Below are 72,089 nucleotides of genomic sequence, written 5' to 3' on the forward strand. Positions count from 1 at the left end.
CAGAGGTTTGAATGATTATGTTACTAAGTATATATATTTATATTTATTCTACTAAATTGAAACTAGACTAATTCCTGGACAAAAGCTTACTGAATGTCTGTCATGTGTCAGGAGATATTGCAATGAGTAAAGCAGAGAAGAGGGCTGCCTTCAGGAGGTTTTTGGTCTACTGTTCAGAGGAATTAAACTATTGATATACATTAATTTCCAGGAAATAAATGACCTATTTTTAAACTTTCACTGAAATTAGTGGGAAGATAGACAAATAATGTGTCGATTACAAAATGATGTAAGGATTGGGATTATGGTAAGTACTAGATCCTATATGAGCACACGAGAAAAATTCCGACAGAATAAGATGGTACAAGAACCATGAAAATGTTCTGAGAAGAGGCAAATATTGAATTGCTCTTTGCAATATAAGAAATACTTGTTAAAAAGTAGAGGGAGGAGAATGGTAGGAGTGGCATTTGTAAAGGGAGATAAACAAAACTGTCAACAACATCAACCTGAACATTGGATTTTAGAATGCATTTTCATATGGTAATCCTTAGGGTCAAATGCAATTTAAATCAGAACCCTAATCTCTTGTTAGGTCTCTGTGGCTGGGTGATAGGGCAGCCCTGAACAAAAATAATTTTAGTCCATACAGTAGAATAAATATCTGAGGTATTTACGAAGAAGAATAGAAAATAATGTGCGTGTGTTGCTGTGGGGAGGTTGTGATTATCTTAAACACCATCTTGCCCTCCTGCTGGTTTATAGTCTTAATAAGCTACCTCATTGCCGACAGATGCTAACAGAGGGTAATTCAAATTTCAGAGCAAATAGTGAAGACATTGTTTATAGAAAGTACAGTTGTAATTGTACTTAACTTACTTTTAGAATAGCTTTCAGACTGCTATATTGAACATCATTTTTCATATATAGGTTTGTTCTTATTGCAGGAAAACATTAATAAACAATCAAATTATTTGCAAACTTAGGCCACCATACAGTTTTAGTTAATCTGTAGGGGGCATAGGATTTGCCAAGAGTAGATATTGATGTCACTAACGTGTTCAAGTTTTCTCCACTATGCAATTTGAGACATCCTTAAAAAATGAATCTATGCATTTGCGGTTAACCAGGTTAATTCCTTGGTTTAATTACTGTGAGTGAAAAACTGATAAAATAGCATATGTCTTGAAGGATATTTGTGAAAATGTCCTCCAAATTCTATTTTCAGAACGGCTAAAATATTGATGAAGGCAAGTAAGCCCCAATGAGGGAGTTTTAAATTATAAATTCATATGTTAGGAGACATTGGACAATATTTAAGAAGGCCACCAATTTTTCAAAAGAGGCATATTTGAAGGGTGAGCTCTAAATCCAGGTATTCTCCTTTTTTACCTAATTGCAATTTCAAGCTAAAAGTGATTGGATCATCTCCAATTTACATATGTAGATTGATCTATCTATCATCTATCTATCATCTATCTATCTGTCTATCTATCTATGTATCATCTGTCATGGTTAGAAAGGCCATAAGCCAATGGGAATGCAGCCAACACAAACGATTTGTAGCTGTGGTGGGCTGTAGAAAACTGTTGCTCTCATATTTGGAAGGGCTCTTTTGTACAGTGCACTGTGCTTCTGGAGGGCTTTCCTGCCCCTTGGCAGCCTGAGTCTGGGGCTTACTTTCATTAGATGGGCAGTATATAGTCTCTTGTATGGGGCTCACACTGCTGTTGGCTGTCTGAGGCTTAGATACGAGGTTTAATAACAGGGCTGGGTGACCTGACCCTAGTATTTTTGTTCCCAATGTCTCAAGCAGTTTTTGCATGGGTTATGTTTACTAACTCCAAGTTTATTTTGCCCAGATATTTTCCCTCTTAATCTTTTCAATCCATCTGTGTTTTATGAACAATTACATCCATGAGTGGTTTCAGTTTGTTTCTCCTTAAATTTGTCAAAATGTGGTTTTGCTGACTGAGCAGTGTTTGATGTCAGAGAATGCCCTTGAGACCCTTGGTAATCATAATTCACGTTGTGACGAGGGTAAAACAGGTCACCAAGAAAGTGTCTTTTGAGTTTGCCCTGATTTCAGTCAAGTTGCCGTGCTGCTTTGCACAGAGCACTTTTCAGTTCAACAGCCAGGCTGGGCCCCGTCACACATTTTAGCTGGACTCCTGTGTTTCACATCTGTTCACCCCACTGAAGTCCTTCCAGCCGTTATGGCACTGGGTGGCAGCACAACCCAGCAGGACATGCCTTTGGGGGCTTATCCACGTGGAGCCTTTGGGAAGGGATGTTGGTTACCAGAGAGTAAAGGCTTTTACTGCCTATCCTGGGAAGAGAGACCTAATTAATTTTCACCTGAATTAGTTACACAGATATTCTTATTGTAGTCTGCTATAATTAGAGAACTGTCTCTTGACTTGGAAAAGAAAGGAGGGCATAGCTGATCTTTTAGATTTGAACCACATTCTTTGAAACTAGAAGTCTGACATTGCTCACAATGAAGTCAGTCTTGGTATATTGTCAGACCAATAAATTGACCTACTGGATCAAAACACACCATTTCCATTTTATGAAATGGATGACTGTTGACATCATCTGGAAACATTTTATAAACATTCAGTCAACTTTTATCAAGGGCTTACTGAGAAATTTTAAGTGGAAAGAACACTTGAAATAATCTCATCTCCATTTTGCATTTGTGTGTGAGCTAGTTCAGGTAGAATGGTGCTAGATAGACTCCATAATACTCAATGGTTTTCTACTTCTAATGTTATGGAGTCAGGTCACTACTCCTGAAATTGTACCTGAGATAATAGGATAAAAGCCCTCGACATTACTATTGTTCAAATCCCTTGGTTAATATGTGAGAAAGTGAGAGCAGAGAGGTCCAGGTGTTTATCAAGACACAGTCTGTAGTACAGTTAGGCATATTACCAGATCTCTTGGTTACTGGTTCTGGGTTCCTTCCATTGCAGACATTGATGTTAATGTCTGTGTCACACTCTACACACACACACACACACATAAACATACATTACAAATCTCTTTGGAAGGAAGAAGAAAGAGAGAAACTTGCTAAATCCTAGAATCATCAGTGTGTCTCTTTGAAGGTCATAAAAGCCATTCTTCCCCTGCCCCCAACACTAGCTGCCCTCCCTTGCCCCCACAAGGTCATTCTACAAGGTCATTTCTACATAAAATTTATGTAGATAAAACTGATGGTCAGTCTTAGAAATGATTATATTGACTGCACTGGAGTAAAATAGCAGAATTCCTCAGTTGCAGTTTTGTTTTCCATCTTGATGAGTGAGAGCATCTCTCTACAAGAAGACAGGGTGCATCTTGATGTGCTCTTCACTTTGTGAAAGAGCATTCTGACTGGTATGCAGAAACTGAATAATGGGTAAATGAAAATGAAGACACCAAGACCAAATTGAAGACCACCACAGCAGTTTCAAGGGTCCAGAACCAGCCAGTTCTGATCTGTAATCAGCTTGAGTTAGCAGGTGTCTCCAGTCTGAGCTCTTTTCAGACAAAGAGATAATCTATGAAATGTGTTTGGGCTGTTGGAATTCACCCGTGGAAGAAGCTGTGATTAAGCCATGATTCGGCTTTGAGGCATGAGTAGTATTCCATTGTATGTTTACATATATGTATATACATATGTATATAGCACATCTTCTTTATCCATTCATGTGTTGATGGACACTTAGATTGCTTCCATATCTTGGCAATTATAAATAATTGTAAATAATGCTGCTATGAACATCGGGGTGCATGTATCTTTTTGAATTAGTGTTTTCATTTATTTCACATACATACCCAGGAGTGGAATTGCTGGATCATATGGTAGTTCTATTTTTAGTTTTTAAAAAAATCTCCATACTCTTTTCCACAGTGGCTTCACCAATTTAGATTCCCACCAACAGTGTACGCTTCACCAATTTAGATTCCCACCAACAGTGTACAAGTGTTCTTTTTTCTTGTCAGCATTTGTTATTTGTGTTCTTGTTGATGGTAGCCATTCTGATAAGCGTGAGGTGATATCTCACTGTGGTTTTAATTTACATTTCTCTGATGATTAACAACGTGGAGCATCTTTTCATGTGCCTGTTGGCCATCTGCATGTCCTCTTTGGAAAAATGTCTATTCAGGTCTTCTGCCCATTTTCTAATTGGGTTGTTCATTATTTTGATATTAAGTATCCATCAACAGATGAATGGAGAAGGAAGAGGTGATACACACACACACACACACACACACACACACACACACACACACACACACACTGGAATATTGGCCATAAAAAAGAATGAAATTTTGCCATTTGCAACAACATGAATGGACTTGGAGGGCATTATGCTAAGTGACATAAGTCAGACAGAGAAAGACAAGTGCTGTATAATATCACTTATATGTGGAATCTAAAAAGTGAAACTAGTGAATATAACAAAAAAGAAACAGACTCACAGATATAAAGAACAAACTAGTTTTCCCACTAGTTTGAGGGAACATGGGGACAACATAGGGGTAAGGGGGTTAAGAGGTACAGACTACTACATATAAAATGAGCTACAAGTATATTTTGTACAACACAGGGAATATAGCCAATATTTTATAGTATCTATAAGTGGAATATAATCTTTAAAAATTGTGAATCACTATGTTGTACACCTGTAATTATATAATATTGTACCTCAACGATACTTCAATACAAAAAAGTAGTTCCAGAATTGCTAACCACTCTTCCGTGAGAAACAAATTTACCCACTAGAGTAAAGATCTTATGTATTTTTGTTTGTCTTTGTCTTTTGTGTGTGTGTGGGGGGGGTGTCTTTTTGCCTTTTTATGTCTTTCTTTTTGATCGTATCCAGTCAGATAGATCCTTTTAAAAATGATACCCCCCCCATTCACACCCTATTCCCATCTTCTTAACCCTCTTTTACTTTGCTCTATTAGCAGTTACCACATTCAGATACACTATACAAATTTTGTGTATTTATTAAAAAGTGTCCATCTCCCTTACCAGGATGGAAGCTGCATAAGAATGCAGAACCTTGTAGGTTTTATTCACTGTTGTGGCCCAGCACCTATCAGAGTTCTTGGCACACAGAGCTATCAACACATGAAGTGAAGTGAGGATCAGTAACTGACCCTGGAGATCCATATGAATTCAGATGTCTGTTTCATATAAGTGGGCCCCAAAGAGGATCTCTGTACTTCTGTAATCTCGACAAGTGACCAGAATTTGTCTGTTTCCCATGTTTTCAGCACATCAGCTTCTTCAGACGAGCATCAGCCACTCCATGGAAGCCTTAGAGAAATCTGCTGACGTCCCTAGCATTGGAATCACCTTACACATTAGCTCAGTCTGGGCTGCACATTGGAACATGATGCCCGGGATCTGCTTCCATGGATACCGATCAGATTGGGCTGATATGGTGTCTAAACATTGAGATTTGAAAAATGTTTGGTAAAATACACATAACATAAAACTTACTGCTTTAATCCTTTTAAAGTGGACAGTTCAGTGGCATGAAATACATTCACATTACTGTGCAACATCTACACCAGCCATCCCCAGAACTTTTCCATCTTGAAAAACTGAAATTCAGTACTATTAAACAACTCATTCCCCTCTTCTCCAGCACCTGGCAATCACCATTCTATTTTCTGTCTCTATGACTTTGAGTACTCTAGCCAGGTACCTCATATAAGTAGAATCATACATATGTGTCCTTTTGTGCCTGGCTTATTTCGCTCGGTGTAATGTCTTCAAGGTTCATCCATGTTGTAGCATGTGTCAGAATTTCCTTCCTTTTCAAAGCTGAATAATATTCCATTGTGTGTATATACCATAGTTTGTTTTTCCATTTATCTGTCAATGGACATTTGAGTTGTTTCTACCTTTTGGTTATTGTAATACTGCTGTGAACATGAGTGTACAAATACCTAGTAGATTCCCTGCTTTCAATTATGTTGGGTAAATATTCAGAAGTGTCAGAAGTGAGACGGCCTAAACATTGGGATTGTTAAGTGACTTTCCAGACAGTTTGGATGTACAGCCAAGGTTGTAAACCCATGTGCTTTATCACATTACTAAGAGGAGAGGCTGGCTGGTATTCCAGTGGTCAAAGCACTCCATTCATAATTGTTGAATGGATGAGTTCAAAATGAAGAGTTTTTGAATGTCACTCAAAAAATTCATGCTTCTGGAAAAAATAGAGTTGCAGTTAAAGCTGAAGCTATTTATTATTTTATTTTATTTTATTTTCTTTTATTTTATTTTATTTTTTGGCTGCGCAGCATACAGGATCTTAGTTCCCTGCCCAGTGATCGAACCTGTGTCCCCTGCAGTGGAAGCGTGGAGTCTTAACCACTGGACTGCCAGGGAAGTCCCCAAAGCTGAAGGTATTTTGACAATGGGTTTCTGGAAGTAGATATAATATCAGTGTGCTACTTGCAGCCCTAAAAGCAAAGTTTCCTTCCAGCTTTGTCTTTATCCTTTCCTTCCAGCTTTGTCTTTATCCTTTCCTTCCAGCTTTGTCTTTATCCTTTCCTTCCAGCTTTGTCTTTATCCTTTCCTTCCAGCTTTGTCTTTATCCTTTCCTTCCAGCTTTGTCTTTATCCTTTCCTTCCAGCTTTGTCTTTATCCTTTCCTTCCAGCTTTGTCTTTATCCTTTCCTTCCAGCTTTGTCTTTATCCTTTCCTTCCAGCTTTGTCTTTATCCTTTCCTTCCAGCTTTGTCTTTATCCTTTCCTTCCAGCTTTGTCTTTATCCTTTCCTTCCAGCTTTGTCTTTATCCTTTCCTTCCAGCTTTACCTTCCATCACAAAGCCTAAGTCAGTTTGCTGCCAATTTAGTCAACATCATACTTTGATGGGGGTGAGAAAAGGGAAAATGCTAGTTGAAACATATGACTCTAATTCATTCAGATAATTTTCTAAAAATGCTTAATGTAAATCTATCACAGTTTGGTGTTTTAAGAAGGAAGAGATATGGGAACATATGTATATGTATAACTGATTCACTTTGTTGTAAAGCAGAAACTAACACACCATTGTAAAGCAATTATACTCCAATAAAGATGTTTAAAAAAAATCCTATGAACTAGGCATGATACCACCCCCCGCAAAAAAAAGAGAGTGCTTGGCAGAAGTCTGAAAGCACGGCTTGCCCTGAGGTCAGAGGGCATGCTTTTAACCCCCAGAGGCACCTGCCCAGCTGTTCACACCCTGTCACTGTCTTGCCTCTCCGCAGGGCCCCAGAGGGGAAGCTAGCAGCTTCCAGGAAGCAGGCCTCCCTCCCAGAATCTCAGGCCAGAGCCTTCTAGGTCTTAGTAAAGAGACTTGGGAAATTGCACCATGGGCCAGCAGAGGGTGAGCTGGGAACACGCTTGCTGCCCTGCTGCTCTGAGCTCTTCTGCTCAGAAACCCAATGAGAGAGCAGAGGAGCATCTGAACTGAAAAGAGGAGAGACGGTGGAGAGGTACAGCTCTGGGCAGGGGGTCCGCACTGGATGTCTGTCTGCACAATGAAGGGGGCATACCAAATGGTAAATCTATGTGGCTCCTGCTCCCTCGGGGGTCAAGGTCATTGTTCAGTGGAGTGACTGCCATTGTGCTGCGCCAGCTGGGCCTGTGTCCCCGCATGTGCATTTCCCCACAGCAGCCCAGCTGCACAGGGTGGGCGAGCTTGACCCCTGCAGCCAGGGATCAGGTCACTATATTTGCTTTCTCTTCAAATACTAGGACAGGGGCAGCTCTGGCTGGGAACTCCCCTCCTGCCACTTACATGTATACATGCCTCTGTCTCTCTCTGTCTCTCTATCTCTGTCTCTCTCTGTATACACACACACACTACTCACTACCTCTTGATGCTCTCTGAGTTTTTGGCTCCTTCTCTAATTACCTGCACGTCAAGAAGAGCCAGCAAGGAGGGTACTCTGCTCTCTCTTCTTTCTTCACAAGCTGCCATCAGGCCCCGATTTGTCCCTCCAGGGCCCCTGGGGTCCCACTGGCTCTTCCAGGGCTTGCTGGTTGCACGTAAACCCTGCTGGGCCAGGATTTCCCTTCCAGAGAGCAGGGTGGCCATACCACATGCTGAAGTAATGGTCTGTACCCTGTCCCTCTGCTTCATTTGTGGTGACAATTAATGTTGACATTGTGATATATAATAAAAATATTAATATATATATTTAGTACCTGTCCGCGTTTCTGGCACCTAAAACTTGTCCACGTTTAGAGCTCCTAAAACTCTTAGAATTTCCTAAGCAGTAAGAGTGATAAAGGTGTTTTTTGTTATGTTAATGAGGTGACTTCTGGAAAGCTCCTAAGGTTAACTGCTGGTTGCCAGGAGAACTAACCATGGGATTAGAGGGTGGGAATTCCCATGCCCCCCTCTAGAAAGGAGAGAGGTGCTAGAAGTTGAATCAATCACCAGTGGCCAATGATTTATCAGTCATGCATATGTAGTGAAGCCTCCATAAAAAGTCAAAAGGACAGGAGCTCTGGGGTGGTGAACACGTGGAGGTGTGGGGAGAGTGACACACCCGGAGCGGGCTTGGAAGCTCTGTGCCCTTTCCCCATGCCTAGTTCTGTGCATCTCCTCCATCTAGCTGTTCCTAAGTTATATCCTTTTATAATAAACTGATAATCTAGTAAGTAAAATGTTTGTTTGAGTTCTATGAACTGCTCTAGAAAATTAATCAGACCCAAGGAGGAGGTCATTGGAACCTCTGATCTATTGTCCCAAAGCTCAGATGACAACGTGGACTTGGTGATTGGCATGTGAAGTGTGGAGGTGGTGGGAGAGTCTTGCAGGATTGAGCCCTTCACCTGTGTGACCTGATACTATCTCCAGGTAGATAGTGTCAGAATTGAGTTGCGTGGCAACTCAATTGGGAAACCCACCAACTCCTCCTACACACGCGCGTGCGCACACACACACACGCACACACACACACCAGAATTGTGTGCAGAGCCCTTTTAGATACCCAGATGATTGACGGTGGCCACCTTGTTCTTCTGAGAGACAGATGAAGGGACAAAGGAGGAAGGAGGAAAGCGATGAATACATATTGATCAGCTTATACAATGTTTTCCAATTTTTGGTCTACAATTCTGAGTAAGAAATATATTTCACCTTGCACTTCATGATTATGATAGATACAACTGAAATAAAAGTTTCAAGAAAAAGCTTACTCTTACTATGTATGATAAAGAAAAATATAACTAAGATTAATATCAAGTATGACTGAGAAGATTTAAGTTCAAGTTCCCAATAAATCATTTAGAATCAACAACGATGCAAATCATTTAGAATCATGACTTACTGAATTGATTCTCCTTCCCTCTAATGGGTGGCAACCCACATTTCCAAATCACTGGCATAATCACGTACCAGACGCTACATGCCGGGCACGGCTCATTTAACACCCACAAAACGTATCTGAGGAAGATATTAATAGCTCCATTTTGCCAATGAAGAAACTGAAAGCTCAGTCAGCGTAAGTGACTTGGAGAAATTCTTTGCCTAATAAAAGCCCATTCTTGTTCCACTCTCTCGGGTTTGCTGGCAGGAGTGAACACCTGCCCTGCTGCGGGTGGCAGGAACTCCCTGTAGCTGGGTCTGCACGGGGTCTCTGCTGGCAGTAGTCACTCCTCCAAAGTCTGGACTCAAGAATGCTGTGCAGTCTTTTAGCAGCAACCTCTCCCTATCTAAGCTGGGAGTATCACTGATGGAAACACCACTAATCCAAGCATCTGTCAAGAGCTTCTTCAGTAGCTGCTTTGGTATTTTTTTTTTTTTTTTTTTTTTTTTTTGCTTTGCTTTTTAAAGGGCAAGGGCCACAGCACTGCAGGCTTCATCCTGTTGTTTCAAATGGAATATTCCCAAATTCAAGACTGGACAGACAATAGTCCTTCATTTCTCTGAAGAATCTGCTCTTTCCAGGGTCTGGCAGGAGCAGGCTCTGACCCCAGGCACTGCATCTTGCTCCTGGAGGAGTGTGTAAAATAAACCCACACACACAGGTGATCTTTGCCTGGGATTTCAGCTTTTTAATCAGAAACTAAGTTTAACGAGTGAAGCTAAAATTATATAAGTCCCTGCTTTCTTTTTCTATTCCTTCCCAAACTATCTGTTCAGATCCCACCTGCTGCTGTTGTTGCTGGTCCGGGGACCCCACTTTGAGAACCACAGATGTAGTTAGTGTTCCCCGCATGAAGCAGCTCCAGACTGATCTGAAGTTTAGCTGGGGCTCTTTGGGCTCCAGGGTAAGGGGGGGGGTTTGGGTAAAAAGATCACTGTGGTCAAGGTCAGCCTGCACTGAAATGCGTTTGAAGCTGCTATCTAATACCTCTTTCCTTTTCCAAAGCCTGATTCCCCCTCCCAGGAGCGGGATGCTGGTGATTGGCAGGTCCCCGGAGTACACCCCCAAACCTGCTGATGTCCATCCCATCTGTCAGAGCATATGCTCTGACACACACAGGCCTCCCACCAGGGGCTCATTATTTACAAATCACTAAGCCAGCAGCCGAAAATGTCTCCTCTTGGCCTCCGCTCTGTCTCTGCAGCCAGCGCAGGTCTGACAGGTGCCACCAGCACCCCGGAGGTCCTTCTCCTCCACCTCCAAGCCAGTACCTGTGAGTGCTCACAGAGATGTCTGCGCAGAAAGGCTCTGCTGGTCTCAGTCAACTCCTAGGAAGATTTGCACTTATACTCGTTTTTGTGGTAATTGTTCGTTACAGTGAGGACTGCACCCTGTGCAAGCTCAGTGTTCTCTTTTAGTGTCAAACGTTGAACCGAGATGTCTTCAAATCGAGCCCAGTTTGCAAGTGCCCTCTGAGTACATGTGGATATGCACGGTACCCCATTTGCACTTATACTCGTTTTTGTGGTAATTGTTCGTTACAGTGAGGACTGCACCCTGTGCAAGCTCAGTGTTCTCTTTTAGTGTCAAACGTTGAACCGAGATGTCTTCAAATCGAGCCCAGTCTGCAAGTGCCCTCTGAGTACGTGTGGATATGCACGGCACCCCCTGGGATCTGTGACCTGAGAAGCCCAGGGCTCTGCACGCTTCCTGGTCCAGAGGGCGTTTGGGAGCATGGCTGGAGAATGCTGCTGTGCACGCAGCAGCTGTGTTTGGGGCACACCGTGGCCATCTTTTCTCACCTTTGCTTTGATTGGTTTGCTGGAGTTAGGGCACATGCACACTATTATTGTTAGCACACTATTATTATTTGAAGAGGCAGGAAAAGAATTGAACAAGAGGGAAGGACACAGTTTCTTTTTCTGTTTAATATTCGAGCAAGACTGTTCTGATTTGTCTGAGAAAGAGCACGGACCATTTGTAAGCCGGCCTGTGTGACTTAGGGCCTGTACACACACACGCGCGCACACACACGCACACGCACACACGGGCAAGAGAACTCAGAGCTATTGAAAACTCCAATATCTTACTTTATACCGAACTTACTCTGAAATCTTTCAGGCTCAGTGCCTTTCTGACAATTACTTTCCTCTGCATGAGCAGAGAAAATAGACTGGGCTTTGCTCAATAGTTTTATCCTTGAAGGAGATGCAGATTCTTGCAGCGAGCGTCACCTGCTGGCTTTTCAGTTTGTCTGAATCCAGCGCTGTCCCTGAGCTTGGAGCTGTTGCAAGCCTGCCTCTGTCTGGCTCCTGATCAGGGTAGGGAAGTTGTGTGAAGGCAGTTTCTGTAGACGGGTGTCTGTCTTAAAGAGAACTCTCATGCTGACCTGAATACACAGCAGCCCCCGGGAAGGGGGGGCGGAGGGGAGGGGACAGAGGGCAAAAAGTCAGGAGCAGCCTTCCTGGGAGAACAAGCTTCTCTTCCACTAAAAACAGTATCTAGGGACTTCCCTGGTGGTCCAGTTGTTAAGACTCCACGCTTCCACTGCACGGGACACAGGTTTGATCCCTCCTTAGGGCAGTAAGATCCTGCATGTTGCACAGAGTGGCCAAATAAATAAATAAAATATCTTAAAAAAAAAAACTATATCTGGATTCTAATAAGACTTCTTCAGTGTATGTAGACGTGTCCAAACTGGAGGATCTCACCTGCAGCCTGGGGAAAAGGAAACTGGATACATACAGACTGTTAATGTGATGCAAATAATTAAGGACCAAGGTCATGTTCCCTGGGAGCAGCATGGAGTGTCTCAGAGACCTGGTGGCCCCTATTTCCTGCTTTGGCTCTGGGTCTGGCTGGGGAGTGAAGAAAGCTGCATCCCCAGGGCTGAGAAGCTGGCATCTTTCACCATGGGAGGAACACTGGCACAAGAAGGCCTGTTCCGAGGTAAAAGGGCAACGTGTGAGTACAGTGGCCCCAGCCCAGAATGTGGGTGAGTGAGCATGGTGCTTGTCTCCCAGGCACCCAAACAAACAAAGGCAGTAGGACGATGCGGAGGCCACACCAGGGCAAGTTTCTCCGTGTGTTCCCATCAGAGAGAGGTTCAGGGCTGACAACCGGTTCTGCCAGAGCTGCAATCCCAGGGTCCCAGCAGCTGCCAGCCTGCAGGATGACTGCACAGGGGCCAGCAGGGCCAGGAGCTTTCACATTTGCTCCGCATTTCACCCAGTTCTTGACACAATCGTCAGAAAGACCCAGGGCCTTTGTTTTTCTCTTTCTGACTTACTTCTCTCTGTATGACAGACTCTAGGTCCACCCACCTCACTACAAATAACTCAATATCATTTCTTTTTATGGCTGAGTAATATTCTATTGTATATATGTGCCACATCTTCTTTATCCATTCATCTGTCGATGGACACTTAGGTTGTTTCCATGTCCTGGCTACTGTAAATAGAGCTGTAATGAACATTTTGGTACATGACTCTTTTTGAATTATGGTTTTCTCAGCAGGTCTGACAGGTGCCACCAGCACCCCGGAGGTCCTTCTCCTCCACCTCCAAGCCAGTACCTGTGAGTGCTCACAGAGATGTCTGCGCAGAAAGGCTCTGCTGGTCTCAGTCAACTCCTAGGAAGATTTGCACTTATACTCGTTTTTGTGGTAATTGTTCGTTACAGTGAGGACTGCACCCTGTGCAAGCTCAGTGTTCTCTTTTAGTGTCAAACGTTGAACCGAGATGTCTTCAAATCGAGCCCAGTTTGCAAGTGCCCTCTGAGTACATGTGGATATGCACGGTACCCCCTGGGATCTGTGACCTGAGAAGCCCAGGGCTCTGCACGCTTCCTGGTCCAGAGGGCGTTTGGGAGCATGGCTGGAGAATGCTGCTGTGCACGCAGCAGCTGTGTTTGGGGCACACCGTGGCCATCTTTTCTCACCTTTGCTTTGATTGGTTTGCTGGAGTTAGGGCACATGCACACTATTATTGTTAGCACACTATTATTATTTGAAGAGGCAGGAAAAGAATTGAACAAGAGGGAAGGACACAGTTTCTTTTTCTGTTTAATATTCGAGCAAGACTGTTCTGATTTGTCTGAGAAAGAGCACGGACCATTTGTAAGCCGGCCTGTGTGACTTAGGGCCTGTACACACACGCGCGCGCGCACACACACACGCACACGCACACGCACACACGGGCAAGAGAACTCAGAGCTATTGAAAACTCCAATATCTTACTTTATACCAAACTTACTCTGAAATCTTTCAGGCTCAGTGCCTTTCTGACAATTACTTTCCTCTGCATGAGCAGAGAAAATAGACTGGGCTTTGCTCAATAGTTTTATCCTTGAAGGAGATGCAGATTCTTGCAGCGAGCGTCACCTGCTGGCTTTTCAGTTTGTCTGAATCCAGCGCTGTCCCTGAGCTTGGAGCTGTTGCAAGCCTGCCTCTGTCTGGCTCCTGATCAGGGTAGGGAAGTTGTGTGAAGGCAGTTTCTGTAGACGGGTGTCTGTCTTAAAGAGAACTCTCATGCTGACCTGAATACACAGCAGCCCCCGGGAAGGGGGGGCGGAGGGGAGGGGACAGAGGGCAAAAAGTCAGGAGCAGCCTTCCTGGGAGAACAAGCTTCTCTTCCACTAAAAACAGTATCTAGGGACTTCCCTGGTGGTCCAGTTGTTAAGACTCCACGCTTCCACTGCACGGGACACAGGTTTGATCCCTCCTTAGGGCAGTAAGATCCTGCATGTTGCACAGAGTGGCCAAATAAATAAATAAAATATCTTAAAAAAAAAAACTATATCTGGATTCTAATAAGACTTCTTCAGTGTATGTAGACGTGTCCAAACTGGAGGATCTCACCTGCAGCCTGGGGAAAAGGAAACTGGATACATACAGACTGTTAATGTGATGCAAATAATTAAGGACCAAGGTCATGTTCCCTGGGAGCAGCATGGAGTGTCTCAGAGACCTGGTGGCCCCTATTTCCTGCTTTGGCTCTGGGTCTGGCTGGGGAGTGAAGAAAGCTGCATCCCCAGGGCTGAGAAGCTGGCATCTTTCACCATGGGAGGAACACTGGCACAAGAAGGCCTGTTCCGAGGTAAAAGGGCAACGTGTGAGTACAGTGGCCCCAGCCCAGAATGTGGGTGAGTGAGCATGGTGCTTGTCTCCCAGGCACCCAAACAAACAAAGGCAGTAGGACGATGCGGAGGCCACACCAGGGCAAGTTTCTCCGTGTGTTCCCATCAGAGAGAGGTTCAGGGCTGACAACCGGTTCTGCCAGAGCTGCAATCCCAGGGTCCCAGCAGCTGCCAGCCTGCAGGATGACTGCACAGGGGCCAGCAGGGCCAGGAGCTTTCACATTTGCTCCGCATTTCACCCAGTTCTTGACACAATCGTCAGAAAGACCCAGGGCCTTTGTTTTTCTCTTTCTGACTTACTTCTCTCTGTATGACAGACTCTAGGTCCACCCACCTCACTACAAATAACTCAATATCATTTCTTTTTATGGCTGAGTAATATTCTATTGTATATATGTGCCACATCTTCTTTATCCATTCATCTGTCGATGGACACTTAGGTTGTTTCCATGTCCTGGCTACTGTAAATAGAGCTGTAATGAACATTTTGGTACATGACTCTTTTTGAATTATGGTTTTCTCAGGGTATATGCCCAGTAGTGGGATTGCTGGGTCGTATGGTAGTTCTATTTGTAGTTTTTTAAGGAACCTCCATACTGTTCTCCATAGTGGCTGTATCAATTTACATTCCCATCAACAGTGCAAGAGTGTTCCCTTTTCTCCACACCCTCTCCAGAATTTATTGTTTCTAGATTTTTTGATGATGGCCATTCTGACCGGTGTGAGATGATATCTCATTGTAGTTTTGATTTGCATTTCTCTAATGATTAATGTAAGTCAGAAGGAGAAAAACAAATACCGTATGCTAACACATATATATGGAATCTAAGGAAAAAAAAAAAGGTCATGAAGTACCTAGGGGTAAAACAGGAATAAAGACACAGACCTACTAGGGCACGGACTTGAGGACATGGGGAGGGGGAAGGGTAAGCTGGGACAAAGTGAGAGAATGACATGGACATATATACATTACCAAACGTAAAATAGATAGCTAGTGGGAAGCAGCCACATAGCACAGGGAGATCAGCTCGGTGCTTTGTGACCATCTAGAGGGGTGGGATAAGGAGGGAGGGAGACGCAAGAAGGAAGAGATATGGGAACATATGTATATGTATAACTGATTCACTTTGTTGTAAAACAGAAACTAACACACCATTGTAAAGCAATTATACTCCAATAAAATTGTTAAAAAAAAAAAAAAAAGACAGACCCAGGGCCTCTGGAGGGCAAGCCAAGCTCCTAGGGCTATTGAAGGGCCAAGAGGAGGAGAGAGGGGCACCAGCCAGGATGAGGGGCCTGGAGCTGCAGTTTTGAGATGTCTGGGCACCATCCACTTGGAAACATTGTCATTGTCATCGGATCCAGAAACTGTATTTGCTGCTTTTTTTACAAAGTCTTCCTGGACACAGTCTCACTTAATATCCTAGTGGTAAGGGAGCCAACGTGGCCCCATTTTACAGATGAGGAAACTGAAGCTCAGAGAGGCCTATAAGCAGTAGGTCAGGCCTTTTGGTGTTGGTGGGGGGGGTGCCAGACCCTCTCACTAGGGATCTGTGTGCATCCATATCCTTCCTTTATTTCCAGGCTTTTTTTGTCTGCAAACACAACACTATTTTAATCTGGAAGAATTTAATTATCCATTCCCCCTCCCATCACATTCTTATCACACGCCCCAGGCAAAGAAGATTTGGCCAGGGTTTGCCATCATCATTTGGGAAGATCAGCAGAGTCGTGATTACTACCCCATTCCCCACCCCATGCTAGCAGGGTGGGTGTGGAGGCTGAGGACAGCTGCACAAAGGGATTGGAAAGAATGGGGCACTTCCACCCACCACACCCTAGGTAGGGGGGGCTGCTGCGTGTGTGCAGTCACCTCCCTTCCCCAGTCAACAGGAATCCGTACAAATAGATTTAAAAGGCAGGACACATTGCCCCCTTGGCCAGAGTGGATGACAGGAGGCAGAGGAGCCTAGTGGAGCAAAACAGACAACGGAGGAAAGTGTCCAGTGAAAGAAGGCCATTCTAGGAGGCGCATGCCCCCAGCAGTGACCCGGTGGCAGCACTTGAGCCTACGACTGGAGTGGGGTGGGAGGCAGGGCTGAGGTCTGCAGGTGCGCCGCGGTCCCCACAGTCCTCCACCCTGGTCAACAGGTGGGTAGGACTGTCCCTGCGCTTATCCCGTCTCCCATGTAAGCAGCACAGAATGCGGTCCAACTTCCCCAAAAGAGTGTTCCTCGAAAAAGCATCTCCAGGGCAACCGGCCATCTAAAGTAGTTGTGCCTCACAAACACTCCGCCGCCCCCCCACACATATACACATCACACACTCAGACACACACCACACATACATACCTCACATATACATAAACACAGATACAGACACAAAACACACACACACACACACACACACACACACACACACACACACACACACACACACTTACTTAATAAGAAGACATTCAACTGTGAGTTTCTGCTGCCACCCAGAGGTTCAGCTGTGGAAGAAGCAGATCAAAGAAAGAAACCACCTTAAGATCTTCAAATATGATCAATCTCTACATCCAACAGCAACTGCTTATTTTTCCAAAGCAAGGGCCAGAGAGGTTCCAATTAGGGAAGAGATACGTGTGTTATTTGATAAGGAATCTGCAACCTTGATTTAGTAGAACCTACTTCGCACACTTTTGAGCTCTGAAAATCATATGCATCTGTGTGTATTTGTTTATGGGTGTGAGAATGTGCATACGTGTGCATGTGAAAGAGACCTGTGTGTTGTGTGTATGCATGTGTGTACACACATATATGTGTGTGAACGTGTGTGTGTGTGTGTCGTTCCTGAGAAGACATTCCTGTAGTAAGAATACAAGACAGAGGAGATGGCCAAAAGTCACGGAAGTTTGGGAGAAGGGTGCAGGGAGAAAAACGGACAACCTGAAGCTGTAAATTCAGGATGAGGTAGAACCCTCTGAGAGCTCATGAAATAACCTGGCTCAGCCTTCCAGATCAATAAGTTTGGAAACCCTTACCAATTCGTGTGAATAAAGCTGTCTGGGAAGCAGATTCTTTTAAATATTCTCTGGGTGATCCTATTGTCCAGCCAAGGTGGAGGACAATGGTCAGCATCAGGGGGCAGAACCTTTCTTTCTGGAAAGGGCCAGACACCTATCTTCAGCTTTGAGAGCTATGCTGTCTCTGTTGCAACAATTCAGCCCTGACTTTGTAGCCTAGAGGAAGCCACAGACAATCCATAAGAAATGACCATGATCCATATAAGTTCCAACAAAACTTTATTTAAGGACACTGAAATCTGACTTTCATGTATTTTTCATTTGTCATGAAATATTCTTTCTCTTTTAATATATTTTTCATTCATTTAAAAAATCAAAAAAATTATTCTTAGCTCACAGGCCATGCTCAAACAGGCTGCAGTGGATTTGGCCCACGGGCTGCAATTTGCCAACCTCTGATTTCTGTCACTGACTCAGCACAAAGCTCTATGTCTCCTGTAAATTTACACTGGATTTTTCACTACTACAGTGTATCAGTGCCCTGTAATGTTATAAACAAGGTTATTGGTATTTTATTATTGATATTTTTATGTATACACCAGATCCATTCTCATTCTTGATGGTATATCTAATAGGCAACTATTTCTTTTTCCACCAAGGGGAATAGTGAAGCTAAGTTGCAATTTAAGCTCCTAGATGACTTCATCCATAATTGGAAGCCATAGACCATCCAGACAACAGCATCCTTTAATCTAAGGCTCAGAAAAGGGATTAGAGTGACAATTTGGAGATGGGTTACTTGTGATCTTTCCCTTTCTTTTCTAGTCTAGGATTGTTGCTTTGAAGACTTAGAGATCAAGAACGTTGTAGAGACATATTTTGCTGCTGTATGCCTCCTAAATGAAGTCTGCAGGTAATGGTAATGTGAGCATAATGTTTAGAAGTATTTATACATGGTTAATGTGTCAGTCTGTCAGGGGTGAAGATGTGAATGCTTGCTTGAGTTTGGACTTTGAGAACAATGTACTTTGAGTTTTTTCTCTAGGTACTATTAGACTTTTCTGTTTTGAGGATTTTAGTCAACTTTTAACAATGTTGAACAATGTTAAACAATCATTTAACAATGATAGTTAACTGTACCTTTCATTCAACCAACACAAAAATGTGGACATAAACAGATAGGTTTCTGAAACATAATTTTCTTCATTTAACTCTGATCAATTTTTTTTTTTTTCAAATTAGAAGAACCTTTTTCGGACTTTTGCTTAAAATATTACTTTTCTTGGTCAATTTGTATGTCTTCATTAATTTTCACTGTACCTCAGTATGAATACATGTGACAAGGGGTAATGGTTCCATTTTCAGACAGAGTAAGAGAAGTTTGAGGGGCTACCAAATAGCCTTATGAGTCTGGTTACTTTTTTACCAGATGATCCCAGAGTCCCTTCCATCACTAATATTTTAAAATTTCACAATTTTCTGAATGCGCTACTGAATTCTTCCATAAAGAAGATGGATTGAAACTTTGTTCCTTAAATTTACATCATTGTAATTATGAGATATATTTCCCTTCATATAACTTTTTCTTTAATAGTGCTAATTATAGCAACACTCTTTGATATCATTTCAATCTAGATTAGAAAGGATATTAGTGATGTTGCAACAATCCAGTCCTTAAGACATGTCTCCATCTTTGAAGTCTCCATGTCTTTTCCCAAGAGTCAGATCTTTGCTGGCCTCTTGTTATAAACTGAACTGTGCCCCTCACCACCCTGCCCCTGCCTCACCTAATTCATACATTGAAGCCCTAACCCCCAATGTGACTGTATTTGGAGATAGAGCCTTTAAGGAGGTAATGAACTTTAAATGAGGTCATAAGAGTGGAGCTCTAATCTGATAGGACTGGGGTCCTTGTGAGAAGAGACACCAGCGATCTCTCTCTCTCCATGTGCACAGATAAGAGGCCATGTGTGGGCACAGCGAGAAGGCAGTGGTTTGCAAGCCAAAGAGAGAGACATCACTAGAAACCAACCCTACCCATGCCTTGATCTCAGACTTTCCAGTCTACAAAACTTGGAGAAATTAAATTTCTGTTGCTTAAGCACCCACACCCCACCCCAGCCTGTGGTATTGTGTATGGAAGCCCTAGCATATATCCAAACTCTTCTCCATTTGGTGTCTGATTTTGACTCTGAAAAAAATCACTTCCTTTAAGAGCTCAATCCTAAGCAAAGCCCTTATACATGCCCTCTGTCTCCTTGGGAAAATTTGTCAGCTTTCCACAAAAGTGGTCTCATCTGCTACAGCTATTGTCCACCTCCAGGCCCCTTGCCACCCTCCACAGGGCAGGGGATCACACTTCCATGCACATCAGAATGACTTGAGATGTTCTGCTAAAAAGACAGATTCCTGAGGAAGTCTGTGTGCAGTTCTAGCTGGGACTCTGGCCTCTGAATGTGACCAAGAATCCCAGGGATTTCTAGAAGCTTCTCAGGATTCTACACAGTGTGGTGCCTGGGGCTCATGGGACTGCTGATGCCTCCACTCAGGTGGTTTACAACCCAAGAAGTACATAAAAATCATGTGGGAGAACTTTAAAAAAATGACAGGCTCAGTCCCCACCCTCAGAAATCCTGATTCTGGAAACCTGGCAGGACACAGTCACGGAATCTGTGGTTGTATGAGGTCCCTGGGTGACTTGAATACATCATTAGATGTGAGTGCCCTGCACCCTACCTGGGTAGTTCTCAACCCTGGTTGTACTTTAGTAATTTGCAGGGATATCTCAAAATCACTGGTTCCTGATGTTACTGGGTGCATAATGGCCCCCAAAGATGTCCATATCCTAATTCTTGGAACCTGACCAACTTAATTTCCATAGTCTATAAAAACTTTCCTCCTATATATCTCTGATCCTTCCCCAGCCTTTATCCTGTTATTGTTACAGATTACATCTTTACACAATGTGTGTCCATCAACTTAGATTTATAATTATTGCCTTATGCAGTGTTCTTGTAAATTAGATAGGAAAAAAGAAGTTGAAAACAATAAGTACATTTTTGTTGTCTTTTATTTTTACCTATGTAGTTACCTTTATCAGTGCTGTTTATTTCTTAGTGTAGATCTCTTAGTGTAGATTTGTCCAGGGTTCTTACATTTCAACTTGATGCACTCCCTTTGGTATCTCTTATAGAGAGGATTTGTTAGTGAAAGATTCTTTCAGGTTATTTCTTATCTCAGCATGCCTTAATTTCTCCTTCATTTTGGAGGGTAGTTTTGCTGAATATAGAATTCTTCCCCGACAGTTCATTTTTTCTTTCAGCAATTTGAATGTCATTCCACTGCCTTCTGACCTCCATTGTATCAGATGATAAGTCAGCATGTAATGTCATTGAGGGTCCTTTATACATGATTAGTAGCTTCTTTCAAGATTCCCTCTTTGCTTTTGTCTTTTGTTAGGTTTGATTATGATGCATTCTTGGTGTGGATCCTTTTGAGTTTATTCTACTTAGAGTCATTGATGTCAGCTTGGTCATTTGACTTGGGATGTTAGCATTCATGACAGAGAAGAGGCCTGAAGAGTGGTTGCACAATTGGGCTCTCACACCTGGGATAAGCTCCTGGTCCAGGAATTGGATGTCAGACACATGGTACAGAGCTACCCCAGCCAATTCACCCAGTCAAGCCCAGCCTATGTTTGTTTTCTTCATTCAATACACAAATGCTTGAGATATCTATAATTTTGTATGCTACTGAAATGTTGTGGTTGTTTGTCATGCAGCATTATTGTGGTAATAGCTAGCTGATAACTGCCAATTGAAGATCAGCAAAATAACAAGTAAACTCTGAAATGATATTATAAGTCATTGCACAAACAGGTATTAGTCCGCTTTTGCTGTGGCAACAAACAACTCCCTTTCTCAGTGATTTAAAATAGGCAGCATTTCTTTACTTCTCACTCCTGGGTTTGCAGATAGTCTCTGCCAGTTCTACTACAGGCTGCAGGCATTCAGAGATCTGATCCTTGTGCATTTTCAGACTGAAGGAAGAATGACTATCTGAGACAGACAGCAGGAGCACATAGAGTGAGACAAAACAAGCGTGTTTATGTCTTCACTCAGACAGGCAAATCCACCTCCACTCACAATCCAATAAGCCAAAGCTAGTCATTCAGTCCATCATTCAGGGTACAAGAATGTCCATCTTCCAGGAGCAGATTGGAGCTGTGACAAAGGGAATAAATATTTTCTGAGCAACAGTACAATCTCCCACCAAAAGTCATATAACTATTTAGCTTGCAACTTTTCATGAACAGTTTGATTATCATAAATGAAACATTATTATGCACATTATTTTAAAATAATGATATTAATATCTAACACAGTTTTCTAGGACCTTCACTAAAGTCCATCTAGTCTCAGGAATTCTCTCTAGGGTGAAATGCACATAGAAGAAAAGGAATGAGTGAAAGCCTTGGTCACACAGTAAAAAGAGCTGGGAATAAATGGAATGAATCATTATCCTTTTCTATATCCTTTGTTCATCTGGATAAACAAGTTTGCTTTCTGATGTATAACAGGGACGTGTGGTCAGGGAAAATTGTCATATAGTCCCTGAAAGCTGCTGTCATCTTATTGTGTCTCTAGTGACCTCTTTTGCTAGAAGAATGACATCAGCTCTGCTGTTTCAGAGAGACTTGCTCTGGGTAGGTCCTGATGCAACCTAGCAGCCTCCTTCTCTTTGTGGCAAGAACAGCTGCTGCACAGGGGTCAACAGCCCAGCAGCCTCAACTGTCATGTGCCTGGTGCCAGGGACCCTGTGGGAAAGGCAGGGCTGAGGGGCAGGGGAAGAAAAACTATTTAGGGGGTAGGATAGAATCCAGAAGGGTGATGATTAATATGACCCTCTTAACATGAAACCATGTTTATACTTCCCACAAATGTGACTCAGTGTTTCATCCAGCATAGCTCTTTGCTGTGGTGTTGCCTCTATTTTGGGTTTAGCATTTTCCTAGCAGTAGTTAAAAGAAAATTCCCCTGTTTTTATTTAGCATTCTAATCAGATTGCAATGATATTGAAAGCCTGTGTTAACTACAGAATATAACTTTTAAACAGTGTCCTAAATCAGAATGCACAGCTTATTTTCCTGTTATATGAGTATGTTCTTATTCATGAACAAAATCATTTGAGAAAGCAGTCTAAATTCCTCCTTCCATTTCTAGGCCTGCCACTGTAGCACCCTTGTTTTAATTGTCTAAACATTGTGTCTAAACATAACTTTGTGATTTACAAGATTGATGAACATGGACCTTAGCCTCAGAAACTACTGTTATCTCCCAAAGTATTTTAAGACTCTCTTGCATCACTGTTTTAAGACAGAGACCTTCAAATGAAACATGTGAAATTACATGTGTTTTCATCATTATGATAACTAATTTGTCAATGTATTTATTAAGAATGAAGTGTCCTTAACATAGTTATATGTATATGTGACTTCTTTATGAAAGAGCTTCCTCTGTGGTGCTTTTGGTAAAGTGGGTATTTTGACTTGGAAACCGGTATGGACAACATATCAGTGCACATGTATCTTGTGAATTTGAAGGAAATACGAAAGGTCTTTAGATTGATTAAATATTCATCTATTTCTTTTATTTGATTATGGTAAAAACACTTAATATAAGATCTACTCATTTAATAGATGTTTAAGGGCACGGTACAGTATGGTTAACCACAGGCATAGTGTTATACAGTGGATCGCTAGGGCTCATTCATCTTGTCTGACAGAAATTTTATATCCATCAAACAGCAGCTCCCCATTCCCCCTCCTCCAGCCCCTGGCAACCAGTATGCCACTCTCTGCTTCTCATGTAAGTGGATTCATAAAGTACTTGTCCTGTGATTGGCTTATTTCACTTAGCACAATGTCCTCTCGGTTCATTCATGTTGTCATATGTGGTAGGATTAATTTCTTTTAAAAGCTGAATAATATTTCATTGTTTTTATCTCCATCTCTCTCTCATTTTTTTATCCACAGTCAAATATGGAAACAGCTTAAATGTCTATCAATAGATAAATCTATAAAAATTTGTCATGCAGCATTATTGTGGTAATAGCTAGCTGATAACTGCCAATTGAAGATCAGCAAAATAACAAGTAAACTCTGAAATGATATTATAAGTCATTGCACAAACAGGTATTAGTCCGCTTTTGCTGTGGCAACAAACAACTCCCTTTCTCAGTGATTTAAAATAGGCAGCATTTCTTTACTTCTCACTCCTGGGTTTGCAGATAGTCTCTGCCAGTTCTACTACAGGCTGCAGGCATTCAGAGATCTGATCCTTGTGCATTTTCAGACTGAAGGAAGAATGACTATCTGAGACAGACAGCAGGAGCACATAGAGTGAGACAAAACAAGCGTGTTTATGTCTTCACTCAGACAGGCAAATCCACCTCCACTCACAATCCAATAAGCCAAAGCTAGTCATTCAGTCCATCATTCAGGGTACAAGAATGTCCATCTTCCAGGAGCAGATTGGAGCTGTGACAAAGGGAATAAATATTTTCTGAGCAACAGTACAATCTCCCACCAAAAGTCATATAACTATTTAGCTTGCAACTTTTCATGAACAGTTTGATTATCATAAATGAAACATTATTATGCACATTATTTTAAAATAATGATATTAATATCTAACACAGTTTTCTAGGACCTTCACTAAAGTCCATCTAGTCTCAGGAATTCTCTCTAGGGTGAAATGCACATAGAAGAAAAGGAATGAGTGAAAGCCTTGGTCACACAGTAAAAAGAGCTGGGAATAAATGGAATGAATCATTATCCTTTTCTATATCCTTTGTTCATCTGGATAAACAAGTTTGCTTTCTGATGTATAACAGGGACGTGTGGTCAGGGAAAATTGTCATATAGTCCCTGAAAGCTGCTGTCATCTTATTGTGTCTCTAGTGACCTCTTTTGCTAGAAGAATGACATCAGCTCTGCTGTTTCAGAGAGACTTGCTCTGGGTAGGTCCTGATGCAACCTAGCAGCCTCCTTCTCTTTGTGGCAAGAACAGCTGCTGCACAGGGGTCAACAGCCCAGCAGCCTCAACTGTCATGTGCCTGGTGCCAGGGACCCTGTGGGAAAGGCAGGGCTGAGGGGCAGGGGAAGAAAAACTATTTAGGGGGTAGGATAGAATCCAGAAGGGTGATGATTAATATGACCCTCTTAACATGAAACCATGTTTATACTTCCCACAAATGTGACTCAGTGTTTCATCCAGCATAGCTCTTTGCTGTGGTGTTGCCTCTATTTTGGGTTTAGCATTTTCCTAGCAGTAGTTAAAAGAAAATTCCCCTGTTTTTATTTAGCATTCTAATCAGATTGCAATGATATTGAAAGCCTGTGTTAACTACAGAATATAACTTTTAAACAGTGTCCTAAATCAGAATGCACAGCTTATTTTCCTGTTATATGAGTATGTTCTTATTCATGAACAAAATCATTTGAGAAAGCAGTCTAAATTCCTCCTTCCATTTCTAGGCCTGCCACTGTAGCACCCTTGTTTTAATTGTCTAAACATTGTGTCTAAACATAACTTTGTGATTTACAAGATTGATGAACATGGACCTTAGCCTCAGAAACTACTGTTATCTCCCAAAGTATTTTAAGACTCTCTTGCATCACTGTTTTAAGACAGAGACCTTCAAATGAAACATGTGAAATTACATGTGTTTTCATCATTATGATAACTAATTTGTCAATGTATTTATTAAGAATGAAGTGTCCTTAACATAGTTATATGTATATGTGACTTCTTTATGAAAGAGCTTCCTCTGTGGTGCTTTTGGTAAAGTGGGTATTTTGACTTGGAAACCGGTATGGACAACATATCAGTGCACATGTATCTTGTGAATTTGAAGGAAATACGAAAGGTCTTTAGATTGATTAAATATTCATCTATTTCTTTTATTTGATTATGGTAAAAACACTTAATATAAGATCTACTCATTTAATAGATGTTTAAGGGCACGGTACAGTATGGTTAACCACAGGCATAGTGTTATACAGTGGATCGCTAGGGCTCATTCATCTTGCCTGACTGAAATTTTATATCCATCAAGCTCCCCATTCCCCCTCCTCCAGCCCCTGGCAACCAGTATGCCACTCTCTGCTTCTCATGTAAGTGGATTCATAAAGTACTTGTCCTGTGATTGGCTTATTTCACTTAGCACAATGTCCTCTCGGTTCATTCATGTTGTCATATGTGGTAGGATTAATTTCTTTTAAAAGCTGAATAATATTTCATTGTTTTTATCTCCATCTCTCTCTCATTTTTTTATCCACAGTCAAATATGGAAACAGCTTAAATGTCTATCAATAGATAAATCTATAAAAAACATATTCATCTATTTATGTAGAAAATTTCCGTGGAACACCGCATGGTGCTATTGCTTTTAGTAGAAATGAAAAACAAGAACCACACCTATCAGAATCCCCAAATTCCAAATAACTGTGATCTCAGAAGCCTGGCCTTCCTTCTAGCTTGCTTTTATTCTCTTAAGTGCCTCTGCAGCCGTGTCCTAGTCTTGGCTGTTAATGGCATGACTCACCCAGTGAACGCACCTGCTCCTTCTGGATTTGAGTCAGGAAACATTGGACACTCTTATTGGGATCTATATTTATAGGAAATGAAAACTGTCAAAGCAGAGCTGTTGATTAGCAACATAACATGAATCTCCAAGAAAACAAATTTAAAAGCAGTGTTCTTCAGTCCTCTCCTTCTCTGGAAGTCTTAACAGCTTCATTCTCTGTCAACACAACAAACATCTCCATGACATAGAGTAGTGCTGATGGCATGATGCTCAATATTGTTATTGTTATATTAACTATTTTAACTAGTTAATATGTGTCTATCTCTCTTCAGCCACAGACCTATTACAGAGAATTATGTTTGACAATAGAGACACCAATAGAATGCCCATGATTTTCTTCTTCTCTTCTCTTTTCAGGCTCTGTGACTTTTTACATACTTAAGACCTCAGCAACCATTTCATAATCCAAATTGCTTACTAAATATAACCATTCAGTTTAGCACAAACACAAAAGTCCAAAACTTAACTTGTCATTTCTTTAAACTTGCTTCTTTCTCTGTAGTCTCTCCTTTGGCTATACCAGAACTATCCACTTCAGCTAGACTTTTTGTTATCACCTCTTCTTTTTCCACATTCTCACTAGTTGACTCTTTCATCCAGGTCACCTGCTGAAGCCTTTGGAACTGCTCCCCAAACAGCTCTGTGTAGCAGAACCTGTCTTCGCACTGCCCAAATCTTTTGGGCTTCATTATTCAGAAAGATCCACTAATCTGTGACTGCCAGCACCTGTCTGTATGAGGCTGCAAGGATTCTCCAAAGCCGAGCCAAAGGCTCTTCTGCAATTCAAATGGTAGCCCAGGCTCCACCACACTCTCCAGTAGCCGCGGCCCAAGACTATGTAAATACCCCAGCTCCCTCACTTCAAGATGTCTGTTCCTTATCATTTCCAGGTTCCCTGCAGAATTCACTACAGTTGCTCATGTGGGTAACTGGCTTTACCATACGCCTCTTCTCCAGCTGCCTTCCTTCCCTTTTCTTCAACATGTTTCACCCCTGACCTATATTCTCTGCACTCCCAGGGGCATGTCTGCCTTCCTTTAGCCTCATGAAATGCTAGGGACTCTATGCTGCATCTAAACATTCACATTTTCAGGAAGTCTTACCTATAACTCAACGTTGAGTTTCTCACTCCTTCACCTGTACTCTCACCACATTTTCTGTATACCTCTATAAAGGGATCTTCGTTGAAGCGTGCGGGATTTTTTGTTGCAGTCCACGGGCTCTTAATTGCAATGGACAGGTTTCTCTCTAGTTGTGGCGTGTGGGTTTTCTCTTCTCTAGTGGTGGTGCACAGGCTCCAGGACACATGGGCTCTGTAGTTGTGGTGCATGGGTTACACAGCGCCTGGGCTCTGTAGTCTGTGGCACGCAGGCTCTCTAGCTGAGGCGTGCGAGCTCAGTAGTTGTGGCGTGCAGACTTAGTTGCCCCACAGCATGTGGGATCTCAGTTCCCTGACTGGGGATCGAACCCATGTCCCCTGCATTGTAAGGCAGATTCTTTACCACTGGACCACCAGTGAAGCCCTACTTTTATGTTCTTCTGTACCACCTAATCTGCTGTTAATTCCCTCTCGTGTATTTTTTATTTCAGTTATTGTATTGTTCATCTCTGACTGGTTCTTTTTTATATTTTCTAGTTTTCTGTTAATATTCTCACCGTGTTCATCTATTCTCTTCCCAGTTCAGTTAACATTCCTCTTACTATTGCTTTGAACTCTCTATCAGGCAAATTATCTCTATTTCATTAGAGATTTTTTTCAGGGTCATTTTCTTTTTCTTTCATTTGAAACATATTCTCACCTATCCTCTCATTTTGTTTAACTTTCTCTGTCTTTATGAAATTGGGTGAAGCAGTTACCTATACCAGTCTTGAATGTATGTCCTTGTGTGAGAGCATCCTTATGCAGTGTGCATATGCCCAGTGTCTTTGGTGGGATAGCTGAATCTGAAGTGAGCACAGGCTGTGTCTTCCCCTGAGTATTGCTGTCAGCTACCACCTTGATGGCAGGTAGGGCTGGAGTGGAGTTGGAGGGGCTAGAGCAAGAACCAGTTTCTTCCTGGGGCTTTCCCTATGCTCAATGACTGTCACTGCCCTATTGGGGGAAGCGCTCAATGAGCTGAAGCAGAAGCCCTTAGGGAGTTGGATTTCTCCCATGTGTGTGATGGTAGTCTCTGCCTTTGTTGGAGTAGTGGCAGGGGTCTGAGGGCTTGGGGCTGCACTTCTGTGCTGGTTTTACTTACTACCCCCTTGTGCATGCCTTGGATAGGGCTGGGTGAGGGCTGGAACGGTTGGTGACACACTACTGAGCTGGACCTTCCCCCTCCCAACTGTGCACAGGGATGCTCCTGCTGGCAATGGCTACCTCATCCTTGGTCAGAGGCAGGGGCAGGGTCTATGTCAGCTCCATTCTCTCCAAGTGTGAGTACTCTCATTGATGATGACAGCCCCCACCCTAGTGGAGAGCAGCACTGGAGCAAAAGGGCTGGAGCAGGAGTCCACTGCAGGCCTGGGGGCATGCTGGGGCAGTCCTGGCAAGCCAGCCAGAGCCCCAGGCACCTTTCAATTTGTTACCTCCATGCTGTGACCAGGAGTAAGCAAGACTATGCACATGCCCTTCAAGTGTGGAGTCTCAGTTTTGTACCACCCTCCAGTAAGCCCCAATGGTTTTCAAACGGGCTAAGGGGGTTTGTCTTCTTGGTATTTGACCCCAGGGCTAAGGTGTCTAATATGTGGCTCGAACTCTTGCTCCCAGGGAGGACCTTGGAGCCTGTGATATCCCCCTCCTCTTCTGTGTCCCCCACTACGGGTGTGTGTCCCAATCATATTGCTTCTCCTCCCTTCCTACCAAACTCCATGTGGATCTTTCTTTACAGCCTTGGTTGTAGAAGACTTGTTTTGCTAGTTCCCAGGTCAATCTCAGTGAGAGTTGCTCTATATGTATTTGTAGTTTTGATGTGTTCTTAAAGAGAGGTGAGCCCAACATCCTGCTATTCTGCCATCTTGATCTCAACTTTTTTGAATGAATTAAAATATTGACAGCTAAACAAATTCATTCTAAAACAAATCTGCATCAGCCTCAGAGTTATCGGGAAATGCCTTGTGCACACAGTCCTGTGTAGCTCTGGGTGTTCAATTCTCCTTTTCATCAAGCTCTTCTCAGGCATAGCTGAGACCCCAGAACTTACCCCCAGATGAAGAATCTTCAGACTGCAGTGTGACATCTGCTTCAGCAGGTGGGAATCCTACAACCCCTCAGACCCCTGCCCCTACCCACCAAACCATGTTCTGTCCAGTACCTCCTCAATCCCGTCCCCCTCTCCCCCCATCCCCCCAAGCATGGGCCTTGCAGTCATTGCAACATGTGCTCCCCAATCTCAAGTCTTCTTAAACCAATTGTGCATTCAGACACATGGAGCAATTTAAAGACATTTCATTGTGTTTTTAATTTTAGAAAAATAGAAGATTTAGAGAGCTTTAAGTTTCCTTGTTTATGAGGACCTGAGGATTAGTAGGAAAAGACATGTGGTGGAAGTATCTTTAGAACATTCTTTCCTGAAGCCTCAGAGCCTTTCACTCCTGGAAGGCCCTCATGGAAATTTTCTTTATCAGCCTCACAGTGCCCCTCTTTCTCTTCAACACTGGGATTGACCAGCTGCTGGTAATGGACAAGAGGCTTCAAAAGTCTGGTTACATATGGTCAGTAAGACCTGACACAGTCAAAAATAAATAAATAAATCTTGAAAAAAAATAAAAGCAATCTGGAGGATAGAAAAATAGAAATCATTCACTCAGAACAGCAAAAAGAAAAATGAATTAAAAAATGAAAATAGTTTAAGTGACCTCTTGGACAACATCAAGGGTACCTAACATTGGCATTATAGGGTGTCCCAGAAGGAGACGAGAGAGAGAAAGGTGTAGAAAATGTATTTGATAAAATTATGGCTGAAGACTTCCAAAATTTTAAGAAGGAAACAGACATCAAGGTATAAGAAGCACAGAGAGTTCCAAACAAGATGAAACCAAAGAGACCCAAACAAAACATATCATAATTAAAACGGAAAAGTTTAAAGATAAGGAGAAACTTCTAAAGACAGGCTAGAAGGGAGTGACATAATATATTTAAAGTGCTGAAAGAAAAAACCTACAACATAGGATACTCTATTCAGCAAGGTTATTATTCACAATTGAAGGAGAGATAAAAAGATACTTAGACAAGCAAAAACTTAAAAAGTTAATCAATACTAAACTGACTTCCTGAGAAATATTAAAGAGTCTTCTTTAAGTGAAAAAGAAAAGGCTGCAATGGGAAATAAGAAATTATAGGAGGGAAAAAGTCCCAATGATAAAAACAAATACATATAAACATAGATCTTTTAGAATGTGTTTGAACTTAAGTGACTATCAGTTTAAAACAAGTAGATATAGTTATAGGTCAACATATATAAACTACATGGTAAACACAAATAAAAAACCTACAATAGATATACATAAACTGGAGAGAAAGGAACACAAACATAACGTTAAAGAAAATAAAACCACAAGGGAAGAGACTAAAAGAAGAAGAAAAGAACAGAGAAGAGCTACAAAAACAATCAGAAAACAAATAACAAAATGGCAATAAGTACATACCTATCATTGATTACATTTTAAATATCAATGGGCTAAATGTTTCAATCAAAGACATAGCATGGCTGATTGGATAAAAATACAAGAATCATCTATATTCTTCCTAGAAGAAGTCATTTCAGAGTTCTTGAAAGTGAGAATTGATTGAAAGTGAGAGGATGGCAAATGGAAATGAAAAGAAAGCTGGGTTAGCAATACTCATATCAGACAAGGTATACTTTAAAACAAAGTCCATAAAAAAGACAAAGAAATACATTACATAATGATACACAGATCAATAAAAGAAGAGGATATAACACCATTAACATATATGCACCTAATATAGGTGCACCTAAATATATAAAGTATTAACAGACATAAAGAGAGAAATTGACAATATAATAGTAGGAACTTTAGCACCCCACTTACATCAGTGAACAGATCATCCAGACAGAAAATCAATAAGGAAACAGTGGCCTTAAATGACACATTATATGAGTAGGACTTAATAGATATCTACAGGACATTGCTTCTAAAAAAAGCAGACTACATACTCTTTTCAAGTGCACATGGAACAGTCTCCAGAATAGATTATATGCTAGGCCCAAAACAAGTCTCAACAGATTTAAGAGGACAGAAATTGCATTAAGTTTCTTTTTCTACTACAATGGTGTGAAACTAAAAATCAATTACAAAAAGGAAAATGGGCAAATCACAAATAAATGTAGACTGAACAACATGCAACTAAAAAATCAATGGGTCAGTGAAGAAATCAAAGAGGAAATAAGAAAATTCCTTGAAAATACAAATGAAAATAAAAACACAACTTTCTAAAATCTAGGAGGTGCAGCAAAAGCAGTTTGAAGACAGAAGTTTACAGGAATACAGGCATAACTCAAGAAACAAGAAAAATCTCAAATAAACAACCTAACTTATGATCTACATGAATTAGAAAAAGAGGAAAAAAACTATGCCCAAAGTCAGAAGAAGGAAGGAAATAATAAAGACTAGGAAAGAAATAAACTAGAGACCAAACAAATCATAGAAAAGATCAGAGAAACAAAGAGCTGGATTTTTTCAAACAAAATTGATAAGCTTTTAGCCAAGCTCATTAAGAAAAAAAGGGACAGGACCAAAATAAACAAGATAAGAAATGAAAGAGGAGAAATTATAGCCAGTATCACAGAAATACAATCATAAGAGAATACTATGAATAGATATATGACTACAAACTGTACAACTTAAAAGAAATGGATAAGTTCCTAGAAACATATAGTATTTCAAACTGAATCAGGAAGAAATAGGTAATCTGAACAGATTAGTAGTATTGAAATTGAATCAGTAATCAAAAAACTCCCCAAAACAAAAGTCCAGGGCCAGAGAGCTTCACAAAGGAATTCTACCAAACATATAAGGAAGAGTTAATACTTATTCTTCTCACACTACTCCAAAAAATTGAAGAGGAAGGAACTCTCCCAAATTCATTCTACAAGGCCACTATTACCCTTATACCAAATCCATACAACTATACTACAAACAAGACACCTTTCAAGATAAAAACTCTCAATGAAGTTGGTATAGAGGGAACATATCTCAACATAATAAAGGCAATTTATGACAAACCCACAATTAACATTATACTCAATAGTGAAAAACTGAAAGCTTTTCCTCTAAAATCAGTAACAAGACAAGAATGCTCACTCTCACTATTTCTGTTTAACATAGTATTGTTAAAGTCCTAACCACAGCAATCAGAAAATAAAAACAAATAAAAGGCATCCTAATTGGAAGGGAAGAAGTAAAACTGTAATTATTTGCAGATAACATGATACTATATATGTAAAACCCTCAAGTCTCCAACAACAACAGCAACAAAAACTGCTAGAACTAATAAATGAATTCAGCAAGGTTGCAGGATACAAGATTAATATACAGAAATCTGTTGCTTTTCTATACGCTAAAATGAATGAATAGAAAGCAAGAAAACAATCCCATTTATAGTGACATCAAAAAGAATAAAATATCTAGGAACAAACTTACCCAAGGAGGTGAAAGACCTATACTCTGATCTCTAAGACACTGATGAAGGAAATTGAAGATGACACAAAGAAATGGAAAGATATCCTATGCTCATGCATTGGAAGAATTAGTATTGTTAAAGTGTCCATCCTACCTAAAGCAATCCATAGATTCAATGTAATCCCTATCAAAATACCCATGATATTTTTCACAAAACTAGAACAAATTATCCTAAAATTTGTAGCAACCACAAAAGACACTGACAAGCCAAGGCAATCTTGAAAAAAAAGAACAAAGATGGAGGTATCATGCTCCCTGACTTCAGACTATAGGACAAAAGCTACAGTAATCAAAAAAGTATGGTACTAGCACAAAAACAGACACATAGATCAATGGAAAAGAATAGAGAGCCCAGAAATAAACCCATGCACATATGGTTAATTAATCTATGACAAAGGAGGCAGAAATATACAATGGGGAAAAGACTCTTCAATAAGTGGTGTTGGGAAAACTGGACAGCTACATGTAAGAGAATGAAATTAGAATATTTTCTCACACTGTGTACAAAAATAAACTCAAACTGGAATAAAGATCTAATTGTGTGACCTGAAACCATAAAACTCTTAGTAGAAAACATGGACAGTACATTCTCTGACATAAGTCTTAGCAGTATTTTTTTTTATGTCTCCTAAGGAAAAAGAAATAAAAGCAAAGTGAAACAACTGTAACCTAATTAAACTTAAAAGCTTTGCACAATAAAGGAAATCATCAATAAAATGAAAAGACAACCTACTGAATAGGGAAAGATATTTGCAATTAATATGTCTGACAAAGGGTTAATATCCAAAATATATAAAGATGTCATACAACTTAATTTCAAAAAAACAAACAACGCAATTAAAAATGCTCAGAATACCTGAATAGATCTTTCTACAAGGAAGACATACAGATGGCAAACAGGCATATGAAAAGATGTTCAACATCACTAATCATGAGGAATATGCAAATCACTTCACACCTGTCAGAATGGCTATTGTCAAAAAGGCAAACAAATTATAAATATTGACTAGGATAGGGAGAAAGGGGGATATAAATTGGTATAGCCACTATGGAAAACAGTTTGGATGTTCCTCAAAAAATTAAAATAGAACAACTATCTGATTCAGCACTTACAGTCCTGAGTATATATCCAAAGGAAACAAAAACAGTACTTCCAAAAGATAGGAGAGGGACTTCCCTGGTGGCGCAGTGGTTGAGAGTCCGCCTGCCGATGCAGAGGACACGAGTTTGTGCCCAGGTCCGGGAAGATCCCACATGCCACGGAGTGGCTGGGCTCGTGAGCCATGGCCACTGAGCCTGCACGTTTGGAGCCTGGGCTCTGCAACGGGAGAGTCCAGAACAGCAAGAGGTCCGCATACTGCCAAAAAAAAAAAAAAAAAAAAAATAGGAGAGATTGGTTCAAGATGGCAGAGTAGAAGTACATGCTCTCACTGTCTCTTGTGAGAACACCAGAATCACAATTAACTGCTGAACAATCATTGACAGGAAGACACTGGAACTCACCAAAAAAGATACCCCACATTCAAAGACAAAGGAGAAGTCACAATGAGACGGTAGGAGGGGAGCAATCACAATAAAATCAAATCCCATAACTGCTGGGTGGGTGACTCAAAAACTGGAAAACACTTATATCACAGAAGTACACCCACTGGAGTGAAGGTTCTGAGCCCCACGTCAGGCTTCCCAACCTGGGGGTCCATCAACGGGAGGAGGAATTCCTGGAGAATCAGACTTTGAAGGCTAGTGGGATTTGATTGCAGGACTTCAACGGAACTGAGAAAAATAGAGACTCCATTCTTGGAGAGCACACACAAAATAGTGTGCACATCAGGACCCAGGGGAAGGAGAAGTGACCCCATAGAACACTGAACCAGACCTACCTGCTTGTGTTGGAGGGTCTCCTGCAGAGGTGGGGGTGTGGCTCTGTCTCACTGTGAGGACAAGGACACTGGCAGCAGAAGTTCTGGGAAGTACTCCTTGGCGTGAGCCCTCCCAGAGTCTGCCATTAGCGCCATCAAAGAGCCGGGGCAGGCTCCAGTGTTGGGTCACCTCAGGCCAAACAACCAACAGGGAGGGAACACAGCCCCACCAAACAGCAGACAAGTGGATTAAAGTTTTACTGAACTCTGTCCAGCAGAGGAACAGCCAGCTCTACCCACCACGAGTCCCTCCCATCAGGAAACTTGCACAAGTCTCTTAGATAGCCTCATCCACCAGAGGGCAGACAGCAGAAGAAAGCAGAAATACAATCAAGTAGCCTGTGGAACAAAAACCACATTCACAGAAAGGTAGACAAGATGAAAAGGCAGAGGGCTATGTACCAGATGAAGGAACAAGATAAAACACCAGAAAAACAATTAAAGGAAGTAGAGATAGGCAACCTTCCAGAAAAAGAATTCAGAAGAATGATAGTGAAAATGATCCAGCACCTCGGAAAAATAATGGAGGCAAAGATTGAGAAGATGCAAGAAATGTTTAATAAAGATCTACAAGAATTAAAGAACAAACAGAGATGAACAATGCAATAACTGAAATGAAAAATACACTAGAAGGAATCAATAGCAGAATCACTGAGGCAGAAGAACGGAAAAGTGACCTAGAAGGCAGAATGGTTGAATTCACTGCTGTGGAACAGAATAAAGAAAAAAGAATGAAAAAAAATGAAGACCGCCTAAGAGACTTCTGGGACAACATTAAACGCAGAAACATTCACATTGTAAGGGGTCCCAGAAGGAGAAGAGAGAGAGAAAGGACCAGAGAAAATATTTGAAAAGATGATAGTCTAAAATTTCCCTAACATGGGAAAGGAAATAGCTACCCAAGTCCAGGAAGTGCAGAGAGTCCCATACAGGATAAACCCAAGGAGAAACACACTGAGACATAGAAATCAAATTGGCAAAAATTAAAGACAAAGAAAAATTATTGAAAGCAGCAAGGGAAAAACGAAATAACATACAAGGGAACTCGCATAAGGTTAACAGCAGATTTATCAGCAGAAACTCTACAAGCCAGAAGGGAGTGGCATGATATACTTAAAGTGATGAAAGGGAAGAGCCTACAACCAAGATCACTCTACCCAGCAAGAATCTCATTCAGATTTGATGGAGAAATCAAAAGCTTTACAGACAAGCAAAAGCTAAGAGAAGTCAGCACCACCAAACCAGCTCTACAACAAATGGTAAAGAAACTTCTCTAAGTGGGAAACACTAGAGAAGAAAAGGACCTACAAAACCAAATCCAAAACAATTAAGAAAATGGTAATAGGAACATACATATCAATAATTACCTTAAACGTGAATGGATTAAATGCTTCAGCCAAAAGACACAGGCTTGCTGAATGGATACAAAGACAAGACCCATATATAAGCTGTCTACAAGAGACCCACTTCAGACTTTGGGAAACATACAGACTGAAAGTGAGGGGATGGAAAAAGATATTCCATGCAAATGGACATCAAAAGAAAACTGGAGTAGCGATACTCATATCAGATAAAATAGACTTTAAAATAAAGAATGTTACAAGAGACAAGGAGGGACACTACATAGTGATCAAGGGATCAACCCAAGAAGAAGATATAACAATGATAAATATATATGCACCCAACATAGGAGCACCTCAATACATAAGGCAACTGCTAACAGCTATAAAAGAGGAAATAAAAAGTAACACAATAATAGTGAGGGACTTTAACACTTCACCTACACCAATTGACAGATCATCCAAACAGAAAATTAATAAGGAAACACAAGCTTTAAATGACACAATAGACCAGATAATTGATATTTATAGGACATTCCATCCCAAAACAGCAGATTACACTTGCTTCTCAAGTGTGCATGGAACATTCTCTAGGATAGATCACATTTTGGATCACAAGTCAAGCCTCAGTAAATTAAGAAAATTGAAATCACATCAAGCATCTTTTCTGAGCACAACCCTTGGAGATTAGAAATCAATTACAGGGGAAAAAAACATAAAAAACACAAACACATGGAGGCTAAACAATACATACTAAATAACCAAGAGATCACTGAAGAAATCAAAGAGGAAGTCAAAATATACCTAGAGACAAATGACAATGAAAACATGATGATCCAAAACCTATGGGATGAAGCAAAAGCAGTTCTAAGAGGGAAGTTTATAGCTGTACAAGCCTACCTCAAGAAACAAGAAAAATCTCAGATAAACAGTCTAACCTTACACCTAAAGGAACTAGAGAAAGGAGAATAAACAAAACCCAAAGTTAGCAAAAGGAAAGAAATCATAAAGATCAGATCAGAAATAAATGAAATAGAAACAAAAATAGCAAAGATCAATAAAACAATAGCAAAGATCAATAAAACTAAAAGCTGGTTCTTTGAGAAGATAAACAAAATTGATAAACCTTTAGCCAGACTCATCCAGAAAAAGAAGGAGAGGACTCAAATCAATAAAATTAGAAATGAAAAAGGAGAAGTTACAACAGACACAGCAGAAATACAAAGCATCCTAAGAGACTACTACAAGCAACTCTACGCCAATAAAATGGACAACCTGGAAGAAATGGACAAATTCTTAGAGTGGTATAAACTTCCAAGACTGAACCAGAAAGAAATAGAAAATATGAACAGACCAATCACAAGTAATGAAATTGAAACTGTGATTAAAACTCTTTGAACAAACAAAAGTCAGGACCAGATGGCTTCACATGTGAATTCTATCAAATATTTAGAGAAGAGCTAACATCCATCCTTCTCAAACTCTTCTAAAAAGTTGCAGAGGAAGGAACACTCCCAATCTCATTCTATGAGGTCACCATCACCCTGACACCAAAACCAGACAAAGAAACTACAAAAAAAGAAAATTACAGACCAATATCACTGATGAATATAAATGAAAAAATCCTCAACAAAATACTGGCAAACAGAATCCAACAACACGTTAAAAGGATCATACACAACAGTGAAGTGGGATTTATCCCAGGGATGCAAGGATTCTTCAATATACACAAGTCAATCAATGTGATACACCATATTAACAAACTGAAGAATAAAAACCATATGATCATCTCAATAGGTGCAGAAAAAGCTTTTGACAAAATTCAAAACCCATTTATGATAAAAACTCTCCAGAAAGTGGGCATAGAGGGAACCTACTTCAACATAATAAAGACCATATATGACAAACCCACAGCAAACATCATTCTCAATGGTGAAAAACTGAAAGCATTTCCTCTAAGATCAGGAACAAGACAAGGATGGCCACTCTCACCGCTATTATTCAACATAGATTTGGAAGTCCTAGCCACTGCAAGCAGAGAAGAAGAAGAAATAAAAGGAATACAAATTGGAAAAGAAGAAGTAAAACTGTCACTGTTTGCAGATGACGTGATACTATACATAGAGAATCCTAAAGATGCCACCAGAAAACTACTAGAGCTAATCAATGAACTTGGTAAAGTTGCAGGATACAAAATTAATGCACAGAAATCTCTTGCATTCCTATACACTAATGATGAGAAATCTGAAAGAGAAATTTAGGAAACACTCCCATTTACCATTGCAAGAAAAGGAATAAATACCTAGGAATAAACCTACCTAGGGAAACAAAAGACCTTTATGAAGAAAACTATAAGACACTGATGAAAGAAATTAGAGATGATACCAACAGATGGAGAGATATACCATGTTCTTGGATTGGAAGAATGAATGTTGTGAAAATGACAATACTACCCCAAGCAATCTACAGATTCAATGCAATCCCTATCAAATTAACAAAGGCATTTTTTACAGAACTAGAACAAAAAATCTTAACATTTGTATGGAGGCACAAAAGAACCTGAATAGCCAAAGCAGTCTTGAGGGGAAAAAACGGAGCTGGAGGAATCAGACTCCCTAACTTCAGACTATATCTCAAAGCTCCAGTAATCAAGACAATATGGTACTGGCACAAAAACAGAAATATACATCAATGGAACAAGATAGAGAGCCCAGAGATAAACCCACGCACCTATGGTCAATTAATCTATGACAAAGGAGTCAAGAATGTACAATGGAGAAAAGACAGCCTCTTCAATAAGTGGTGCTGGGAAAACTGGACAGCTACATGTAAAAGAATAAAATTAGAACACTCCCTAACACCATACACAAAAATAAACTCAAAATGAATTAGAGACCTAAATGTAAGACTGGACACTCTAAAACCCTTAGAGGAAAACATAGGAAGAACACTCTGTGACATAAATCACAGCAAGATCTTTTTTGATCCACCTCCTACAGTAATGGAAATAAAAACAAAAACAAACAAATGGGACCTAATGAAACTTAAAAGCTTTTGCATAGCAAAGGAAACCATAAGCAAGATGAAAAGACAACCCTCGTAATGGGAGAAAATATTTGCAAATGAATCAGTGGTCAAAGGATTAATCTCCAAAACATACAAACAGCTCATGCAGCTCAATATTAAAAAAACAAACAACCCAATCCAAAAATGGGCAGAAGACCTAAATAGACTTTTCTTCAGAGAAGACATACAGATGGCTAAGAATCACATGAAAAGCTGCTCAACATCACTAATTATTAGAAAAATGCAAATCAAAACTACAATGAGGTATCACCTCACACCAGTTAGAATGAGCATCATCAGAAAATCTACAAACAACAAATGCTTGAAAGGGTGTGGAGAAAAGGGAACCCTCTTGCACTGTTGGTGGGAATGTAAATTGGTACAATAGCCAGGTCATGGAAACAACCTAAATGCCCATCGACAGACGAATGGACAAAGAAGATGTGGTTCATATATGCAATGGCATATTACTCAGCCATAAAAAGGAATGAAATTGGGTCATTTGTAGAGATGTGGATGGATCTATAGACTGTCATACGGAGTGAAGTAAGTCAGAAAGAGAAAAACAATTATTGTATATTAACGCATATATGTGGAACCTAGAGAAATGGTACAGATGAATCGGTTTGCAGGGCAGAAATTGAGACACAGATGTAGAGAACAAACGTATAGACACCACAGGGGGAAAGCGGCGGGGGCTGGTGGTGGTGGTGTGATGAATTGGGCGGTTGGAATTGACATGTATACACTGATGTGCATAAAATGGATGACTAATAAGAACCTGCTGTATAAAATAAAACAAAAAACCAAAAAATATATATGTCCCCCCATGTTCCTCACAACATTATTTACAATAGCCACAGTATGGAAGCAACCTAAGTGTCCATCATAAGATGAATGGATAAAGAAGATGTGATCTATCTCTATCTCTATCTCTCTCTATGTGTATATATATATATATTTATATACATATATATGTATGTATATATATATATATATATATATATATATATATATAATGGGATATTACTCAGCCATCAAAGGATGGAATTTTGCCATTTGCAACAACACTGATGGACCTGGCAGGTATTATGCTGAGGACCTGGAGGGTATTATGCTTAGGTCAGACAGAGAAAGACAAATACTGTATGTTTTCACTTACATGTTGAAGAAAAAATAAAATAAACAAATAAATATAATAAAATGGAAACAGACTCATAGATACAGAGAACAAGCCAGTAGTTACCAGTGAGGAGAGGGGCAACATAGGAGTGGGGGATTAAGAGGTACAAACTGTTACTTATAAAATAAACAAGATACAAGGATGTAACATACAGCACAGGGAATATAACCAACATTTTGTAATAACTTTATATGGAGTATAATCTATAAAAATATTGAATCACTATGTTGTACACCTGAAACTAATATAACATTGTAAATCAACTATTTCAATTAAAAATTTAATCCATTCATTTATAAAATTTACACACATTGCCCATATTTTTGTCCTTTTTTCATGAGTGACATCTTTCAAAATGCTTGTATCTCAGATATTCTGAGAGGTTGATTCTGATAGCATTATCTTTAGCTCCACAAACAGTAAGTGATGGTTTCTTTATCTTGGTTACCTCTGAAGAGCAGGCTCTTGGCACACATATTATGGATATGAAAAATTCAGATTGTTATTTTTCAAAGTATGTTTCAGGGAACATTATTCCTTCCTAGATGTTTCATTTAAAAATTTTAAAAAAGGACTCCATTGTCAAATTAATTTGAATAATTTTGTTTGTACCATGTCAGTCTCTTGGAGATTCACAAAGTTCCCAATTAAAGTAATTCATTTTAATATCATGGAACCTGACATTTCTCAAACCTGTCTGACTATGGTTCCTTTTTTTTATGTAACATCTGTTGACATCACTAACAATGGGCAGAACTTATTTTGAGACTTGCTCATCTAGCATCATTAGCCAGGAGGACCCTCCTGAAGTCTCTATATCCCCCCATGCTCTGGCAGGGGCCACAGCAAAACCACCTTAGGTGGTTAGATTACACCAAATGAAGGTTCTTTATTTCTTCATTGTGACCCTGGGATTGGGTACAGCCATAACATTTGTCTTCAGTGGTTTTTGCTGTTCTGATTCAGGGTGAAATTTGGCCTGTCTTAAAAATGAATGCATTTATGGCAGAAAAATAAAACAACAAACAAACAAATAAATTTCCTATTATCCCTTAACACATTGCCAATTTAATGCAAATTTCTTGCTAGGGAGTGCATACTTTTTGGTTACAAAGAGAAAAACCACTTTTAGGGTCTTCTTCTCAGGCTTTGGACTACTTTCCAAATACAGGAGAGGTTAATTTTGGGAATCAGTATTTCTTGATAAAGGTGAGACAGAGTTTCTATATATACTCAGTATTCTTCTAGTCATTGTAGAGTATCCAGTGCCCTGGGTCTTATTTCCAGTAACCATGGAAATAACATAAGTGATGAGACTGTGAGTGTGTGTGTGTGAATAGCCAGATGGTATGCCTTTGTGCTAAGTAATGCAGCTGGAAATAAGAGAACACCATGTTGGGAACATCAATTTCTATCCTGAATTTGGATGTACCAAATGAGAGACCAAGAGACCAAGAGTAGTCTTTGGCTACTAATGGGTTTCATGCTGCTGAGATGTCTTGCACTACTAACAGATCTGATACCCTGATTACAGCAGAGAGAGGCAGGAATTCTCTTTTGTAAACTTCCTTCTGCAGGTGACAGTAACCTTGAGTGTTATTTCATCTGAATGCACCAAGTACGGCATAATCTTCTTAGAGCCAGATCAGGGTGGTAGCGAATAACTAACTGATACAACAGAACACAATCCCTGAGCAGAGAAAGTGTGCTGGGCAACACCCCTGTCACTGTGGATCCTTTTCTCTCTCTCTGAGTACTAGGAGGCTCCCTTGCCCCGTGGCTTCCTGTCAAGTGTGGCGAAGGGGTGCCACTATGAGTAGCACTGATGGCTGGAGCTGAGTCCTCACAGCTGTGTCACTTCAGGCTGGCCACGCCCCACTCCTGTCCCACAAGCCCTGTCAGGCAGCCTTCTCTAAACAACCACCCTTGCTGGATACCAAGTGATGCTAACTACACCCTCCTTTTGCTTCTTCAGGATAGGACTGTTAGCCCTAGGGCAGCCATTCCTCTGCATTGATTTCCCCAAACCCTGCCCACATATTTGTTGAAAACACTTAATTAAACATTTTTGCTTGAGTTTGCCATCTCTTTCCTTCTTAGATCCTATCAGATACAAATAGTAAACAACCTTTCTCTGACACTCTTTCAATTGTTTCCTTTGTTTCCAGTTTCAGAGACTTGCACAATTTCTGGTATAACCATCTATTGCCAAGAATATGTCCACGCTTATGTTAGTTTGTATAACATGCATGCATGTATATGTTAGAGAGAAAAGGAGAGAGGGCCAGAGAGAGAGAGAGAGAGAAAATTCTATATACATATTCATTGTGTACCACGCATTGCAGTTGATGTCAAAATACGTAGAGAGAGGTTGACAGATCAAAGAGAATTTTTAACACATCACGAAATCTGCATCATCCAAGATAATTATTAGCATTTCAACCAAATAAGTGACACCTTCCTAAATCCAGTGAAAGGATTAGACAAGAAAATGTAAAAGCTGTAAGATAGTGATTTGGAGAGCTAAGAATAAGAAGCCTCACATACTTTTTGTCTTTTTGAATAAAAATGTCAACAATAAGAAGGAGGAATTCAGCAAATCTTAAGCAACTCCATTGATTTGATATGCATGTACAGTCTCTAGGAAATGAGCAAAATGACAAGCTGGAAATCACTGAGCATAAGTTTTGCTTCACGTGGCATAATTAAGAGAACACGAGCTCTCTAGCCAAGCCAGCACATGTGCCTGGAACGTTCCAGAAGTTTGGATGTACTCTCTGCAGCATAAGAGCTCAAATTCTAAATCAACTTTTACATATTTAATGAACACAGAGAAAATAAGGAAAAATATTGAGACGGTCCCTGTTAGCTGACTCAACCAAGACTGAGCAAAAAGGCCTTTAAAATGAACAACTAACACTGGTTTACTGTCTCCAGCCAAGCAGTCTTTGGATTGTCATCACCTTGCATCCACAGGTCACTGCAAAGGATCTGATGTACTTTCTTTGCAGCACCGGAAAGGATATTGGACAACTCGTCCCCCTTCTTGAAAGCATGACCCATGTATGTCACAGTCTTTGACTTACCAGAACAAAAAGACATGTGTGGAGAGGTGCTGAACTGATGAATGCATACATGATTTCTTGCGCCAGGGTAGTTCAACTCAGTGATTCAAGGTTTGATCTGAGGTATTAGTAATGGTCCAGAGTATTCTACAAATGGGTTCCTCATAGCTTGGATGTGTGAAGCATGATGGAATCTACCCAGACATTCCATGAATTGGTCATTTGTTGGCCTTGAGATATTACATGCCTATTGACTCAGCCAGGGCTATCTTGGGGCTCCCAATTATTCTGGCCATTCATCATTTCCCAGCAGCAACTGAAAGGAAGTGAGGGGACATAGCTTAAGTGAAAGCCATTGGAGTAAAGGTGACTTTGGGACTGTGCATGATTCATACCATTCATGAGGTACCTTAAAGAAGATCTGAGGCTAAAGACTTCAGGACTAATCATGTTTCCCACTGGAGAGAAAGATTTCTACATCACAAACACCAAACACTTGACTTAACATTTAATGTTATCCTAGATTCTGAGGAATATGCAACACAGAGAACACACCAGGCAAATGCATGCTTTGTATCACAAGCTCATTATTCTGTTCACCAAGTCAGGTGGGCTGGCATTCAGTGGACCTCCAGGCCACTGTCAGTCCCTTTAGCTGAGGACTCAGTCTAGAAATACTGCCATATACCCTGCCCTGCTTTTGCCTCCCCAACTTGGGTTCTACCCTGGTTCCCGCTTGTTCATCCAAATCCCTCCTCTGGCTGTGTACAATACAACCTAGTTTCTCAAAAGATGCCATCATTAGAACTACTGACTCACATACTCCTAACAGATTATTAGTGCTAATTTCATAATTCTCTGCAGCTCAGTGCACCTCAGGCCTCATCCCAGGTCCAACTTTGTGGTCATTAGAGGTATTTCCAACTCCCCCCACATCTCCCAGTTGTGCCCCATAGAGACTGTGGGTTAGGGCCACATCTCTCTCTTCTCACTGGGTCATTTACTTTAACACTCTAACTGAAAACTGTTTCCTCCTTAAGGACATTGCTTTACCTTTGGCTATCTTAAGTGGTGGCCATTTTCCCCCGCAGTCCTTTACTCCCAAGCCTAGACGTGGAAAATGTGTCTTCTTCTTCCTTATTATGACTTCATGATTACCATTCTTCCTTCCTCACTAACCACCTCCCCCTACTTTGAACCTCAGGTCCTTTTTGTGACTCTCGTACTCCCTATTATTCCTGAAAGAGTTTAGCATCTGGCTTTCTCTTTCATCTCCATCACTTCTGTCACTGCATTTGGTGACTCTAACATTCATGTAGACAAATGCACCCTACACCCAGGCCCCTCCATCCCTGCACTTTCTCCCTACCAATGCTCTTTTCTACCAAGTCACCTCAGGAAACCCCTCCCATTGTTAAATTCTAGAACCGATCTTTGTCAACAGCAGCATTTCCTTCATAATCTTAATTGTGAGCATCTTATTCTATGACCACAAGCTCGTGGTGTTCCAGCTCACTTTCTCTAGCTCGACCGTGGAGCCCTCCGAGCCATTAATTATCATACCACCATTTTCTTGATCTTCCTTCCTTTCCTGGCTTAAATATCCTGGTCTCACAATAACCATTCCCTGTAGATAATCTCAGTGTTCTTTCCCCTTTCTCCCAGTAGTATACCTGTTCTTGAAACCCTTAGCTATGGTTAAACAATCTGCTTAATTAGTGACAGAATCCAAGCAACTGAACACAACCAGAGCAGGACACACAGCCATGATTTTCAGCCATATTTTCACTTTGTCTTCTCCAGTGGAACACTCAGCCTGTTTGGCCAGGTTGTCAGGAATCTTTCATCAATCTTTTCTCCTTCTCTCTGAAACAGCTCATTCTTCTTGCTCCCCCCAAATCTCTAAAACACCCCTCCCTGCTTTCTCTAAGCTTGCTTCTTCTATCTCTAAAAAAATTAAGTGCAATCACATCTACCTTTGGGTAAAAAAAAACATGCTATAATACAGTCCATCAAATAAATTAATAAATATAAACTCCTGGGGACCCCAATACTCTTTCTGCTCTTCCAGCTTCTTTTCCGTTTATCAACTCATGATTATAGAGAAACAAAATTGAAAAACTTGTCTCGTACTGAACTCACTACAATTAGACATTACTATTGTTAAAATCACCATTATATAAGAATTTCTCTTGTTAAGTTCACCATCTGGTCCTCACATTGTGAATTCCTAAATAAAATAAGAATCTTTAAGTGCTTTTACTACCCTCTAAATCTCCTGTTTCCAACTGTTTTATTACTGTAGTATTTTAATTTTACCTTTTCTTTTAAATGAAAATTATAGCTATTACTTTTCTTAATTGTAATAAGCTCATTAGATTTTATAAGCAGATTTACAAATTTTTTGCCTACTAGTGTTTCTTCTGTCTCTCTAGATCCTTCCCACCTTGTTTTAAGGAAACGTTTTTGAATGGTAAACTACTTTGTCTTTGTATGTTTGAAAACATCTGTGCTTCACCCTTATTTTTGAATGATAGCTTAACTGGGTATAGGGTTGATACTCTGCTGCATTTCTGGGTGATCCCTGGCCCTGGGAAATAAATCCAAACAACAAGCTGCTTGGATTTCTCTGAATCCTGCATAGAGCCTCAGAATAGGGAAACTGGATTTTCCTAATCCTGAACCCTGAGATTTTCTTCCAGACATGAAGCAGTTGAGCAAATCTGCTTTTTGCAAGCACTGAGAATCAAATTAATGCTTTTGCTACATAAATTATATTACTTCCTTCTGGGTCTATGAAATAAATTCCTTTCAAATTTCACTTTAGACCTTTCTCCAGAGTAGAGTTTAATTCCCAGGTATTGTCTGGTTCATTTAATGTGGATTTGCCTATTATAATGCCTTTACACTAAGGTGGGGGCTCTAATTATCAGATCAAAGTCTAGTAAGAGAGAATGAGGATTTGTCGGATGGTACTGTGTTCTTGGGTGTGTGGGGACATCACTATTGGGCTTAAAGAAATGGAAGCCCCTTCCCAATTCTGTCCAACTCTTCTTGTTTTCTCCATCCTTTCCAAAATTAGCTTCTCCTGAATTTATGTATTTTAGCTGCCAATTTCACCTGTCTTATTTTGATGCCTTTTCCTTTCTCCTATTCAAAAATTTTTCTTTCTGACTAATGCTTCCTACTCAACATACAGAATTCTAGATTTGAAGCTATGATTTTAAGACTAAAGTCATTTCATTGTCTTCTGGCATCTGTTGCTACTAGTGAAAAATCTGTTACCTAATTATCAGCCATTTGTTGGGCTGTCTTCTCTGGTAGCTTTTTAAACTTTCTTTTTACCTTTGATATTATTCAGTTTCACTCCAGTATGATTAGGCTAATTTTTAATTAATCTGTTATTTAGTTTTTCCCCCAGTCTGGAAATTTTTCAGTGAGCTTTTCAACCATGAATTAATATCTTCAATTGTTTTCTCTCTCTGTCCTATGTTCTAGACAGGAATTACTCAGCTTTATCTTCTGATTTACTCCATTTTCTTCCACAGAAAGAAAGTGTTGGATAATGTTTATCCTATCCTCCAGTGGCTTTTTAAAATTTCAACGGCTGTATTTGACACTTCTAAGATTTCAAACTGGTGTTTGTTGTTTTTTGTTTTTTAATGCACACGTGTTACCAGTGCTTTCCTTCATAATTACTTATTTTTTAGTGCTGACCCACCTTCCTTTAGCTCTCCAAAAATACAAACATATTTCTATGGTAGCCATTTTAGTATTTTGTATTACTTCATTAGTCAGGAGTGAAATTCTAATTGCTGAGTTTTCTTGGTTAGTATTCGTTTCTTCTGTGTGCTCTGAACTTTAGTTTGCAAATGCATCTTGAATAGCAAATTTTAGTTTTTTCTCTAAAATCACTATTGTAGAAGTTTTGCTATTGCTTTCATTGCCTCTGGCTTCACAGGGGCCATGGTTGCCATAGCCACAGCTTGGGGTTCCTTCCCAGCAGTGACATCATCAGTTTATAAAATCAGTTCTTGAGGCAGCATGGCTTGTTCAGGTCCTGGCAAGATGCATGGACTGATGAGTAACCAACTCCCTCAAGCCCAGGTATGGCATTTATGCCAGCCTCAGCAGCCTCATCACAGGCCTAGAGTTAGGCAGAAAGCCTGGCTCCAGTCCTCCAACACATGCAGAGTATAAGAGAACACCAATCTGTTTCCACCTCTGAAGCCTAGAGGCCTGTGGCTGCAGCTTTCAGTCTCAGGCCCCAAACTTCTGACTGTGTTTCTGACCCATTTCTGATCCATGAAGCTACACATGTTTGTTTTGGCCTTATTTCTTTTTTCTGTTATTTCTATGTGGGGAGAAAGGGTTTAAAGCTTGATAACACTGTGCCATCTGGAGGTGGTCCCTCTGTTCTGCATGAAAGAGTACTCCCTACTAATGTGAGTAGGGGGCTCTCAGGGTTCCTTGGGTTGTTGATACCAAGGGTTAAATTTTGATAAACAGCATAGTTCTAGCTAGTACCTCAGATATAGAGCAGGGAAGGGCAAGAGGATGTGCCCAGTTCAGTGGGACTGGCCCTCATGAATTGAGAAAAGCTCCATTGCTGTCTCACCACAATAAGTAAAGAGGGACTTGAGACATGAGGGGTGTTTTGTCATGGTGTGGACCACTGTTCTCATAACCCATGTAACTAGTAAGCCATGAGCTATAAAAAGCAATCCGTAGAAAAAGGAATAACATTTCTTTTTGAACTGGAAGACTGCTACGGATTAACATGAAAGATTTTTCCTATTGCAGCTATGTGTGGGGACTCAAAAATAGAACATATTCAGTTTCACATTGTTCAGACTACTCAAAAAAATTCCCTTTAAAAATGCCTTCAAGTATGCCTTTTGGAACAAACAATAAATGGCATATTAAAAGCATGATATTTCCCCGGAAATCAAAGTTGACATATTTGCTATCAGTTGCTATTTATGTCAGGTTAGAAATCTGTTCCTCTTTATTTGTGATTATATAACAAGCCACAGCCTAATTGTTCTCTCATTCCGACTTCATTCCAGAGGTCTGCCTAAGAGATGTCCCTCCCATCTGACCAAGGTCCTTGATTGGTATGGCCTTCTCATATATCCAGGGGAGGGGATTGATTAATTCCTCAGGATTGATTGTCTGGAAATACTAAAGTCTTTCAAATCTACACTTACAAATTGCATAGGACCTGTGCTGAGTTCTTTCAGCAGTCATGACTGGCATGGAGAAGTGAGCTGAGTGCAAAATCTATGTAATCTTGCTCATACACCTGCTGATGCGTGTGCTGTGCTAATGTGGATCAAAGAACACAGAGGCCACCCATCTCAAGGGCAGGGGCCTTTGGCCTATGGAGGTGGAGGTGTCTTCAGGCTTCCACATCTAAAAGTGGATGTGTCTTCAGGCTTCCACATCTTCAGCCTTCCACATCTAAAAGAAAGATGGATCAAGTTCAGGAAGCTGAAGAGAAGAGGGTATATTTCAGAGCAGTAAAGAGGCCAGTGTTGCTGGCGTGTGGCCCACTTTGGGGACTCATGGGGAGCCACTGGAGGAGAGAATGTGTGAGTTTGTGGCGCTTTGGCAAACCCAGATGATGAAGTCAGTGGGACAGGCCTGGCTGGGTGCTCAGGGAAGAAATCCAGGGAGAGGCAAATGTCTGGCAGGATTCCATTCATGAGGATATTCAGGGTGTGGTTCCAGAAGGAAAGAGGCTTGGGAACCACGTACTAAGAAGGCTGGAGGAGGAGGTGGGATCGCGTACCAGTGTCTCCCTCTTTATGACACCCTGGTCACCACCCTTCACAGCCTCAGCATCCAGGTTGGTGGGCCACACCACAATGGTAGAGTGCCTCTTCTCCTCCCACTCAACACCTCACTCCAGGTATCACACCTCCCACCGTCACGTCACCATGTCTTAGAGCAGAGCTTCAATCCCTGCTCGCACCTTTGGTTCTTAGTCTTCCAGCTCACTTATCCTAATAACCCCACTAGCAGTTCTTAAACCTCATTTGGATTTCCAATCCATGGACATACCACCAATATAGCCACCTCTTCTTTACTCAGATGAATCTGTGGTGCTGTTTTTAAATCGTTTCTGAAAAACACCTTGAACTCCCTTCCTCCACTCTCCTCCTATTGTACTGGTTGACTGTGCCACTATTCTAAATATGCATCCAATTAACCTGGGCTTGTGAGAAAAACCAAACCAATTTAAAGTTCTTGACTGCAAATCTCAAATGAGTTCTCAGACTGCCGAGCCATTCTACTACACACCCTAGTGTGCATGCCCTGCTGCTTTCCAAAATAATTCTCCACATCTCTAGGTTTCTCAGTTGTCAGACATCACTTTCACCCACCCCTCCTCATTCTAGGCTCATGACCTTGCCCTTTTACCTGTGAGGAATGTGAAGCAACAGGATAAAACTCCCTCAGCTTGCACCACTAAATCCACCAGCTACCTGCCTTCTCACTTATTTCCTGGTATAATGGATAAGTCCATTATAGATGTACTCTGTGCACCTCCATTTTCGTTGCCCAGGTGCACTTGTGTTTTGGTTGCTCTAAATCCTCAACTTCTCCTGAGAGGCTTTGCTCCAGCAATTACTTCCTTTTCTCCCCACATCATCAAGTTACCCTCCTCTGCTGGTTAGAGATCTCCCATCTTAACAACAAACTCTCACTTAACCTTCCTTTCTCTGCAGCTGCTGACAACTGCCTATTTGGTATATTTACATGTATGTTGGGGGCATTTGGAAAAAAACAGAACTCTGATTTTCACCTCTCCCCACCTTTTCTTTCCCCAACCTTCCCACCTCAGCCTTCCCATCTGCACCATCATACACCTCCTTGACTAAACCAGAAGCTCGACATCACATCTGTTTCCTACATTTACCTCACACCCCCATTCATCTCATCAACAAGTCTTCCCAATTATCTGTCCAAATTATATCTCAATTCTTCCCATTTGTCTCCATTTCCACATTCACACCCAAGCTACCATTGCTTCTTGCCTGGACTGTAGCAATTTGTACCTCCGCTTCTCTCTCCGCTTTCTCTGTAGCTTCTTACCTATTCATTCAAAACACTGCAACAAGGGCAGGGTATGCCAAGGATCAAGTCATTGGTGTAGGCAAGGTATAAAGACCAGGTATACATAGACTGGATGAATGCAAACACATGAAAAAGTTATTGTTTAACTTACTGTGCTCTCATTTGTCTTAATTGCCTTTCAAACCTTTCTATCATGGGACTGGGTAGAGAGATAGGAGGGATATCCCTAGATGTTCACTCTAACTTCTTGGTGCATTCTCCTTGGTGGAAACATTCTGGTTTTTCATCTTTGCTCAATCACTCTAATAAAAAGATAACTCTAATTGCTTCTTTTTCCCATGGTTTCACTAAGAACTGGCTTTCTTGTAGTGAATTATGTAAAGTATACGAGCTTTCAAACTGCAAAGAATAGAAATAAATCTCAGCTCTACATTATCACCTGTGTTATCTTGGACATGTTTCTTAACCCGCTTAGCCTTTGTTTTTTATCTGTAACTGGTTAATGATAATACTGATCCTGTAGGATTATTAGGTGCAGAGGAAGAACAAAGCTTCTGGTTATAATCCTATCAATACAGTGGTCAAAACTTTCTCCTCTTCCTTTGGAGTTTTGTATTTAACAGGTGAAGGTTTTACCTCTCCTAGCCCTATCCCACTAAAATAAAGTTTCTTGGAAATTTAATTCCAAAACTCAGAGCTATTCTGACTTTATCTCCTAGAGCTTATGGTTTCTCTTATGGATGTTAAAGGAGTGAAAGTCCAGTTCATGAAATTCTGAACCCCTACCTCCTCTTCCAAGACAGAATCCTTGCTTTTCTCTTGATAATATGTTGGGATTCTACTTAATTTTAAAAGATCTGTGTTACTTTCAAAAATTTGAAAACTACTCCCTTAATGCCAAAATAATAAATTTTAACAGTAAAAATTTTAGGCATGTTGGCAAACTTCTGGAGGAATATTTTAGGAAAGAAGGGAAATAACTTCATGTATGATTGATTCCTTCAATGCCTAATGTGGTCCTGATATCATTAATATTAAATAATTCACAGTATTTTAAGATACTTAATGCTGCCATCTAAGGACTTGGTTACCATCTTTATGTAAGGTTGGTTTTTTGAGTTGGGTTCCTACACAGACTTTGAGAGAAGAACTCCAGGGCAAGTGGTTTATTTGGAAGGTGATCCCAGTTAGGCCCAGTAAGAAAGTGGAAAGTGAGACAGGAATGGGAGGAAAGCAGGAAGCCAGGGCTCAGTTTTATTGGGGAGTTCAGGGAGACAATGTGGAACAAGCTTAAAACAATCTACTCCAGACAAAGAAAAGAGAATATTTGTTCTCTAACTTCCATCACACATTGCTGAGGGCTGCTCACAAAGGCATCAGCTCCTTGGCTCTGCTTGTTTACTCCACCTGAAGACCAAGAGACAGCCCTCAGGTGTGTGGCTGCAGAGGCTTGAGGAAAGACTGAGAGAGGATGTGGGTGAGGGACTGTAGGACCATTACATACAGTATGTTAGAATAGTGACTGTTTCATTAATTACATACACACCAAATGAGTGCAATGTATGCTCCTTCTTGGGCTTTCAATTTGGGTAGATTTAAGTTGGAATCTCCTCTCTATTGCTGTTAGCAGTGTGACTTTAAGCTAGCTATTAGTTGCTCCATAAATGGGAAAAATAAAACCTATACAGTTCTTAAGAAGTATTAATGAGTTAAGATTTACAAAATTCCTGGCAGCGTTCCTGATATATAGTATGCCCCAATCAACATTAGGGCATATTACAAGGAGTGAAATTGCTGTGCTTTATGATACGTTACACTTCAAATTTACTAGGTAATGCAAATCTTTTTTCCAAAGTGGTTGAACTGATTTGCATCACCACCAGGGGTCTTTTGGGGTTCCAGCTGCTCCACATCTTTGTCATTTTTGAGTCTTTATAAGTTCAAACTTCATGTGATATATTAATATCACACTGTGGTTTTAATTTTCATCTCCTTGCAGATTAATAAGGTTTATTATTTGAATATTCACATTTGTCATGTGCCTGTTCAACCCCTTTGCTTATTTACCTACTTGGCTGTCTTTCGATTGATTTGTAGAAATTCTTTATATATTCTGCATGCTATTTTCAGATGATGTCCCTGTGCTATGCGGCTGCTTCCCACTAGTTATCTATTCTACGTTTGGTAGTATATATGAGTCCATGCCACTCTCTCACTTCATCCCAGCTTCCCCTTCCCCTTCCCCATGTCTTCAAATCCATTCTTTACATCTGTGTCTTTATTCCTGTCCTACCCCTAGGTTCTTCATAACCTTTTTTTTTCTTTTTTAGATTCCATATATATGTGTTAGCATACAGTATTTGTTTTTCTCTTTCTGACTTACTTCACTCTGTATGACAGACTCTAGGTCCATCCACCTCACTACAAATAACTCAATTTCGTTTCTTTTTATGGCTGTAAATAGAGCTGCAATGAACATTGTGGTACATGACTCTTTTTGAATTACGGTTTTCTCAGGGTATATGCCCAGCAGTGGGATTGCTGTGTTGTATGGTAGTTCTATTTTTAGTTTTTTAAGGAACCTCCATATTGTTCTCCATAGTGGCTGTATCAATTTACATTCCCACCAACAGTGCAAGAGGGTTCCTTTTTCTCCACACCCTCTCCAGCATTTATTGTTTGTTGCCTTTCTACTCTCTTATTGATGAAGAGAACTTTTTAATTTTAACTGTAATCAAATTTATCAATCCTTTCTGTTGTGTTTTTTAAAAATCTATCTTTCATGACAATATTGTGAAGATTTTCTTATTGACCTTATATTCAGCCTTCTTGCTAAGTACACTGATAAATTCTAATAATTTATTTGTAGATTGCCTCTATTTTCTACCTACTTAAGCATATTGTCTGCAAATAATATGTCTTCTTTTCTAATTCTCATATTTTTATGACATTTTATTTATAAATATACTTTTTATTTATAAATATATTTTATTTCTTTCTCTTGCCATATTGCTCTGGTAAGAGCCTTAAGAACAATGTCAAATTCAAGTGATCCTTGTTTCTTCTGGATCTCAAAGGAGCAAGATTTTAACATTTTATAATTAAGTTTGATATTTGCTGTAGGCATATGTAGATGCCGCTTATTAGAAATGGACAACTAGTCTGCTGGGAGGTTTTTTGTTTTTTTGTTTTTTGTTTGTTAAGGATAAATTGACGTTGAATTTCTTCACATGCATTTTCTGTCTCTATTAGGATGACAATAATGATTTATCTCTTTCATTCCATTAATGTGATAAATTACATTGACCAATTTCTGCAGTCTTAGCATAAACTCAACTTTGTTATGATTTCTGTTGTTTTTTTTTTTTTTTTTCTTTTTTTTTTTTCTGTTTTAGTCTTTTAGCTTCCTGAAACCTGAGTCATTAGTTTCTGACTCTGTCTTATAAGAGGAAAAGAGGGAAAGTGGAAGAGGCCAGGTCAACCTCTTGGCAACATTTCCCTGGGATAACCCCTGTCTGCCGGAGAATGTTTCCCCCTTCCCACCTCCTCTTTTTATTTTCTTAAGTAAAATCTTTTTATAATTATTACTTGTATCTCTTCATGGTTAAAAGTATTTTCTCTCTCTTTAGATGTTTGGCAGGAGGTGGGGCCTCTTTAGGATGATCCAGTCAACCTCCGAGGGGCTGAGGTGTACATTTAGGAGAACAATAGTAGCCTCAGCTTTGTCTCTTATTTTCTTTTTTTGGTGACAATTTAATATTAAGGAGGAGATTCTTAGCATGTCAAATGATAGCCATGCCAATGCAGATTGACTGGGAGATCTGTAATCACAACTGATCTCAAGAAAAATTATGATTTTATACATTATCAAAAACATTGTCATTAGAGTAGGGACAATATTTTCTTGAAACTTTCTACATCCTAACCAAACAAACTCCTCAAAGGTTGGCTTTAATCTTTGTTAAATTAGATTCAGTGAACTCACTAAAGGTTGATGTCCCCCTACTGCTAGTACATGGCCATGCAAGAGTTGTCATTGATGTCACTCCATGCTGACTGGCTCTTTGGAAACTGAACAGCTTCTAGAATTTTGAAACTTCTGTAGTATCTGTTCAGCTCAGAGCTCCCCTATACCTTTTCTCTCACAATCTACAGAGTCTTGTCCTTCTTATGCAGAGATTATTACTTAGACAATTCAAGAAACCCCTATTCATATTTAAGGACTTCCTCCTCTCTGGTACCCTGACCTACAAATTTTCAGCAGACTCTGCATCCCCAACTCTTATCTGCATGGCGGCCATCATATTTTTGTACTCCAGCTTCCTCCATTATAATCTTGAAGGTGCCTATAAGAGGAAAGCTGAGCAATTGTGTGTTTCATTTCATATTTTTCCCTTCCCACAGAATTTGCATTTTTGTATTGGATGTTGTCCAACATCTAAAAACATTTGCTTTATATATTTTGTTCAGTCTTCTAACTGTTTATTGGTGGAGGGTACTCTAAAATGATTTGTCTGTTATGATCTCAAGATGACATTGACCTTTATTAATTTTAATGATAATATTATGAGGAACTTTAACAGTTAAACAGAATCTGATACAGATATATAGACATTATGTAGGTCATTTCTGTATTTTTTGCCACTATAAAACCTATTTTAAAATAAAAGTAATAAGCCCCACATTGAAAGTGAGGACTAAGACCCTTTCAATCTATTCAGCATTTTCTTGCATCCATATATTCTGGACGACATATTAACACAAAACAAAACAACAACAACAATTTTTTTAAACCCAGGAAGTTACCATAGAAGCCAGTATCCCACCACAGAACCCAAGAATTTAGAGCACAGTGGAAGTTAGCGATAATGTTGGTAAACTCTTAATTTCATCAAAATTGAAACCTAAATAAAAGAAATACTTAAGTTCATTAACAGAAAATTACTAATGGCTTTTGCTATCAGACCCAGGATTTAGATTAATGGAATTTAGGTGTAGATCCTGTTGAACTCTTCCCATTCCAAGCCCAAAATTTAAAATATCATTTTATATAAGTAAAAACAAGAAAAAGTAAAGAATTTAAGTAAAAAATTATAGGTTTTTTTGGATTCAAAATAGCTTTAATTAATTTGTTTTTACAGAATAAATTTTTTAAATACTCAGCTGAATAAATATTTGGTAAGCATATCTATATTATTATCATAGCTTAATTGAGAATAAAAAGGTTATTATGGCTCAAATTATCATTATATTCATAAATAATATTAATTTCAACATTTTATCACAAATTGCTTAAACTTGATTTTGGGGGGTTTATGCCAACATTTCAAGCCATAAACATATTTAATTTTTCATGGAACATGAGGAGCATAATAAATTAGGTAAGTGACAGACTGCTCAGTTAAAATAACTTATGACTGGGAAGATGGAGAGAATTCTGTTATAGCCTCTACAACTATGTGTGTGATTATTGGCTAATTCTTAAACCCTATTCAATCATTCCACAAATATTTATTGAACTCTTCCTATATCCATGGCTCTGGAGCTACAGAATGATAGAAAAATGCCCTCATGAGGCTTATACTCTAACCAGAAAACAGACAATTTGGTAGTTTTTTTTACACCAACTTGTACATAGTGTGTTATTATGTGTGTGTGTGTCTTCTTCAAAATTAGCACTTAGTATGGGGAAATAAAACTATATACAGAAATATAGACCAAGGAAGACCCCTTGATAAAAGGATGTTTAAGTTGCAACCTGAAAAACACTCATGAATGATCCTTAAAAAGATTTTGTCCTAGAGAGAATAGAATATATGAAGTCCAGGAGAGGAAGAGAAGTTTGCTATTATTTTTTTTTTTGATAAATGATTATCTAGCATATATATGCCAAGCAGTATATCAGGCTGAGGGAGTTGGTAAAGATAAATTACATTGAGCAATTTCTGCAGTCTTAGCATAAACTCAACTTTGTTATGATTTCTGTTGTTTTTTTTTTTTTTTTCTTTTTTTTTTTCTGTTGTTTTTATATATAACTGTATTTGCATTATCAATTGTTTTCTTTAGTATTTGTGCATTTATTTTATGAGGGGATTGTTTTGTGATTTTCATTTATTGTAATACCTTTGTCAGAGCTGATATCAAGTTATGTTGTTCTCATAAAAAATACAGATGTAGTCTGTTGTTTTTTATTGTCTAGAAGATGTTGTATGAATATGGCATAATTTCTTCCTTGAATTTTTAGTACAATTCATTGGTAAGGCCATCTAGGCCTGAAATTTTGTTTTTGTTGTGGAAAAGTTTTTAATTATTGATTCAATTTCTCTCTTAGATATAAGACTATTCAGAGTTTTTACTTCTTGTGTTTATTTAGGCTATTTAGGTTTTTTAGGAATTAATCAGGTTTATCTACCTTTTCAAATTCATCAGTATAAAGTTTTGCATAAGATCCACTTATTATCCTTTTAAAATATGTAGGGTCTGTAGCAGTATCCCATTTTCTATTTTTGATATTGGTAACTCGTGCATTATTTCCTTTCTCTCGATCAATGTTGCCCCACTTTTAGTTTTGGTTTTGTTGATCCTATTGTGTATGTGCGTGTAGTTAGTTTCTATATTTTTATTATTATTTTTTAAATTAATTAATTTATTTGTTTTTATTTTTGGCTGTGTTGTGTCTTCGTTACTGTGTGCAGGCTTTCTCTAGTTGTGGTGAGTGGGGGCTACTCTTCATTGCAATGCGTGGCCTTCTCATTGTCGTGACTTCTCTTGTTGGGGAGCACGGGCTCTAGGTGCACGGTCTTCAGTAGTTGTGGGACATGGTCTCAGTAGTTGTGGCTCGAGGGCTATAGAGTACAGGCTCAGTACTTGTGGTTCACGGGCTTAGTTGCTCCGTGGCATGTGGGATATTCCCAGGCCAGGGATTGAACCCGTGTCCCCTGCATTGGCAGGCAGGTTCTTAACTACTGTGCCACCAGGGAAGCTCTATTTTCTATATTATTATTTTTTGTGTTTGTACCTTTCTAATTCTTCTTTTCTATTATCTGTTGGGTTAATCTGATTTCCTCTTTATAACTTTGTGAGATGGATATTAAGCTCCTTGATTTCCAATTTTTTATCTTTTTTAATATATGCATGTGAGTTCAGCTTTAGCTGTGTTCCCAAAGATTAGTCATGTCGTATTTTATCATCGTTCAGTTCAACATCTTTCTACTTTCCATTGTGATTATTTTACTTTTATATGTTGCTCCTGGTACTCACATTTCATCTCCCAATTCACTCTGATTTCAGCCCCAGCTGCAGTGAATGCTATTGTGCTGACAGCCTCCTGCCTCAAGTATGAGCCAAGTATGCTTTCTAATTTCTGCTCCAGATGTCCCCAATTCTTTGGAAGATTGCTTGACTTGTTTACAAATCCAGCTCCCAAATACAGGGAATTTAACACCTCCATGGCCAATTGAAGGTGGTGTACAGATGTCCCAGCCTTCCCTCATTCAATGGAAAGTTCTAGGAGGCTTTTACAGTGCTTGTCACAGGTCTCTGAGAAATCAAGTCATTATTGGATAAACTAGACAACTTTACATTTATTGACTTTTCCAACTTTCCTGTCTGAATTTTTCCATTCTCTTACTTCTCCTTCCTGAGAACACTTCCCAAATAAACTATACAATGTTCTTGCATACAGCTCTGCATTTTTTTGGAATTCAGAACAGAACTAGTGTATTACTTAATTTCCAAATGTAAAGGAATTATTAGTTAAAAATTTACTTTTAGCTTATTTTACTGTGATCAGAGAAAATTCCCTCTAATATTGCTAATTTTGAGCCATGTTTATGTATTACCTATTTAAAAATAAATAAAATTGATGTTTAAAAGGAATGTATAATGTAGCTGATTTGGTATGTGGTGGTATTTTTAGTGTATAGAGAAAAAGAATTATAAATGGAAATGATCAGCAGCAACTTCTCTCTTGGGTACTTTGTCATTAGGTTACTCAAATGGGTTCTGACATCTTTGCAGCTAGTAAAGGCCTGGAGATACCTCTCACATTCAAGATGTACTCATCTTTTGGAGGCTAACTGGAAACTGTGGAGCTCTAAATAAAGTAGGCATGGGTCATGCCGTGTGAAAGACTGTCTTTATACAGCCTTTAATCTAAAGGAGTTTTTGAAGATCATCCATGGTCCAGCTACATTCACAGCCAAAGACCAGATAAAGATTTGTGGCCAACGTTTAAATAGCAAGGGAGAGAATTTGTCTCTGATGTTCCATATTCTCATCCTTAAAAGAATCTAGTGTGGCTCTTGGTGGCTTTGATAGGCAGCTGATTATAGACAAGACTGGATACACAATTTTCCAAATCAAAATGAAAATGTGGGTCCTTTGTCAAAATGCAAGGATAAAAGTGCTGTTAAAGGTACTAACATATAATGTGTTTTTATTTTCTTCCATAATTTATCCCTTAACTTATTATGATTTTTAAAAATTTGCTATTTAATTCATGCTAAGTAAAGAAACATTAAAATTTTAAAATATTGTATGAATTTTACCATTCACCTTTATATAAAATTGGTAATGCCAGCATTAATTGTAAATATTAGAAGATTAACTTGTATATAGAATCACTGGAATCATACAACTTGCATTTTGTAGTTTGTATACGTATATTTCTTTCTTACAGTGGGAATGCTGCACAAAACGAATTCACTCCATGATAGGCACATTCTACCAGCAGTCTACCTTTGTTTACTGATGAGTAAAGAAGGACTAAAGGAGGAACTATGGGTTGCTCTGTCTTTTTCTTTCTATGTCATCATTTGCAGAGTAAGTGGTTGGCTAATAGAGGGTAAGAAAGGATAGGACAGGATAGGGTGCTGTGGTTGTTCACATTTCTTAGAAGGCCAGTGCCTTCTGCATTTGATGAAGCAAGTTCTGGTTGGAACAAAGCATGTGCCCTCTCAGCACTGTCAGCCTTCCTCTGTTATTCAGTAAAGACATACCACACTGACCTGATACTCACTTTGAGCCTCTCTGAACTCCACCAGAACTCGGTGCCCACAGGGGATTGCAAATGATGAATACCGTCGGCAGGGAACGGAGGATATGCACGATTCACAGATCTCTGCTCACTCGCAGGCTCCATTGTCCCGTGGACTTCACCTGCAAAATCGAAGTTCAAAGCTAAAATTGTTTAGAATTTCAAGGTGGTGACAGCAGAGCATTATGCCAAGAGGGTGCCCGTCTGAGTGGAGGGCCCCTGTGACTTCCCAGGTCTTATCCTTGACTGAGGATTGGCGAATACACGTTGGTTGGATTAAACAAAATAAAAATGGAGGAAGAGACTAATTTTGAGTTATGATCCTGATGCATGTTTCCCTGGGCCCCACTCTACTCTCCACGCAAAACAGACTTCCTTTTCTTATCTCTGTGGACAGGGAGACTGGGTCTTACTATGCAACGAAGAGGATTTTGGGGTGGAGTAGCAAGAGTTGTTGTTGTTGTTGTTTTCTACCTTTTTCCTTTGTGGTGGCTGTGAGGCATTGTTAACAGGGACATTATTTCTGTCTGCGTGCTCTGTGTGAAAGGGCTTTTCTTTTTTCAAATCTCAAAGATTTGAGATCTGGCTATGTCTAGTGAGGGCCAAGGGTGAGGTCCACCCAGCTAGGGCTGGGGACTTTGCAGCGGCCTCTGCTGCCTCTGACCTTGGCCTGTGCAAAACCTCTCCCCCACCAGTGAGGCTGGAGGCCCGGGGTTCTGATGCAAAGGAAGTAAGAGATCAGAGCCCCTTTGCTGGTCACCTGCGCTTTCAGATGCGTCAGTCTGGAAGGCAGCTAAGTGTTCTTGCAGGTGCTTCATGAAAGAGGACCTGCATGAACTGTCTGGGTTCCCTCAGCGCCCGCTCCCCCATCCCTGAGCTTGGCTCCTGCCCCTACCTTTCTGCCAGGTGTCCTCTCTCAGTCACCCCTGTTTCCACCAGCTGCCTGAAAGGGCTTCCTTCTCAGCCCTTTCCTCCTGGCCCCTGGCTTTGTCAGGGATCACCCCCTCTTGTTCCTGAGATTCACCCTGCCATGGCCTCACAGCTCCTACAGCCCTGTTCCTTCTCCTTCTACTCTGAACACTTGTCCTGAATTCTCCCCCTATTAGGTACAACTAACTCAAACTTCTGTCCTTGGCTTTCATTTGTTACTCCTGCATAAACTGCAGATATAAAACAAACTAACAGAACAACACTTCTTTGCCGGAGATTTTAATATGATCTCTAGCACTAATTAGAAAGCAGCTTTCCAAAATATCTAAATATTTACACCCTCAGCAGTATAGCTTCCAACTCTGAACTTAAGTTACTTAATTTCTCATGATGTCCATTGTCTTATCTCCAGAATTATATATACATATATATATTTTTTTACATGTAGTTAGAGATCTCTATCTAGATACAAATATGCACATAAAATTTGCCTAATCACTAGTAATTAGAAAGATCATGTCTTAGGATTCCATCATATTAAAAAAATCTACATTTTTTCAGTTTTCACAGAGAAGGAAGATATATATAGTAGCTTTTCAGGTTCGTAAAGTGGGAAAAGTATTCCAGGTAAAGGGAATAGCCCATGGTTATTCCAGAAAACTGAGAGAGTATGAGGTAGGGAGTAGGGAGTGAAGGAAGACCAAGCTGAGCAGGAGGCAAAGGCTCGGTCATGACGTGACCCCTCTGCCATTGTAAGGAACTTGGAATTTGAATGGAAAAAAACCAAAAAACCAAAAAACCAAAAAGCCAAGATCCAACAATCTGCTGGACAAGAGACTCCCTTTAACTTTAAAAATGCACATCCATTGAGAGTAAAGGGAAGGAAAAAGATATTTCAAGCAAATGGTAATCAAACCAGCAAACAAAAAAGACCAGGGGTAGCTATACCTATATTAGGCAAAATAGACTTTAAACTAAAAGTGGTAAAAGTAAACAAAGAAGGTCATTATATAATGATAAATGTCAATCCATCAGGAAGATATCACAATTACAAATAGTGATGCACCCAACATAAGAGCACCTAAATATATAAAGCAAATACTAACAGAACTAAAAGGAATTTCACCTTTATTTTCCATGACAAGAAGCATGTAAAGATTTTTCAGCAATGGAGTAACTTGGAAAGATTCATGTTAGAATGCAGATGTGATCTTTTTAAGGGTCTCAGAGGATGTACGAAAGGAAACTCATGCAGGCAGCAGGGAGGAGAATGTATTTGGAGAAGATGAGAGCAGGTCAGGCACCCCAGGAAAAGGACCACTGGGATACTTCAAGACACGGCTAGAGGGCATCGTAGCTCAGCTAATACTTGTTTAGGTCAGGGAAGACTGGGCAGCCAGTGGGGAGCTCGCTGGTGCAGACACTGGGTGGTGGGGAGCTGGTGGTCATGGATAAAAAAGTAGAAGGTATTCAGTGTTAAAGGTATTCAGTGTTAAAGAAGCCAAACTGAACATTTTGTATGTAAACACGAGGGATGAAATTTCTCTTAAAATATAACATGTTTTCAGGCTTTGTGCATTTGTATTCAGTTGTTGCCCACATGGTCTTTAGTCCTCTTCGGTTCTTTTTTCTTTCCCTCTGTTCTCCTTCCTCCCATTTCTTGGTTTTGTTCTTAAATATTTTATTTTTTAAAGAAACCGATTAGACTCTAAGTGCAATTTCTCCTATGTCCACTAGGTGGAAACAAAGTATGCAACTTAATTTTTCCACAGCCATTGTAATATTTATTTTAAATATTTTATTTTTATTTATTTATTTTAAATATTTATTTATTAAAAATGTGTGCTTACATTAAATATGCAAGTTATCGGATTGCAAAAGTGAAAGACGTTTATATATTTTTTGAAATAAAAAATTCAAAACAAGAAATTATAATTAAAAGATAATCCCTATACTACATACATAGCTTCTTTTAAATTGTTTCTTATAAATTGTCTTGCACCTAATTGGGATTATACTGAATATACTGTTTAGTTTCTAGATTTATTTTACTTACCATTGTATCATAGACATTTTCCCATATCATTCTTTAAATTTTAATTTAAAATTATGACGGTTTCATATTTTATATATGGCTATAACACTGTCTGCAAGTATACGAAAGACTAATATAAACAGCCAGTGTAAGTAGCCATGCACATGAATGTGTGCCCACATCTCTGGTCTTTCCAAGGATATATTCATAGAATTTAAATTCTGGGGTTAAAAGGAATACATATTTTTAAGGCTCTTGGTCTATGCATACATAGTTACTTACATCATAGTTACTTACCAACTTACCTAGTTACATAGTTGCCGGTCACACCTGTATCTGAACTAAAAGGAATTTCACCTTTATTTTCCATGACAAGAAGCATATAAAGATTTTGTCTTTATCTTCTTGCCAAATTGAGATGAGTGCTCTTTTTCATATTAAAGAAGTATTATTCTCATGACTTTATTTCCAAAGGTGTAATGGCAAATCAGTTTGCTCAAATGGAGCCCACTGTACATAACCAAATTGTTTTTGTTGATTACGAATTCAGTGTAATTAACTTGAGCAATAAAAAAAATAGTAAGAAGAAGAGTAATGATCAGCAGATGGCACCCTAGAATTAAAATAAAAGCAGATAAAAAATGATGATTTTTTTCTGTCTTGCCACAATTTCTTTCTAAGAAATGATAGATTTTGATGTAAATATTCTGTAAGGAAGAATTGTTAGGCATGAAAAAATGCTCAAAGTTAACAAAATGCAACTAGGGGCTTAGAAGGAATCCATGTTTCTGGAAAATTGATAATGTTCAAATTTTAACTCTTGGTTGTTTTATATTTATATTTATAAACACTTGGCCAGTTTACTGAGGACTTTCAGTACTTCCCTTGTGAAGATCCCAAGACCAATAATGAGTCGAGGTCTTTATTTCTCCAGATCTTCTTTCCTTAGTGAAGTATTGTCCTCTTCTACCATGACTCTAAGGTTTATACCTGTTCTAGGTAGAAAATCTGAGGTGTGTGCTTAAGTCACATCTTCTCTGTAGCATAGGCATCAAAACTACAATTTCCCCTCTTAACGATATAGCAGGATCTAGTAAAATGGGTCAGAACATCAGGAATCCAGGTAAATCCAGTGAAGAAGTGGTGTTGATTGCGTTGTTTGGGAAATTTTGGGGAAATTTTGGCATTGCTCCAACTGAATGGAAATGCCATAGAGAGAAGTCACATTATGAGAGCTTGAATAACTGAAAGCATCGTCCTGCTGTCCCTAAACCTCATAGTGACAGGAGTGTGTGGAGATGGAGTTCTTGGGAAAGATTTGACACATGTCCCTGGAGCTTGGAAGAGTTACATAAACACAGGCTGCTGCCAGCTTGTTGCCTGGAGATTGCTGAAGGTTGGGGGCTGCTGGAGCAGCCTGTGTTAGAGGTCCTGAAAGATAGGGGTGGGGTATGTGCTGGAGGAGGAGATGCAGGTAGCATCTCCCTCTCCCGTCAGTTCTATGAAACCATCAGAGAGTTCAGGAGAGACCCTGAGAAGTTTAACTCTGCCCAACTGGAAACACAAATGGTATTTCCAACTTGGAAAAGAGATTAGTTTGTGTGTGCATCTGACCAAGCTAAAGAGAGCCATGTCTGCCTCGCCCAGGGTGTCCTGCCAGTGGACGGACCAGCCCTGTGGGTGTTGGACTGCTCTGCAACAGATGCTTGAATGTTACATGGAACAAGTTGGTACCAGAGTGGGGCCAGGCCACCTCCATGTCACCAGCAGATGAGCAGTCACATGAGGCAGCGCTGCCTCCTTATGGGTTCTCTTGTGGTGCCTAAACTGCAGGAGCAAGGGGAGCAGGGGAAGCCACCCTGAGAGTAAATCAGAACCCCCATCCCCAAGACCTGTACCAGGACAGCAGTTAAGGCTGGGGGAGAAGAGTGTGGAACGGCCTAGGAGGTTGGTGTGGTGCCTTAGAAATGAATAATACTGGATATTAAATCATGCAGTAAGACAACCCCGAAACTCTAAAATGATGGAAAACTTGAAGATCCCAAGATATTGATGATGGACCACCTGCCCAGTAAAGAAGGGCAATTTGACAAGGCATATTTGAAAGTGATTATGGAAACCATCACAAGTACAAGTTTCCTGCTTGTAGCCCAAAGAAGTGATATACCTCAAGAAACCAGTAAAGTCTGTAAATTAAGGAATTTGGTTAATGTATTTCCATATTTGAGTTTTTAAATTTACATATTTAGTTTACATGCTCAGAAAAAGTTTGCCTATTAGGTCTGTAAATAGGATAGGTATAGGCATTATAGTGTAGTATATAGTACAGTACAGTATATGATATAGAATAGCATATAATAGTAAGTATAGTATAAATATGGTTTTGTCTTCGTGTCAGCTTATCAATAGTGTTGTTCTTGGCTAGGAATGCCTGGGGCACTCATCTGGGTCTGTACTACATTTTGGTGAGACCCACAGACATTTCCCTAACCACAGCCAACGCTGTGGCTGCACTGGTCCTTGTAATTCTTATTATGCACCTCAGCAGCAACCATCAGGGAACTTTGAAAAACAAAACCCACAAGATTTATTACTCACAGGTCCTAGAGGGTATATGGCACATCTGAGGGCCACACAGCAAGGTTGCAAGTAGAGAGGGAGGGAGAGAGTGTGGACCTGGGGTTCTGCTTTTACTGGGGTCAAGGGTGAGGTGCCTAGGGTTTAGCAGGTTCACTCTTTATTGGCAAAATTAAAAATATGAGCAGGAATTAAAGTGTGGGAAGGGAAAGGCAGGGTCTCTCAAGTGGTCAGTTATCTAGGTCACCCAGGGCTTTCTACAGGGGGAACTTCAAGGGTGGGGTGGCACAGCCTGGCTCTTCACCCAGTTGTGTAGCTGGCAGTGTGTGTATTAGGGTTGGATGTCTTTGAAGTAGATGTCTGGGAAATCAAAAGCTTCATGTCAGGCACTTACATTATAAGAATAAAAAGCTTGTTGTCAGGCACCTACACTACAACTATATAGTATTGTCAGGCACCTACACTACAAGTATATAGTATAGTATAGCATAGTATAGTATAGTATAGTATAATATAGTATAGTATAGTATAGTATAGTATATAGCATAGTAATATGCATTTAGTAATTGAGAGAATCAGATATGTTAAATTTGCCTATGTGGTATTCTTTTTAATAAATTTAAATTGAAGTGTAACATGCATACAGAAAAGTACACTAATTACAAGCATGCAGACCTATGAATTATCACAAAATGAATGCAGCTGTGTAAGCCCCACTCAAGTCAAGACGTGAACATTAGCAGAGCTCCAACAGCTGTGGTGCCCCTTTCCTGACACTCCCCCACATGTCTTCCAAAACACAGCAACCGTTTTGATTTTTAACACCATATATTAGATTTGCCCGATTTTTAAAAAAATATTCCATTGCATGGGTGGACTACATTTTGTTTTGTTTTGTTAAATATTTATCAGGCTGCACTGGGTCTTAGTTGCGGCACGTAGGATCTTCGTTGCCGTGTGCGGCCCTTTTAGGCGCGGCATACAAGATCTTTTAGTTGTGGCATGTGGACTCTTTTAGTTGCAGCACTCGGGCTATTAGTTGTGGCGTGAGGGATCTAGTTCCCTGACAGTTCCCTGACCAGGGTTCGAACCTGGGCCCCCTGCATTGGGAGCGCGGAGTGTTAACCACTGGACCACCAGAAATGTCCCAAGATCATATAAATCGAATTATTTCATATATGGTTTTTCTTTCATTTTTGTTTTCCACCATATTACACTTATAAGATTCATCAAGTTTTGCTCATTGCCATTGCTTTGTCAGTTCTATGACAATATACAATTTTACTTATCCATTCCACCGTTGATGGATGTTTAGTTATTTCCAACTTATGAATATTTAAAATAATGCTAACGTGAGTTTTCTTATACATGTTTTTGGTATACGTGTACCCATTTCTAGAGGATATGTACCTGGAAGAATTTCTGAATGATAGGGTATAAGTATTGTCATAGCTTCCCCAAGGGGTTGTAGCAACATACACCCCTACTACAGAATGAGTTCCAGTAGCTCCAAATCTTTGCTATTCCTTCCATCCTTGGAACTGATGCTAAAGTGGTATTTTAAAAATCCCTTTGTTCAGTTTTTCTAGTTCTTTCTGGTAGGAAGTTTAATGAGAAATAAACTGGTCTTCCATCACTAGGTTACATTACTTTCATGCAATTTTAATATTTTAAGAAAATTTAAATACTTTTGTAATCAAAGTTGATTGTTTAGAGAAAGTTAATTTCTTAAATACCTACACTAATTTGTTAATCAGAAAATCAAATTATATTACTCCAATAAGCATTTAAAAGAGAAAATCAAATTATTGTTATTTTTACAATAGCCATTAGTTTTATGAATGGAATAACAAGATTTTTAAGTTGTCCATAAAGACTTGCGGAAAAAAGTAAGTTTCAATGTTTGTATCCATATGGAGATAAATTTTACATTTGGCATAATGGACTCTGAGAGTCTTTTCAGCCCAGAAATTCTTTCTTGTACCTCCCAGACTTTGAGACTCATGTGATGAGCACATTATTTATATCTATCTATCTATCTATCCATCCATTCATTGGTCTTTCTCTTTGTATCTGGTTCCTTACTTAGAGATTCTGATTCCTTAATTCTGTAGGCTGTATCAGGAGCAAAATGTAAAGTTCTGTCAAAAATTTTTTTTTTTTTTTTTTTTTTTTTGCGGTACGCGGGCCTCTCACTGTTGTGGCCTCTCCTGTTGCAGAGCGCAGTCTCCGGACACGCAGGATCAGTAGCCATGGCTCACGGTCCTAGCTGCTCCGCGGCATGTGGGATCCTCCCGGACCGGGGCACGAACCCGGTTCCCCTGCATCAGCAGGTGGACTCTCAACCACTGCACCACCAGGGAAACCCAAAAATCATTTTTATTACTCATTAAAAATATAGTAATGGAAAAGGTGCATTGCAAGAATTTTCCATTTTTACACTCTGAGAGTTGCTGTGTGATCCAATAGGGTTGATTTCCAAGACAGACAGTAATGGACTTGTGGCCTCCTAAGGAATTTTTTAGCAGGTGGTGGGCAAAGAAAAATCAATAAGGTTGACTTTAAAACACAGGGTCTGTAAAGAGTAAGCGATGAGGACAGCCACACTGTAGTGACAAGCTCTAAATCTCATTCTCATTCATGTGGGGAAACAAAGAGCTGCACATCTGCAGATATTCAGGTATTAGTACATGTGCACTCTACGCCTGAGGGTCTAGCATCATCTCAACCAGGGAGATAATTGACCAGTTAATTGTCTTTGCTTCTTCCTGGTTTTGTTGTTGTTTTCCTAAAGGAGACATTAAATACAGAGCTCAAGAGATATCAATCTTAGACAAGCTAGAACAGAAAATATCAAGGAAAGACCCACAGCGCTGATCACTGGTAGAGACCTTGGGGGTCATTTCAGCTGGTCTTGTCTCAGAAAGTGAGAACACCCATGGGGGTGATGGCAGATGTTGAAGGAGGAGGGTGTATTTATACTGCACTGGCTAACTCAGGTCCATCATTTAGAAAGAAGAAACAAGGCAGATCTGAGATTAACCTATTGGTGGTCATCTGTTATTGAAATGTTACAGTCAATAATATTCTATATTTGTAATATGTACATATTCCATACATATACACACAACATATATCACAATATTACAATAATACAGTTTGCACTTGGTCAATTTACATTGATCCCTTTCCAAATGCTGGCAGTAATTGGAATCCGGAGACACAAAGAAAAATAAGAAACCGTTCCTTCATTTGAGGAGAACACAATGTAATAAGTTGAGACTGATTTATGAATAAATAATTGCAATCAGAGAGATAATTGTAAACAATAATACTAAACACTTAATAGTGCACCAGGACTGCTCTGAGTGATTTACTGTGTGTTAACTCACTTACTGGTCATAAGTATCTGAAAAGATAGTACACCTTTATTTTTGTCTTTTTACTGAGGCACAGAGAGGATAACTTGGCTGATATCACTTAGCTGGTAAGCAGCAAAGCCAGGTGTTTGAACCCTGGATCCATTTAACCACCACTTTAACTGCTTCTTCTCACATGCAGGCAACTCATAGTCTGCTGGCTGGGTTCTTGCAACCTGCATCCATCCTTGCCGGTTCCTTTCTCCTTCCTGTTTGGGATAGATGTGGGGAAGAAGGGCTTCATTGTTTCCTACAGCAGTTGACTCCACAGTCTGTGCATCGGTCACCTCCCCAGTCTTGATGCTAACTGCGGGCATGAAGCCCACACCTAGCTGAGCATCAATGCTTTGTGTTGGTGCTCTCCACCCCACGGGTCCTACCCCCCCACTGGCTGTGGAGGGTGGTGTTGGAAGGCTGTTCCCTCCTCCCTGCACCACATCAATTGTGGGTGTAGGCCCCTTCTCGAAGTCTCCACCATGCAAGTAATGCCTGACTGAAGTGGTTATCAGTAACATTAATTAATTTTTGGCATTAGTGGAAATGCAACGGAGCAGGACCCTGTGGGGCCTTCCTGGAACAGACCCATCCACTCCATGTCCTCTGCCTGCCTCTTGTCTGTAGAAAAACTTTAGCTTCCTAGGCCTTCCCTGAGTTCCAAGGAGTTGGAATTTAATTTAATTTAATTTAATCAGAGAAGTTAGAAAATGCAGAAGGAAAGGAAAACAGTCAAGCAAAACAAAATAATAGCTTAGCCATTTAAAGAAGTCAAGGACCTTTGTTTCCTCTCAAGGGCCATAGATAATATTCTGAGCCATGTCCTTTGAGCTGTTGTGCAGATACTGAAACCCCCACCAGATGGAAGAAGTTAACTGTATGCTGCCCACAAGCACATAGACCCCAGACTGGTTGGAACCAGAAGGTTGGTGATGTTGATTCCCAATGACCTCATCTCCAACCAATCAGAAGAATGTCCACAAGCTGATCGCATACCCATAGCCCCCACTCCTTCACCCTGTCTTTAAAAACCTTTCCCTGAAAGCCTTCGGGGAGTTCAGGCCTTTCAAGCAATAGCCTCCTGGACTCCTTCCTTGGAGCTCTGAAATAAACGCTGCACTCTCCTTCACCATACCCTGGTGTTAGTAGATTGGTCGTACTGTGTGCAGGCAAGCGGACCCTAGTGTGGTTCGATAACAGAAGGAAAGTATGATGTAAAGTACAACAAAAGCCAACCATAAAATATGATTGTTCTTAGAGTTTATGGGTCAAACCTTTTCCTCCATAGAACACCTTAACACACACACATACACACACACACACACACACACACACACGCACACACACTATCTTTTAACTCTCAATTTCTCTGAGAAACCAAAGGAAAGACCTGTGTACTGCCCTCATCAGTCATGACTGTACCCCAATTAAATCCTTTACTTAGGTCCACTCCAGTAATGTTATTTTCCATTGGATTAGTCTTTCTTCAATAAGACCAATGTCAGAAAGCTCAGCCTCTTTATGAAAATAAACAGAGGGAGGAAGGAAAGAAGGAAGGGAAGAAGTAAGGAAGGAAGGAAGGAAGGAAAGGAGGAAGGCAGGGAGAGAAGAAGGGTAGAAGGAACTTATCGTTTATCCTCACCATGTCTCCTTCCTCGCCTATTGAATCAGAATAACCCAATCTAGCCTAAAAATGCCTATGTTTCTGGAATACTATTAATATTAATATGATATATAATAATGATCTGGATGCTATTTAAAGTCCAGGGGTGGGAGAGGCCCCCTAAGGAGAGTGTACCATAGGAAAATACTGTAGTATCACATCAGCACTGATGGAAACAGTAGAGTCAACCAGTGTTAATTGAACCTCTACTCTGTGCCTACTGTATGCCAGACAGGTCAAACGATTTTAGAATTACCATATTAAGGCAAATGTGTTCAACACTTCTATGGTCTGAGTGTTTGTGTCCCCTCCCCCCTAATTCATATGTTGAAACCTAATTCCCAAGGTGATGATATTAGTAGGTGGGGCCTTTGGGAGGTGATTAGGTGATTACAACCAAGGGGAAAGTCAACAGAGCCTGCATTCAACATCATCAGACCAAGATCCTGTTAGCCCAGTAGAAGTCATATCACATTTATGACTCCAGGTTTCCAGAACCTCTTACTCCACATTGGGTGAATGTATCAGGGCTGCATGGGTCAGAAAAAGGCAGAAAAACTGAAATATGCTATTCATATAAAATCACTTCATTAGATAAATGATCTTCTAATTTATTCTTTTTGTCACCTGTCCCTGTTGACTGGTTGCTCAAAATTAATGCTGTTTTCTTTAAGCTAAGGTTTCATTACAATTCCTCTTCAGGGATGATCAATTATAGAACTTTTCACTTGAACAATAAGACTCACCTTCCTCAGGAAGTTTTGAAGTAGCTGTATTAGGATTTTAATATATTAATTTCTCCCAAATCCAAGTCCTAATGTAAGATTAAGCCTAAATACCTTATTTTTGGATGACCAATATCTAGTCCAGTTATACCTTTGAAGAGAGTTAAGACCTGGTGACTTAGACAGCATGTAACTCTCTTTCTGCTACAAATGCTCTTATGCATTTTTATCTGAGTGTGTGCAGTATTCCATGTGAGACCATAGGTCCTTGACAACCTTAGTGAGTATTTCCCTTGTAAATCCTCTCAGCCCCTAGATATTGATGTGTCCAATACTTGTTTTTTACAAACAATTTCTTCTGGTGTATTTCCCCTATTCTAAAACTATTTCATAAGTTGAATATGATTGTGAAGAAAACAATATACTCTAGAAGTTATTTAATAAAATATTTGATTTTAGCCAAACTTACTGATGAGATGTATGCTTGAAATCCTAGTTATAAATAATGATCACCTAAATTGATGGGATTGTGTTCTTGGTAATTACTAAATGAAAGTTACCTGTCATAGACTAGAATTTTAATATATTAATTTCTCCCAAATCCAAGTCCTAATGTAAGATTAAGCCTAAATACCTTATTTTTGGATGACCAATATCTAGTCCAGTTATACCTTTGAAGAGAGTTAAGACCTGGTGACTTAGACAGCATGTAACTCTCTTTCTGCTACAAATGCTCTTATGCATTTTTATCTGAGTGTGTGCAGTATTCCATGTGAGACCATAGGTCCTTGACAACCTTAGTGAGTATTTCCCTTGTAAATCCTCTCAGCCCCTAGATATTGATGTGTCCAATACTTGTTTTTTACAAACAATTTCTTCTGGTGTATTTCCCCTATTCTAAAACTATTTCATAAGTTGAATATGATTGTGAAGAAAACAATATACTCTAGAAGTTATTTAATAAAATATTTGATTTTAGCCAAACTTACTGATGAGATGTATGCTTGAAATCCTAGTTATAAATAATGATCACCTAAATTGATGGGATTGTGTTCTTGGTAATTACTAAATGAAAGTTACCTGTCATAGACTAGAAAGAATCTTTTTTTAATCTTTTTTTTTTGCTGTTTTTTTACTGAAGTAGAGTTGATGTATAAAGTTATATAAATTACAAAGGTACAATATAGTGATTCATAATTTTTA

Source organism: Physeter macrocephalus, chromosome 9, assembly GCF_002837175.3.
Source record: "Physeter macrocephalus isolate SW-GA chromosome 9, ASM283717v5, whole genome shotgun sequence".
NCBI lineage: Eukaryota > Metazoa > Chordata > Mammalia > Artiodactyla > Physeteridae > Physeter > Physeter macrocephalus.